General features: G+C 45.1%; 1 protein-coding gene and 1 long non-coding RNA gene across 2 annotated transcripts; one reads left to right on the top strand and one right to left on the bottom strand.

Annotated features, from left to right (window-relative positions):
- Positions 1-22,197: 22,197 nt before the first annotated feature.
- LOC140068666 (uncharacterized) lies at positions 22,198-24,362 on the top strand. The gene is made up of 4 exons (XR_011848516.1): positions 22,198-22,328; positions 22,784-22,855; positions 23,207-23,232; positions 23,932-24,362. It is a non-coding gene; the product is annotated as an uncharacterized lncRNA (long non-coding RNA).
- Positions 24,363-42,433: 18,071 nt separating this feature from the next.
- Positions 42,434-69,336, bottom strand: LOC140069326 (high affinity immunoglobulin gamma Fc receptor I-like). Its single transcript, XM_072114881.1, has 6 exons — positions 69,302-69,336; positions 65,990-66,010; positions 57,174-57,428; positions 56,831-57,091; positions 45,708-45,989; positions 42,434-42,652 (listed from the first exon to the last, which is right to left on the bottom strand). Exons 1-6 carry the CDS (start codon positions 69,330-69,332, stop codon positions 42,513-42,515), a joined length of 990 nt encoding a protein of 329 aa, XP_071970982.1. The 5' UTR covers positions 69,333-69,336; the 3' UTR covers positions 42,434-42,512.
- Between the last annotated feature and the right edge of the window lie 2,753 nt (positions 69,337-72,089).

The raw sequence follows: 72,089 nt of genomic DNA, 5'->3' as shown, positions 1-72,089 counted from the left end.
CACTAAAAAACTAGTTACTTAAAATGCACTGTATCATACTTATGCATATTAGACTGTGTATGTTAACCCCTTAGTGACCTGGCTCATCTGTGCCGTTATGACTAAGCCCTATTTTTCCAAACTGCCATTTATCACTTTATCCAGTAAAATCTTTGGAACACTTTAACTTACCCAATAGGTGATAAAACAGTATTTTCGTGACATGTTGTACTTCAAATTAATGGGAAATTTTGGTTGATATACTTTGAATTTACTATGAAAAAATAATGAATTTGCCAAAAATTTAGAATAAATAGCTATTTCCAAAATTCTAAATGTTCAGTTTTTCAAACGGAGAGTCTTACTTCCCAAATTAGTCACTAAATAACATTTTCCTTATCTCAGCTTTGTGTTGGCCTCATTTTACAAGTGTCCTTTTATTTTATCATAGCGCTACAAAGATCCCAATTTGAACAGCATTTTCTCACATTTTTAAGAAAATGTTAGAATTAATTATTTTATAGACCATTTTATTTCTATAGGAGTTTTTAAAGCTGTATTTATAGAATCCCATCACGTATCACCCCATTCTAATAATGTTACCCCTCAAACTGTTCAAAACAGCAGGGAGCAAACTTGTTAACTATTTAGGTATTTCACAAAAATTAAAACAAAATGAAGGTTTTATTACAAATTCTCTAATTATGTTATTAATACGTTCATTTAGCCCTAAAATTTGGCAACTTAAGCTGATTAGACTAGAAAATGCATCCACAAATATATTGTGCAGTTTCATACAAGTACGAGGACTCCCCATATATGGATGTAACCCCCTGTCTGGACACACAGCGGGTGCAGAAGGGAAGGAGCTATTGAGCTTTTGTAAGGCAAATTTCTATTTTAGTTTCAGGTACCAGGACATGTTTGCAGTCTCTGAGGTACCCGTAACCTATTCCCCCCCAGAGAACAACTCGATTTTGTAAACCTTTTATCAAGGTGTATAGGGGGCATTTTAACCCTTTCCTACCAATGGACTTTTTACATTTTACGTTTCTATTTTTTGGTCCCCACCTGCAAAAATACATAACTTTTTAATTTTTCCGTATACAGATCTGAAAAAGGGCTTATACTCTGCCTAACAAATTGTACTTTGTAGTAACAGTATTTTATATTCCATGCCGTGTACTGGTTAGTGCGAGAAAATTCCAAATGCTGTGAAATTGAGAAGAAAACGCATTAGTAACCAAATATATAAAAGTTTTATTATGTTTTAATAGATTTAAATAACTTTTTCATACTTTAGAGTATGAAGATGTGTAAGATGTCATTTTTTTGCGGAGCATGATGACGTTTTTAATGCTACCATTTTGGGGAAATTTTGGCACTGTTTTTTTGTAACAGTGTTAACCCCCGGGAATAAGCTTATTTATAATTTTATGGACTGGGTATTTTGGGAAGCAATGATATCTAATGTGTTGTGATTTTTTTTTTACACTTTTTTACCCTATTTCTATTGTATATTGTTTCATCTGTATTGGGGGCTTTTGGGGAATTGTAATTCATTTTATTATTTATTTTTAATTTTTTTTTGTGTGTTTTTTTCACTTTTTTTTTAATACTGTAATGTAACATGAACAAGTGATCATCTCATCACATGTTGATACTAATGCAGTGCAATAACCATGTATTTCAGTGCATTAGAAGTGTCAAACTAGGCAACCACTTGCATAGGCTGATAAGCAGACTCATTGGTCCAGCCAGGGGCTGGATCGAGCAGGGAATGGATAGTACAGATCCAGGGACCTTCATTAGGTCCCCGGCTGTCTGGAAAGACGATGGCATCCGCAATCTTATTGTGGAGTGCCGGTAGGACGAGGGAGATAGCCCCCTTACTCGGGATGTAGATCCATTGGGCAGTGCTGTGACATTGGGATATAATGCGTTAACAGTCGGATCAGTTGTCATTCTGATCCGGACTGTTAGAGCAGGGTCTCTGCTCTTCCCATGCAAAACTTAGGCTAGGCCGACCAAGAAACCCTTCCGCCTACCCTACAACCCCTTAGTGACCGATGTAAAAACCCATATGGGTGTTCACCAAGGGGTAAATACATGTGTCATAAAGTTTACAAAATATCTAGATTTCAATATATATGTTTCATTTTTATACAAACCAAATCATCAAAAATCTAATAATGAAATCAGTGAAATGTCAAACAAAGTTTCCCCAGGATACAAACCTGGACAATACAGTTGTTATTCTGCACTTACAGATACAGATATGTAAATTCTTACTTGTACCCAGTAAGATTAATACTTGCTGATTTTCCTATATTTTCTATGATATGTTTTGCATTTCAATTAATTTTTTTAAATTTTTTTTACATTGTTTATTGAGCTTCTTATTAAGCTTATATACGAAAATTATATACAAAAATGATTTATCTGGTACACACCAGACAGCTCAAGAGATGTGGTTATCGGACCACAATCTGTTATTTTGGTCTGGGTACCTGTGACAATATAGCACCAACTGTACATTTGGAGTTATGAGGCTCAATTTGCTAGAACCAATGCTAATTACGTATCCAACTGGAAGGAAGGCTAGTTGGAGCCAACACCCCAGGAGATTCCTTGATGACCAAAGATTAGGAGGAAGTTTCTCTACCCCGAGAAACACAAAGGAATAACATAGCTGTCCACAACTTAGGCATAATTCATAATTATGGGTCCACAGTTACAGGGGAGACTTAAAGGATCTAGATACCCTCATGGCACGTGTATCAAAAGCCTAGCTGCAGGGGAACCCAACAAATGACAGAACACCCCTAATGTTGGGACTAGACACCCCAAGTTTGGTATGGAGTGAAAGTGGAAGGTACCCTTGTGATTAGGAGCATTGCCACAATTGTGCCATCAATAAAAAGTTATGGGGTCTTAATAGAACCCCAGACTTAGCCAGTACCACTCTGAAGGGAGGAGAGATATGAGAAACTCCCACTCACAGTGACATCACAGCCAGGAGTGGGGGTCAAAAACCCACTGGATTTAAACTAATGAAACAGCCACATGGCCTTGTTCAGTTCTGAGGACTCTATACACTAGAAGACTAGATCTTTCCATGCCGTGTTCTCCTGATAGTAAGGGTCATATTGTTTCCTTTTTACTATAAACTGTTTATATGTATTGTATGTATATTGTTTTTAACTTCTTTTCTTTTATTGAAATATGACAAGTTTTTTTGAGTGTACTATATTTTTTATGTATATTAAAGTGTTAACTTTAATAAGCCTCTGCTTGTAGCCTTAAAGAATCTGAGTTTCCAAAGGGAATTACGCTACCAGGTCATTTTAACATATATGTATATGTAGCGATTGCATGTTCTTTGTGTATTATCAGTGTGCATTGTCTGTGTGGTTGAGGTGCCTACGGCCTTCTTTGCGTTAGTAACTCGTGGGTGGTGGCAGTGGATTGACTGGGTGCAGAATGTGTGGGGCAAATTTAGCGTTAAGACAATTTCGTGGAAGTGAGCGGAGCTTAAGGGCTAAATTCTGGGACCCCATAGTGTAGGTGCACCCTGCGTTTGGACTTCGATGTACAGGGTTCATGACAGATAATGTCTGTCTATCTAGTAGTAGTGTGGAAGCCAGTCACTGTATAGCAGCAGGAAATATTATTAATGTACATGTGGATTGTGGTATGTGCAAATCCACAGCTCTGCCCCAAGAGACTGTGGCGTGTCCATTTCCTCTGTAACCAGCAGCCAGAAAGTCCCAAAACCTCCCCAGTCTGTGAGGCTGGAGTCTTCTGCTGTTGTGGTTACCGATAAATGAGAGGGGACTGACAGACAGTCACCAGTGGCTGAGGTCATTCCTGATGTATAGTAATTAACCACTGTGGCGTCAGAACATCGCCTATCTCGGTCTGCCCTCCACTCTGGGGATAACTTGACAGTCGTGGTACTGGAGGACATGACAGATGCACCAGCAGACCTGCAAGGGTGGTCAGATCACATGGTCAGGGAAAGAGAAGGGGAGGCCCTGTCAAATGTAGTGATTTCAGCAAAGGAGGGAGGGGGCACACCGTATGCCATAGTTGGTACCCAGATTCCAGGATTTCAGAAATCTCAGTCGAGGGAGGTAGCCTATATGACAAGGAGAACAAGAGAGACCCCACTAGTTACACCACACTTAGATGCAGGGGATCACACAAACATTAAGCCAGTTACGTGTCAGGCCTTTGTAGATGTGAGGACTGACAAAGGGAAGGAAGATAAAGAGCTGTTGAGGCTGGGAGTGGTCCAAGAATCTGAAAATGTGTGGGCATAACCTGTAATGCTTGCTCCCAAAGGGGAAAAAGGCTGTGTGGACTACAGGGAGCAGAACAGCATCAAAGTTTCTGATTCCCCATGTACCACAAAGCTGAGATGTTTGATCACCTAGCCAGTGCCAACCCCCTCAGGATTAGGGATTTAAGTAAGGTGCATTGGCAAATCCACGATGGTGAATCACGTTAAAAAACAGGTATTCCCTGGCTGCAGAGAGCCTGTAGGGTGTTGTAGAACGTTGTGTCATGCTTAAATATGCACAGGGAGCGTGGTTTGGTCTTCAAACAATGCTCTTCAATTCCATGTGCACTTACAGAGGCCAAATTCACCAAATAAGTGAAGCGGGAATGCAGCCTGACAAGCTAATGTCTGTGCCAGCTCAAAAGGACCGAGCTAAGGGCCAAGATCCCACTATATCATCACAGAGTGCACTCTTTTTACACTGACATCAGATGATTCCATAGATTACAACAGAACCTGTTCTGTTAAACGCAGATACATGTATAAGAGTGCAGAGGGTGCCGGCAGTAATTTTGCATTGACGTCACTGATCATTTTGCCCTTCTTTTCATCCTTCAGTGTCTGCTTTCAATGGGTCAATAATCCATCAGTATTTCTGAAGCCAAAAACAAACAGGAGTTGATCCAAAACAGCGATGACCAGTAAATGGGATACTTGCATGTCCTCTGTGTTCTGTATCCAATCCTGCTTTTGGCTATCAATCCTGAGGCTTTTCATTCCTTCTGACAGATGAAATGAAGGGGAAAACCAAACATAGTGGCAACATCATAGAGTGATGGAGGGTGAAAACAGCATTATGGAAATCACAGGGTGTTCCAGGGAGACAGCGGTCAGTTGGCAGCAGCATGAGTAGGCCGCAGATTGGCACAGTGATAGAGTTTGAAGTTTGTAATGAATTAGACGTTTGAAATGAATTTGAAGTTTGGAATGAATTCAAAGTTTGAAATTTTTTATTTGAATTTGAAGATTAGAGATGCCACATGCATCATTCATTATAATTTCCCTTAAAATATTATGTCTTTGCCAAAAAAGACCAGCAATTTGGGGTATACAGATCCTCCAAAACAGACACCCTGAAATTGGAGTAGAAATCACTGCTGCAACTACGTGGATTTTATTCTGATTTCTTCCTATTAACTTCAGCAACAGAAAAGACCAGCAATTTGGGGTATACAGATCCCCCAAAACAGACACCCTGGAATTGGAGCAAAAATCACTACAGCACAGTACAGTAGAATCAGCTAGACACTGGAGACAGCACATGCAGTGTGAAGTGCCAAGATTGAAAATAGCTGCCTGTTTTTATAGGTCTGTGACATCACATAAGCCTGCTGGTCGCTAATTGGTTTACAGGTCTGCATATGTCATCGAGGGTGTTCCTTTCTCCTTCCCAGAGTTCTCTGCTTCATGTAGCACATTGTGCTCGCATCCATTTAGCTAATAAAGTGAAAAAAAATTTTGTTCGTACAAATCACCATAAACTTCGTATTCGTGATGAATCGACGTTTTCCTGAAATTCCAACCGAAATTCGATTTGTTAGAACCGATTCGCCTATCTCTATCTGTAACATATTGCTGTTATGTCTCTTGCAGTCAGAAGCTACAGGCTACAGGGATATTTGTATCACAACTTTAACATTTATTAATATTAACTATTTCACACTACTTCCTTCCTTCTTGTTATACAGAAGATCATCTGATAAAAATCCACTTCTCTTTTTCATCTCCTCCATCTCCAGCATCATGTCTGGAGAGACGTCCGTGTTATTACTCTGTAAGTACAATCATCTCCATGTCCTTCTGTCTCTATATACCAGGAGGGTTATATAGTAACATATAGAAGCAAGCTAATACTACTAGTTACACAGCTTCACACCGAGTCCCCATCATATAGAGTTACCACAGGGGAAGCTACATGTATCATATATCAGAATTACTAGGTACACATTGTGAGACACTGAAGAGGTTAACTGTGGATGGGCGATATTTTTCCCGTGGGTTTTCCAATTATGCAAGGTCTTAATGCAGAGATTGTTTTGTCCAGCTGCAAACACTGTAAATCCAGGAGGTAAGGCTCAAAGTTATTTGGTGGAGAGGTTGTTTATAACTGTCCTGGGCTGGATTTATATGGAAAGGATCCGCAGGCTGGTAGTGTGGTGGTCCATTCCACCTCCCTGTTAGGCTAGGACAAGTTTTGTGTTGTTCAGCACCTTGGACACTGGTCATGGAAGCAGCCTAATAAAGCTGCACAAAGCTGCTGAGCAGGGCTGAGAGAGTTGGCTGTCTGCTAGGTAGTCTGGCAGAGTGCACACAGCCCTGATCTCCATGCCCGGAACATCGCTTGTGACTTTGTATCTTGGTGTTGAGTTAGGGGAACTCTCTGTTTAACTAGCACACAGACGCATAGGATTTTGTTTATGTTTTGATGCCTTAACTCCTTTCTGCTCGCCCGCTGACTGTAGACGTCAGCGGGCGCAGGTCCAGAGTCTGCAACAACGTCTTTAGACGTTGCAGCAGTTTCTGCTGCTCCCGCCCTAGTCGTGGGAGCAGGAACCAGTCTCCGGGTGTCAAAGGCACCCGGAGACCCTAGGGAGAAGGGAGATGCGGTTCGTTACTGCTTCTCCCTTCTCTGATCCTCCTGCATCGTGCTGAATGAGCGCGAAGCATAGAGAAGCTGAGCGGCGTGGCCGCCGGCTCCATAGACTCAGCGGTCACGTGACCGCCGGGTCTAAAGCGGTTAATCAGAGCTGCTGGGTCTAACTAGACCCAGTACTGCTCTGATCACCTGTCCCAAGTGCCTTTATCCTATAACTGAGGCTCTTGTAGATGCTTCAGTTACAGGGTAAAACTTGTAATAGAAAAAAAAAAAAGTAAAATCTAAAAAAAAAAAAAAAGTGTCTTTTATGACCTCATGGGGGACATAAAGTAAAAACACACTCACACACAAAAAAAATTAACCTGTTCATGCTCTGCATCCGATATATCGGACGTTGAGCGCAATGTCATAACGCACAGCCTTCGGATGCAAGCGCTACTTGCAAGGCATGGCATGGCAGAAGTCTTAGCGGGGAGGAGCAGGGGTAGCGTGGAGGAGTAGGCGTTCAGTGGTGGATCAGGCATTCTGTGGTGGAGCAGGCGTAGCGTGGAGGAGTAGGCGTTCTGTGGAGGAGCAAGCGTTCTATGGAGGAGCAGGCGTTTTGTGGAGGAGTAGGCATTCTGTAGAGGAGAAGGCATAGCGTGGAGGATAATATATAATTGTGTAAGTTTATTATTAATAGCAGGTGAGACATATAAATGAGACTCCAGGATCTCCTGAACCAATTCGCCGTCGAGTTCCGGAATTCGACTCCTCCATTTGGAGATAACTGGGAGAGGTACCCTATTAGCCTTACTGTCTATGAGATAGGAGTATATAGTGGAGATGATGCCACCCGGACCCTGTGATCTGATGAAACCTATGAGAGGGTAGGAGGAGATAGCAAGACGGGGATTGGGGTACTGTGCTTGTATCGCATGTCTTAGTTGTAAGTATCTATAGAAATGTGATCTCTGAAGTTGAAATTGTACTTTCATTTGGTCAAAAGACAAGAAAACATCATCTTTATAAATCTCCCCTAGGGTGCAAATACCTTTAGAGCTTCACCAATCTCCCTCCTGTAGTTGTGAAAGCTGAGGTAAGCTATCGTTATGCCAAAGAGGAGTTTCAGAGGGAATATTATCATGGGGGCATATTAGGGAGGCTTCTTTCCAAACAAATTTAGCAACTTTATGTATGGGCAACAATTTCATCTCTGGGTTGCTTCCTGCTAAAAGGGACCAAAGACTCATCAACCCTAAATGGTCAGCAAGCCGCTTCTCAGGATATGAGAGAGGTATGTGTGTTAGCCATTGGCTTAGAAACTTCAGTTGGCCTGCCAGGTAATATAAGAAAAGATCAGGTAGAACCATACCGGCCTGATCTCTGGGTCTCTGCAGTTTTTCCAGTTGTAATTTTGACCTGGAGGAGCTCCAAATAAATGTAATTATCATAGAATCTAAGGATTTAAAGAAGTGTTTGGGAATTGGGTAAAAAAATTTGTTGGAGTACATATAAGCATTTAGGGAGTACTACCATTTTAACAAGATTTATCCTACCTGCCACTGACAAAGGAAGGGAAGACCAAGTTTTAAATTTGTCCCTAAAGTACCCCAATAGCGGAAAAACATTGACTTCTAGGGAATTCTTAGGGGATTTAGTCAATATCACCCCGAGATATTTGAATTTGTCCTTGACTAACAAATCTGTAGCCTCTGCTGGAGGAGTATTGGCCCTATCTGGAGATAGATACATTAAGCATGATTTGCTCCAATTAATTTGGAGACCGGAGTAAGACCCAAATTCGTTTATTAGGGATATAGCTCTAGGGAGTGAGCTGTCCGGGTGTGACATGAACAGGAGTAGACCGTCGGCATACAACGCCAGGGGATCCTGTCCTGCCCCATGTGGTACCTCCGAATAGATAAAGTCTGTTCGTATTTTAATGGCTAGTGGTTCTATCACTAAAGCAAAAAGGAGTGGGGAAAGTGGGCAGCCCTGTCTGGTTCCTCTCTCAAGGGTACATGGGGTGTAATTCCGTTCTACGGAATCGAAGGCCTTGGCCGCATCTAATGAGGCCAGGGCCCAGTCTTCTTTCACTTCTGACCCTACCTGTAGGATTATTTGTGATCTACGCAAGTTATCTGATGTGCACGGAATGAAGCCCGTTTGATCTGTATGTATCAGTGTGGTAATGACTTTATTTAATCGACAGGCTAGTATTTTAGTTAAAAGTTTATAGTCAATATTTAACAAAGAGATGGGCCTGTATGAACTCCTCAAGTGTGAGAGGGGCGTCAAGGAGGTCTCGTTGGTCCTGACTAAGTTTTGGGCATTCAATTGCTTCTAAGTAGGAGCCTATCTCATCTGAAGAGCAAGTGGTCTGCTTGGAATAAAGTGATCTATAAAACTCTGAAAAAGAAGTTAATATGTCATCATTGGAGGTAATAGCTATTCCGTTTGAGGAGGTCAGTTGTAATATTGTAGGGGAGGCTGTATTTTGGTGTATTAGGTGTGCCAGTAAGCTACTCGACTGGTTCCCAAGTTCAAAGTACTTCTGGTGCGCAAAAAAGGATCTTCTCTTGTCCTTCTCATATAACTTACGCAGATATTGTCTACCAGTAGATAACCAATTCTCCTTATTAATCTCAGTGGGATTTCCGGTGTATATCGTCTCCAAATGGGCGCAACGCGCCCCCAATTCTTCTTCCTCCCTACAGGCATTCCTTTTAGCATAGGTAATGGCAGATTGTAAACATCCTCTGATATAAATTTTCAGTGCATCCCAGTATATGGAGTGCGATTCTGACATATTATTACTCGCTAAGTATTCCTCAATTAGAGCAGGGGTTCGGTCAGTGGCAGGCAGGAGAGAGAACCAAAATGGATGTATTTTACGTGGGGTAGTATAAGTGTGAGTTACTGGAAACCTAAGCTCAACTAATATAGGGGTGTGATCTGAAACTTCTCTTGGCAGATGGTCAATACTATGTAGCAATGCAACGGAGCTACTATTTCCACATACATGGTCAATTCTTGAAAGAGTATCCCTCCCAGGGGTGTGGCATGTGAACTCTCTCAGCTGTGGGTGCAGTAACCTCCAAAAGTCAACCCACCCAAGTTCCATCATCAGGCGGGCGAGCGGGGTCTGGGTATCTATAGGGTCTGACCTGGAATCATTTCTGAACCTGTCTAGGGTGGAATCGCTGGTGGCATTAAAGTCACCCATACTGAGCAGGGCAGCTTGTGGAAATTGTGCAGTGAAACAGGCATCTTCATGCAATACAGTCAAGGGGGTAGTAGGTGGGTTATATATGCAGAGGATCACAAACTGGCAACAGTTTGCATGGACAAACAGGAATCTACTCTCCGGGTCCCGCTTTACCAGCCCTGGTTCCCAATTCAGAGACCGGTGAACCATTACTGAGACCCCTCTGGAGTGTGAGGTATGTGTTGAGTGTTGGGACCATTGTATCCAGGGTCAATGAAGTGACCTGACTGTTGCTTGAATTAAGTGAGTTTCCTCTAAGCATATAATGGACAGTGAATGTCCCTGTATGCATGATAGTACTATATTACGTTTTCTATCATCTCCCAATCCTCTCACATTCCAGGAGAGTAATTTAAATGACATAGTGCAGGGATACTATAAGTGTTGGTTAAGCTAGACACAGATAAAATACAAATCCTAAATGTTCACAAATAGAAAAAAAATACTGCTCAACAAGAGCACACTAACAAAAGCTCCTATGGAGCAACTAAAAGCGGCTGGGTTTATGTTCCAACTAACTGCTTCTAAACAGTACGGGGTAGCCTGTGTTACAGGTGGCCTCAGTAAACACAAGCTATCACTCCCAGGTAGAGCATCACCTCGTCTCAATGTAAGTATATAGACCATATGATAATAGAAAAATAAGCAGCATTCTCTCGCCAGCCGAAGGGGATTGAGCTGGTTATTATTGTATTCACATAATTAACCCTTATTGGGGCGACCACATATGTATAAGTAACATGAGTAACCTATAAGAAAAAACATTGGACAAATCTCATATCCTTGTGGTAACCATATTGAAAGATTAATATCTGGGTAAACAACTTAAACAGAGAGTCATTAAACCTTGCGAGTAGCATAGGGTATACTTAGCACATCAAGAGTCAAGCGTCCCTTGTAGAGCCACGCAGGTAGACTTATGTCGATGAGGATCAAAATGGCGATGTCAAGGCCTAGGCAGATGTCTTCTGGTATTCAGCCAGTCATCAGCTTCTGTGGGTGAGTTGAAGAACATCACTCGATCGTCATGGATGACTCTCAAGCGAGCTGGAAAGGCCATAGAGTAAGAAATCTGTAGCTCTCGGAGCCTTTTCTTCACTCCCAAAAATGTGGCGCGTGATTTTTGTAGAGCCGCAGAAAAGTCTGGGTACAGCGCAACATTGCTGCTATGGTAGGTGATAGTACCTGCGCATCTAGCCGCTCCCAAAATAGCATCTCGGTCCTTACTGCACAGTATGCGCACCAACATAGGTCGTGGAGGAGCCCCTGGCGGTGGGGGTTTTGCGGGGACCCGGTGTGCCCTCTCCACAGTGTATAAGGTTAAACAGCTAGATTCGGGACCATTTCTTTAAACCACGATTCCATAAATCCAATGGGGTCGGCACCCTCCGATTTTTCGGGAAGACCCAATATTCTGATATTATTCCGCCTTAGGCGGTTTTCCAAGTTTTGGGCCCACATTTCAGCTGCTTTTTCTAGCGTAGCCAGTTGCGCCGGTATCGGAGCGTTGTCGTATTCCATCTGGGATATACGCTCCTCCGCGTCTTTAACCCGGTCTCTCAGCTTTTGCATATCCTGTCGGATTAGACCAACATCCACTCGAATCTCCTCAATCTTCGTGGTTAAGGATACCATAGATTGCTGTATAGCTGTTAAAAGTTGGGCTGACACATGTTTGAGCAAGAGTTTTGATTCATCTTCCGTAGCTGAAGAGTCCTCAGGTTCAAGTTCTTGCTCCTCTCAGATGCGTCTGCTCATACCGGAAGTCAGGTGACGCCCCCCCCTACATGGGGGTTTCTAAAGTACTGGTACCTCAGGGGCACCCCAACACCAGTCTAGTGAAAAGGGTGCTCCAAAAGCTAGATTTTGCTTGTCCCTTCTCCGGCCTGCTGTGACCCCAGCCTGTAGACTATTGCTACACATGGGGCATTGCCATACCCGAAGTAACCCACTGAATGATTTTTGGGGTGTTTATCCACAGTGGGATGAGCTGGGCTGAATACATTTCTTCCTACTTTGGCACATTTGAGAAAACAATGCAATTTTTACACTGCCACCATCATTTTGTATTACATTTGACCCAGCATCTCAGGGGTTAAAATTCTCATGCAACCCTAGATAAATTCTTTGAAGGGTGCGCTTTGCTAAAATGGGGTCAATACTTTGGGGGTTTCTATTGTACTGGTACTGGCGCACCCCAACACCAGTCTAGTGACAAGGTTGCTCCAAAAGCAAAATTTCGCTCCTTCCCTTCTCAGCCCTGCCGTGTCCCCAGCCTGTCAATTTTTGGCACATGTGTGGTATTGCCGTACTTGGAACAACCCAAATAATTATTTTTGTGGTGTTTGTCTGAAGTGACATGAGTTGGACACAGTATATTAGGTGCTAAAATGACATTTTTAAAATAAAAACTAAATTTTTAATATGCACCATTTACTTTGCATTAAATTTTGACCATCATGTTGGGGGTTTCTATTGCACCGGAACCTCACGGGCCCTACGGACATGACATGGCACTCCAAATCCAGAATAGTGACATCTTTGGGAGTTTTCTATTATACTGTTACTTCAAGGGCTCTTCAAGTACACTGTGGCACCACAAAACATTTGCAGTCAAATTGGCCTTCAAAAAACCCCATGGTACAAACTCTGTTCTGGACATCGCTGTACGACTAAAGAGCTGTTGACATCCACATGTCTGGTATTACCGTACTCGGAAGAAGCAGGGCAAAAATTTTGGGATGTATATTTACCTCAAATTCCTTCTGAATGTATCCATTTTAGGGCTAAATTAAAATAATCTTATTCAAAAATTGAAATTTCAAAATTTTCAATCCATTTTTGTTTGCTTCCAGAGAAAGATTTAAGGTGTTAACAGACTTCTCAAATGCTGATTTGAATAGTTTGAGATGTTAGTTTCATAAAATGGTGTTACTTGTGGGGGTGTATAGTACATAAGCCTTTGTAGGGCACTTTCAAACTGGTCACTAAAAATTTAGCATTTTTCAAATCTCTTGAAAATCTGAGAATTTGCTTCTAAAACTTGAAACCTTCTCAGATCCGTAAAAAAAATGGAAATGTAAAACAAATTATGGAAATAATGATAAGACCAATGGCAAAAGGTTTCTACAAAACAAAAAAATTAGTGCTATGACTTTTTGACTAAAAAGTATAACATTTGATATTTGAAAATTGTCATTTTTTTCAAATTTTTCCTAAATTATTTAATTTTTACCCCCCCCAAAAAGGAATGGATTACCAAAATGATACTACTAACATAAACTAAAATATATTACGAGAAAACATTCTCAAAATCACAAGGATATCTTAAAGCGTTGAAAAGTTATTACCACAGGAAGTGACACTGGTCTTAAAAAAAAAGGACCGAGCCTTAACGTACAAACAGGCTGCGTCCTTAAGGGGTTATCTCACACTTCTACTTCCTTCCTGTGATACAGAAGATCATTCTGACAAAAATCCACTTCTCTTTATCAGCTCCGTGGCATCTCCTCCATCTCCAGCATCATGTCTGGAGAGACGTCCGTGTTATTACTCTGTAAGTACAATCATCTCCATGTCCTTCTGTCTCTATATACCAGGAGGGTTATATAGTAACATATAGAAGCAAGCTAATACTACTAGTTACAGAGCTTCACACCAAGTCCCCATCATACAGAGTCACCAAAGGGTCAGCTACATGTATCATATATCAGAATTACTATCTACACATTGTGAGACACTGAAGAGGTTAACTGTGGATGGGCGATATTTTTCCCATGGATTTTCCAATTATGCAAGGTCTTAATGCGGAGATTGTTTTGTCCAGCTGCAAACACTGTAAATCCAGGAAGTAAGGCTCAAACAAGTTATTTGGTGGAGCGGTCCTTTATAACTGTCCTGGGCCGGATTTATATGGAATGGATCCGCAGGCTGGTAGTGGGGTGGTCCATTCCACCTCCCTGTTAGGCTAGGACAAGTTTTGTGTTGTTCAGACCTTGGACACAGGTTGTGGGAGCAGCCTAATAAAGCTGCACAAAGCTGCTGAGCAGGGCTGAGAGAGTTGGCTGTCTGCTAGGAAGTCTGGCAGAGCGCACACAGCTCCGACCTCCATGCCCGGAACATCGCTTGTGACTTTGTATCTTGGTGTTGAGTTAGAAGAACTCTCGGTTTAACTAGCACCCAGACGGGTAGGATTTTGTTTATGTTTTGATGCCTTAAGGAAAAGGCTGTTTATTTTGTACCTGCTACTTGAGACCTGTTTTAGACTGTACTATGCTGTCACTGTCTTGAACTGTATCCCAAATCTCCGCTACCACAGTCTCTACTGGGCCAAATCTCCCACAACATCACTAACTATTATTTGCTTTCAATTGAATAATGTGTTGAGAAAATCCTCTGGGGGATTTATTATGACTTGTACTCCTGAAAACAAGACGTGATTTAGTTGCAGTTCCTGGTGCAAATAATTGGGGAAGCGGCAGCTGCTGCCCGGTAGAGTGAGCCGGTGCAGGGCTTGAATGCCCCACCCCTGTGCACTAAAGACTGCACCTGGCGTAGAACAAAACGGACACATGATTCACCTGTACCACGGGATATCTTTCAGGAGGCCGGAGCAGAATATGATACACCCCCCGAATGTCTAAGAATTGTGACCGTATTCTGCTTATGTATCATTATTATAGACTATAAAGACACATAGAAGCCGCACTCCCGAGTCATTGCGTCTGTGCGCAGAATGCAAAGTGCAACATTTCAGCTCCTCCTGCTGTTACATAGCAGATATATACAGCATATATACAAGTCCATGATATCATAATGGCAGAATCATAGTATTGTGCAAAATTACAAGACAACAGTGCGTCATCACCCTATGTATAAAGTGCACAGTACAAAGCAAATATAATGGCCCAGATATATTATATTGGCTGCGCCAGTTTTCTGTCCCATTTTGCACTGAATAGAACGTCTTTGGATCCTGCACAAGAATTTTTAAAGTCTCTGCACCAGTTTTGTGTCGCGGCTGCTCTATGTCCCACAAGACAGAAAAATGTGCTCCTAATGGGGCAAGTTAGTGCTTAGTCGGAGTTTGCGACACATTTAATACAACAACAGAATTGTGCTGATAGTTACATGTATTAGAAGCTTCTATCGGAGGACTGAGACATATCAGCTTCATGTGATTCTCTCCGGGTCAGAATCTGCAGAAATATGTAGTTACACTTCTTACTATACAATAAAAATATTAATAATTATAAATAGAAAATGAGCTTTTAGGTGTAAATGAAAGTGAAATTGTAATAATTGTTCATCAGAAAAGTTGCGGTTTGTAGATAGTAATAGTAATTATTGATGGGGGAAGGGGGGAACCCAAACCCAGATCATTACTTATGAAGAAATTCGGGGTTGGGCCCAGGTGACCCCAACTAGTAAAGTGCGACACAAAGCCAAACTTTGCTCAACACCAACCAGGACTATATTACATCTAGTGACGCATCTTCTATTCTGTATTGCAGGGCTGGTTCTCATACAAGAAGGTAAGTAACCGCTTTGTTCTATTATCCTTTATGCTGTATAATAGAACATTATATATGGAGAATAGTGATGTAATGTTTGTTTATGTGGATAAAGAACTTGCTATTAATTAATTATTAGCATCATTTAAGTTTAATACTAAGAAATGCACTAAACTGATCTAAGTTCATGTTCAAGTTCAAGTTTTTTTTTCTATGTTCTTTTTTTACCTGCTTTATTTAGATTAAACAAATATAACATAAAACGACAATAGAAAATTCACTACAAATAGATTCTATTTTATGAATATAAAAGGGAATATGTTACAAAATAATACAAATATTTATCACAATATCCAAATGAGGCCACATCCCTACACTTGTACAAAGCCGTAATCTCTTTCTTAACTAAAGTCCTTTCTCATATCTTTCCTTCCTTCTTCCCTACTTCCACCTGTTCTTCTATATATCTCTCCCTTTAATCTCATTTTAAGACCAATTATCTTTCTCTGATCCTACCGTACCAAAAGCCATTTTCCTAATATTACCCTCCAAAAAGTAACACAAAAAAACCCACAAACCTTTCCCGTCCAACCCCCCCCCCCCCATTCCTCACCCCTCACTCCTCTCCGCTCACCCTCCATCTCCCTACTCACATATTCCCGACAAAGAGACTCAAATCTTCTCTTGGCCTCACCTCCCCCAGTCTTTGTCTCGTCCTCCGTAAAAATATTATTTCTCCAGCTCATCCAGACGGCCTTAGATCTACACATTTTTCTTCTACTTCTTCCCAGCACTAAACTATTCATTCTGCAATGTTATATTCATTATTCTAATTCACATTTCCACTGTAGGTGGTTCCTTCAATACCGTATCCAATTTTTAACTATGAAGTATCTACCTAGGAAAAGTAGTTTCTTAACTGCGAAATTAATATTATTCAAAACATGACTTCCCTCCAGTAGTCCAAGCATACTGTACATGTCTGAAGGTTGTATGGCCCCTGTTTTATAATTTGTAAATATCAACTCCCAGAATTCCTTAATATAACACACGACCAAAATATGTGCAGGTCATCAGTGCCTCAGCCTGGCATCTACTACATTGAGAGCTTCTTAGGCCGTAACATTTTTCTAGTCTTTTAGGAGAATAATATGTTCTATATACAAGGAATAACTGAATCTTTTTGTGAATTGGGATAATTCTTGGCTTTTTTCTGCGCCAAACCAAATTGCGAAACAGACTTTCCATTATTTTGAAGATTTTTTTTGGCATATAAACCGGTGATACTTATAATACATAGAGAGTCACTGGAAGGATTGCCATTTTCAATGATGCTATCCTACCCATCATGTTCAATGAGATCCCCTTCCAGACTTTTACTTTACCCTTAATTTTTTCTGTCATAGGAATGACATTAAGTTTAATATAGTCCGAAAGCCATATCGCGGGTCACTCACCTGTCCCCTCTCCTGATTTCTGGCCTTGCTCCGTGCATTTCCCCATCTCCTAGGGCCTGCACCCGCCGGCTTCAGTGAATTTAAAGGGCCAGCGCACCATTTATAGGCACTGGCCATTTTCCCTGAAGGCTATATAAACCTGCCCCTCCCATCATACCCTGCAGGTTCTTTGTGCCTACGCCTTAGAAAAACAACCTGCAAATTCATATACAGACTCCTAATTTCATCCTTTTTTGATGTACGTGGCATAAACCCATTTTGATCTGGGTCGACTAAGGTTCGTATGCAACATTTTAGCTTCTCGGACAGAAATTTGGATAAGATTTCATTGTCTGTATTTATTAAAGATATAGGACAGTAAGAGTCTACTCTCTTTATATCCTTATCAGACATTAGGAATTAAAACAATGACCTTAAAAAACAGATCCTTTCTCCATCAATGCGAGAGGCTCTTCTCGCATTGATGGAGAAAGGATCTGTTTTTTAAGGTCATTGTTCCATACATTAATCCATTGATCCACCATTACATTCTTAAATTTACCATAGAATTCAGCTGGAAAACCGTCCAATCTGGGGGATTTTTCTCAGGGGCATCTGTTTACTATAGTTTGTCGGGTAATAGATGCTTCTAACATTTCTCTATCCGTATCAGATAATCTAGGCAGTTTGATATCCTGGTCTATTAGCCTCAACTACATATCTACGAGCTCGGGAAGATATTTTCCTGTTAACCTGAAATTTGAAGTAGTTCCCTGTGCAAATTCTGCATTTGTATCCAGTCTTTTCTATTCTCTTCATTTGGATTTTTTTTAAAGATCTTTTCCTTCTGTTGAACTTTTATCTCTAGGTCTTTTGATTTATTATTTAAGTTGTGCTTATATTTGATCATTTCTACTTTATAAATACCCCTGAAGTGTGATTTATCCGTATCCCACACAAGGGCCAAATCTGCAGAACCTATATCTATAGTTAAAAACTCCTTGAATTGTAGAGACCGGTCCTGGTGTCCAATTATCTCCAACCCAGAGGGGCCTATTCTACAATTACCTCTAGTTGTGTTTTCCATCATAGTTTTATCTGTGCAAACAGTTGAATCATCTGAAATCCCTTTAATGCCAAACTCTAGAGACTATATGTAGTCTTGAAAAAACTTTATGTGCCTTTAAATAGGAAGAAAACTCTTTTATGTCTGGATGGACTGTTCTCCATACTTCCTACCATCCCAATTCTTCACTTATCAGAACCTTCCTATTATATTTGTGCTTTCCGATACTCATAGATGCTTAGTTCATTTTTTTTTACACTCGTGTTAGTGTTTTTCAGAAAAACTTATACTGTACACAAGTAGACATAACTGCTGTTGAAAACATGTAAACTGAGCTGTGATTGGTTGCCATGAGTGACTAGAACAGTTCCACTTTCAAATGATTTTGATAAATCTCCCCCATTGTGTCTACAATTCCACTGTATATTACATGACATCTTCTAGGAGCCGCCATCAGACCTGTGGTGACCTTCACTCCCAACTACAAGAAGATATTTACATCAGAGAACATGACAATGACCTGTGATGTGGGATCTACTATAGGAGAGGGGATGGATTATATATGGTACAAGGACAATTCTCCTGTACACAATGGGAAATCCTATACAATACAAGATGCTGGAACATCACACAGTGGAAGTTACCGATGTCAGACCAGACCCGGAGAGATAAGTGACCCTGTTACACTGGGTGTAAGTGATGGTGAGTAACTCTACCAGATCATAGATCTACAGACAAGGTAACAAGTTGTTTCACACACAGACGGATAAGAGGTCATATATGTCTCCTCATCCTATATCATTGTGTATTACAGGTTGGGTCATCCTGCAGACCCCTCTATATGTCTATGAAGGAGATGACATAAATATAAGATGTCACCACTATCCCGGATACCCCGGAGGACGGACAATAATCTATAAAGATAACAAAGTCATTAGATACTGGGGAGATGATGCAGAATATAATATCGGAAATGTAACCTGGACGACTGCCGGGACATATGGATGTTGGAAATATGTCTATTATTATGACCGGTATAGAGATGAAGCTTCTGTATCTGTAGAAGGTAAATCATCATTTATTTATAGGCACAGACCGTCCTAAAGGTGACCCCAGAGTGTAACACAACAGTTTGACCCATGAAACGTCTCAGACCACTGTGCAGTAATAATATGTAATAGTGATTTCTCTTGTTCACTGTTTCATGTCTTCTCCATTCTACCCAGACAATAGTATTTATACCATAAGGAATTATAACCACCCCTGGTAATACGACTTCCTCTGGGTTATAGTTCTATCCATGGTCCCTTTAATTAGCAACTAGTGGTCTGTTAAATTTTTTTCAATTATTTTTAATTAGTAGCTCCCTTATGCTTTAAGTTAGTTTTTGTGCAGTTCCAGGTGATTGTGAGAGTACTTCCAGCGTCGCTCGGCTCAGATCCTGGGTGGGAGCAACTCTACATCTAGCATCAAGCAAATCCTGAAAGTTATTCTCAATTTGGGAGCAAATCTGGTCTAGGTTTTTGGCGAATTTTAGCCATAAACAAATTTACCAAGATTTTTAAACCATTTTTTGGCACTTTTTCTGACTTTCCAGGGTGGGGGTGGGGACTTTTCCGACAAAAGGGGTGGGGTCTCGAGAAAATGTGCATGGCCTCAGAAAAAGGGATGTGGGTTGGGAAGTCACTGCACCAAAAAATTAATAGGGCTAAAAGAAGGTCTTAAAGCAGAACTCAACAGTCTTACTCGAGCCCCTGGATCAATTTTACCAGTGTCGCTATAAGACACTGGTATAAATGATCACCATCCGGATCAACTACTTTTCTGCTTCTATGCTGCGTTGGTCGGGAGCGCAGCATAGAGGCAGAATCTAAAACTCACCTGTCCTGGTTCCCACGAAGCGGCACTCTCACTGAAGCTCTGAAGCCGGCGCAGATTATGACGTCATCGGATCACGTGTGCCGGCTTCAGGGCCGGCGCATACGGGAGGCTCAGGCCAAAGACAGAAGGCAGCTGCAGGCGCTGCTCCGGGGGAACCAGCAAAGGTGAGTTCTTTTTTCTTTCCCAGAAGGGGAGGGAGTCAGTGTGTCCACAGTGGCCAACTAAAGGGGCGGGCCACAGGGGCCAACTAAAACCAGGAGCCGGGCCTGTGTCAGTGTGTATACAGGGGGAGGGAGTCAGTGTATTCCGCAGGGGGAGAGAGGGGGTCAGTGTATTCCGGAGGGGAAGGGAGGGGTCATTGTGTCTGCAGGGGGAGGGTGGGGGTCAATGTATTCTGCAGGGGAAGGTGGGGGGGTCAGTGTGTCTGCAGTGGGGGTCAGTGTGTCCGCAGGGGGAGGGGAGCAGTGTGGCCACTGGAGGGTAGCCCACGAAGGGGCCCACTAAGGCTCTGTCGTCTAGGGGCCCACTAAAACCTCGATTTGTTCTTGAGCTGTGGGACCCCACAACACATTAATAAATTGCCCCTAATATGTTACTAGTGACTATGTTATCACAATGTTGTTGCTAGAATCTACCTAGCTACATATTGTCAATTTTATTCTTTTCCAGAGCTTTTCACAGCTCCCAAAATATCAGTGACCCCACATCCAGTGTTTAGGAACGATAACATGACCCTGAGATGTGAGACGCGTCTCCCTCCTCCCAGACAGAAGAACGCTGCACTTTACTTTCTACAGAGAAGGACGGATGGTTCAGGGATTTGGGGTCAGTGATATCTATGAAGTCTACAATGTTCAGCTGGAGGATTCTGGGAATTATTCATGTGAGGTGGAAACTACAGATCAAAGAGTAAGGAAGAAAAGTGCTGAGCGACTCATCCAGATAGAAGGTGAGGAGGGGCAATAGTTATATCCAATAAAAGTAAGATCTTCTTTCACCTATAAAAATATATTATTTTAGTTTTGGGTAAACCCCTTCTACAGTCACACGTCTTTAATTTTTCTGTTTACAGAGCTGTATTGATTTCTGAAGGACAAAATCAACTTTTTAGTGTCACCCTTTACTATTCAGCGCAATGCACTGGGATGTAGGGAGGAGCGGACCTATATAGGTTTTGGTCTGGCTGAGTTTGGATCCGACTTGGAGTTTAAATTTGGGGTAACAGACAAGACAATTCTCAGAATTTTTGTTGACGGAATTCTCCATCAGTTCTTCCAAACCAATTGGTAGAACTGATAGATGGATTCCCACCCAGTCTACTCTATGTTCTCACACTCTGAAAGGAGGGAATTTATTGATGAACTTATGACACATATCAAGGCTTTTAGACCATTTATTTTGGCACTTTTCAAACTTCTCTGAAAAAGGGGCCGGGTCTTGGGAATAGGTCCTTACCCTCTGGAAAGTTACCTGGCATCGGGAAAGGGGGTGTGGCCGAGATGAATAGAAACTTTATAGTATCTAGGACCCGCATGTATCTTGTTACATAACTTAGGCTACATTTAAAACATCTACAGACATAAATGGAGAGCAAGGACATTCACATCTTCCTTTACAGCTGCCTCCCATGTGTGTTTATTGGATTGGTTAAGGTTCTTATCTTATTTCTTCAAACTCCGATGCAACTGCTTATTTTTCTGTTGTTATCACATTATAGCCCTGGAATATTTTCTAGATTTTTAAAATATTATTCTTTACTTTTCTAGAGTTGTTCACTACTCCAGTGTTAAAAATATCTTCAGAGTTGATCCGCGATGGGGATATAATGACCCTAACGTGTGACACCAATCTCACCAAACATAGAGAAAATATGACATCACTGCAGTACGCCTTCTACAGAGATGGGGGCAATGTTCAGGGATTCAGCTCTTCTAATAAATATGAAGTTCAGTTTATTCAGGACGTAAATTCTGGGAATTATACATGTGAGATACAGACATCAGACACCAGAATGAGGAAGAAGAGTCAGGATCTTCATATACAAGGTGACAAGTGTCTATTATTGTGTCCTAGTTGGTTTAATAATTCTAATAAAATGTAATGATGAAATGTTTTTTTTTCCTAAAGGGACAAGTGACTCTTCTCTAATGGTCATTTTATCTGTAAGTTTGGGTCTCATATTACTCCTCATCATCATCTGTATTTTCTTGTACTTTCACTTTCAACGACGACCATCCAACAATATCTCTAAACCAATGACAGGTAATAGTTCCACAAGTTTCGTAATTAAAAAAAAAATCTGTGTTGGTCATTACACCAAGTTTAGGTCCGCAGACTTTGATTTTTAGACTACTTTTTAGGTAGTGTATTTGTGGTTTGTGTAAATGTCCTTCTGGAGGGTGCAACAGCCGAGACAACAGCAATCGGCCGAACAAGAGACCAACGGAGAGCAGAACGCTTTGGAGAAATTACAGTGCATTTAAAAATTGATGACAGCACCAAGTGCTATTCGTGGGGGGCAGCATTTGGGTTCGGTATCCGACCAGAACCTTCATGTTTTGTAAGACCAAATTGAGCCTAACCCAAACCTTAACTGGTGTGTTCTTCCCTAATGTTAAAAACTTTTATGTAAAAAATGCAAAATTAACTTTTTTATTTCTGGTTGGAGATTTTTTTACTACACAAAGAAGTAAGGTTATAATGTGTTCCTTTCCCAGCTGCTGACAATGATTACTGTCCTGAAGATCAGGTGACATATACCGTCCTCAACATGGCTAATAGACGACAAAGTAAGATTTTTGTAACATTTTTACAAGATCCCTTGAGGCTCCCTATAGGATTGTCTTGTCCTGTACATTGCCCCAGAAGGTCCATATAAAAAGACATCCTGGGATGAGACTGTTCTGTGGTTATGGGAAGATTATTTTGTAGATACTGTACAATAATACATTATCACCGAAATCTTGGGGACCCAGTTTACTCACGGGAACAGGTGATGGTCATTAAGTTGTTCCACATCTTCTCGTTGTACAGTGGATACTTATATAGGAACATAGAGTTTTATGTTCCAGCTGACTCCATGATGTATATTTATACCGGTAAATGTTTTCATGATTGTTTTTTTTTTCTTATTCTTCTAGATCAGCTGCCAGAAGACGATGCGTCTGTAAGTATTAGAGTGGTTGTTTCATCACCAGAGATTCTTTTAATCATGTAAAATTGACTAAAGGGTAAGGAATTAACCATAAAACGTGGAGGACAATTGTCAAATTGTAGGATAGTGTTTTTATCCGTTGGTTTGTTATAAACCTATATATACCTTACATACACGGTCGTTGGGTATCCCAAGTAATCAAGGAGGATTGACTATGTCGACTCTACCCCCAGACTACCAGGGAGCCTTATGCATTGTGGGAACAGTATTCACTTGAGTACGGGTTAATTTATAAGCCTAGGGGCTATTCTAATATGGGTTTGGATAACTCAAAATACCTAGTACGCATACACTCAGTCAGTATGTCAACCTATGGGGTATATGCCCTATTCCAATATGGCGTTCGATAATGTTAAAGACCTAGTTCGCATGCGCTCAGTCTCCTAATCAGCTGAACGTTACCTAACGTTAATCGGTTATATGTAAGGTTCCCCTTCTGTTTTTACTGTAAAAGCAAATTCCATAAGAAAATAGTGTCATTAGATCAAAAAATCAGGCCCACAGCAGAAAAATTATGGCTTTTGGAAGGTCGGAAGAGAAAATGGCAGCAGAAAAGCTACAAAATGTTGTCCTTAGGAAATAATTACATTAGAAGGTCATTTTTTTTACCCGACTCCCTTGTCTTATCATTTTTTGTAATGTTTGTATTAGACACTTGTCTACGCTGAAGTAAAACCCAAGAGTAAGCGACCGATCAAGACTCCACAAGGAGCGTCCGTCCCTCCAACCGACATCTATCAGAACATCAGCTCCGACAGATGAAGTCTTCTCCAAAGTGACCGTCACAATGAATTTCTTTTAATTTACATTTTTAATACCGATTCACATGTTAGAAATGTATTTTTATGCTGATGACAACATGATGTAACAATCACCTAGGACATAGATCTGAGGCAGAATGATGGGCAAGTGAGAAACATATAGAACACTTTTTTTCTAATCCAACCCCCTCCACAGCCTGACATATCCTTCTAAGGTAGAGGAGGAAAAACTAACAACAAAAAATCCATGAAGTTAAAATTTACCACAAGGTTAGAAAAACATGAAATAAATAAACCGAAAAGTTAATCATTTAGCACATAGATAAGTGTAATAATTTACCAGTCTAAGAGTCTCTAACATAGTTTATGAGCATTCGGGCCCCCTGGGCCTCTTGGGCCCGGTTGTGACCGCACCCTCTGCATCTCCACAAGTTACACCATTGAGCCAGTGTGTCTAATTACCCTGAGCCTTAACCACTAAAAAACTAGTTACTTAAAATGCACTGTATCATACTTATCCATATTAGACTGTGTATGTTAACCCCTTAGTGACCAGGCTCATTTGTGCCGTTATGACTAAGCCCTATTTTTCAAAACTGCCACTTTAACTTACCCAATAGGTGATAAAACAGTTTTTTCGTGACATGTTGTACTTCAAGTTAGTGGGAAATTTTGGTTGATATACTTTGAATTTACTATGAAAAAACCATGAATTTGCCAAAAATTTAGAATAAATAGCTATTTCCTAAATTCTAAATGTTCAGTTTTTCCAACGGAGAGTCTTACTACCCAAATTAGTCACTAAATAACATTTTCCATATCTCAGCTTTGTGTTGGCCTCATTTTACAAGTGTCCTTTTATTTTATTATAGTGCTACAAAATTCCCAATTTGAACAGCATTTTCTCACATTTTTAAGAAAATGTTAGAATTAATTATTTTAGGGAACATTTTATTTTTATAGGAGTTTTTGAAGTTTATATTTATAGAAACCCTCAACCTATCACCCCATTCTAATAATGTTACCCCTCAAACTGTTCAAAACAGAAGGTAGCAAACGTGTTAACCATTTAGGTATTTCACAGAAATTAAAACAAAACAAAGGTTTTATTTGGAATTTTCTAATTGTGTTATGAATACGTTCATTTAACCCTAAAATTTGGCAACTTAAGCTGATTAAAAGTAGAAAATACATCCACAAATATATTGTGTAGTTTCATACGAGTACCAGGACCCCCCATATATGGATGTAACCCTCTGTCTGGACACACAGCGGGTGCAGTAGGGAAGGAGCTATTGAGCTTTTGTAAGGCAGATTTTTATTTTAGTTTCAGGTACCAGGACATAATAACTGAGCCTCTAAGGTACCCGAAACCTATCCCCCCCCCCCCCCCCCGGAGAACAACTCAATTTTGTAGACTTTTTGTAACAGTGTTAACAGCTGGGAATAACCATATTTATAATTGTATGGCCTGGGTATTTTGGGAAGCAGTGATATCTAATGTGTTGTGATTAGAGATAAGCGAGCACTAAAATGCTCGAGTGCTCATTACTCGAGTCAAACTTTTTCCAATGCTCGAGTGCTTGTTTCGAATAATGAACCCCATTGAAGTCAATGGGAGACTCAAGCATTTTTCAAGGGGGCAAAGGCTCTGCACAGGGAAGCTTGGCCAAACATCTGGAAACCTCAGAAAATGATGGAAAAACCATGGAAATGGACAGGAAAATGCAGGGGCAGCATGCACGGATGCCTCTGCGGCTGCCTAATCGCACCATTATGCCAAAATTATGGGCAAAAGCATGGCGATGACAGAGTGACCGAGTGAGGCGAGATAGCATCTAAAACACCCAATAATTGACCCTGACACCATAGGGGATGGCATGCGGAGGCAGAGGCAGCAGACTAGAGAATGGCATGGCGACATATCCCAAATGGACTCAGGCTTCAAACCAATTAAAAAAATTCCCTTTGGCGAGGATAACGTGTAGCACTGTATGTATCAGTATTTGTCCTGGTTATGGCGGCAGAGAGGAATCAGAGGAGGTGAGCAAGAAGTGCTGAAATGATTTCCTATGTGAACAAAAGGTTGACGGTATATTTAGTTGATAACACAGCATGGTGGCGACATAGTGACCAAGTTCCATAATGTATCTGGTGAAACACCCGAAAAATGAGCCTGACACAGCTCATTTGCTAAGGTGGAGACAATTTTTTGAGGCAGCTATGGAGACGACATGTGGAGGCTGCTATGGAGACAACATGTGGAGGCAGCTATGGAGACGACTTGTGGAGGCTGCTATGGAGACAACGTGTGGAGGAAGCTATGGAGAAGGCGTCTGGAGGCTGCTATGGAGACGACGTGTGGAGGCAATGGGGACGGGTATGGCACCGAGGTGAATGTAAGGAGGTGAGAAAACAGGAGTGAAAAGATAGATTTGAGAGGTAAAAGGTTATAGGTAGAGATGAGCGAGCACTAAAATGCTCGGGTACTCGTTATTCGAGACAAACTTTTCCCGATGCTCGACTGCTCGTCTCGAATAACGAACCCCATTGAAGTCAATGGGAGACTCGAGCATTTTTCAAGGGGACCAAGGGTCTGCACAGGGAAGCTTGGCCAAACACCTGGGAACCTCAGAAAAGGATGGAAACATAACGGAAATGGACAGGAAACAGCAGGGGCAGCATGCATGGATGCCTCTGACGCTGCTTAATCGCACCATTATGCCAAAATAATGGGCAACAGCATGGCCATTGAAGGAGACTCAAGCATTTTTCAAGGGGACCAAGGGTCTGCACAGGGAAGCTTGGCCAAACACCTGGGAACCTCAGAAAAGGATGGAAACACAACGGAAATGGACAGGAAACAGCAGGGGCAGCATGCATGGATGCCTCTGAGGCTGCTTAATCGCACCATTATGCCAAAATAATGGGCAACAGCATGGCCATGACAGAGTGACCGAATGAGGCTAGATAGCATCTAAAACATCCAATAATTGACCCTGACACTATAGGGGACGGCATGCAGAGGCAGCGGCAGCAGGCTAGAGAGTGTCATGGCGACATACCCTAAATGGACTCAGGTTTCACCAAAGGAGGTGAAATGATTTCCTATGTGAACAAAAGGTTGACGGTATATTTAGTCGATAACGCAGCATGGTGGCGACATAGTGACCAAGTTCCATAACGTATCTGGTGAAACACCCGAAAAATTAGCCTGACACAGCTCTTTTGATAAGGGGACGACATGTGGAGGCAGCCATGGAGACGACTTCCATGATTAAGAGCGACAGTATGGGGCATTCATATTGCGCTGCTATGATTGCAACTTCAGGTCTCCAGCATGGCGGCGACAGATGGGCCGAGTTCCACTATGTATCTGGTGAAACACCTGAAAATTCTGCCTGACACAGCTCGTTTGATAAGGGGACCATGTATGGAGGCAGTGAACTAGTAGTAGATTAAAGGTGCTGCAGTTAAAACTATGTTAGTTGGATCTTGGGATGGAGCTGGCGCTCCTCTGCCAGACGAGCTTTCGCCAATCCAAGCCCCTGTCTCTAGGCTACTCCCCAAACAGCACTTCTAAGAACCTTTTGTATAAGATCAAGTGTAGTAGCGTTCTTATAAGTTTGGGATATGGCGGGTGAGGGGAATGTAAACAGATGCGCAAGAAGCGCTGAAATAATATCGGTAAATGATAAAAGTTTGCCAGTATATTTTGTGGATTACACAGCAGGGTTGCGACAAAGTTAACAAGTTTGATGTGGAATCCATGAAAACAACCCAAAATTCTGCCTGACACAGCTCGTTTGATAAGGGGATCATGTATGGAGGCAGCTATATGGACGACTTTTGGAGGCAGCTATGGCGATGACGTGTGGAGGTAGCAATGGAGACAACGTGTGGAGCCAGCTAAAAAGACGACATGTGGAGGCTGCTATGGAGACAATTTAATTTGGATAGTGCCTGTATGTGGCAGTCCAAAAAAGTTTTCAAACCAGAGGAGCAGGTAGGTGGTCCTCCAAAAAAATTAAATAGATTGAGTGCCTGTATGTGGCACTCCCAAAAATTTCTTAAAACAGAGGACCGGGTAGGTGGCTCTCCAGAAAAATTAAATACATAGAGTACTATAGCTAGAGCCAGATGGCCCTGGCAAAAAATAGCCAGTTTCCTATGCTTTAGTGTACAAAGAGGAGGAGAAGGAGGACAATGAGGAGGAGGAGTGCATACATTATTCAGGTTGAGCTTCTTTCACCTGGTGGAGAATGAAAATGCGGAGAAATCCAGGCTTTATTCATCTTGATAAGCGTCAGCCTGTCAGCGCTGTCAGTCGACAGGCATGTACGCTTATCGGTGATGATGCCACCAGCTGCACTGAAAACCCGCTCGAATAACACGCTAGCGGCAGGGCAGGCAAGAACCTCCAAGGCGTACAGCACAAGTTCAGGCCACATGTCCAGCTTTTAAACCCAGTAGTTGTAGGGAGCTGTGTGATCATTTAGGACGATGGTATGGTCAGCTACGTACTCCCTCACCATCTTTCTGTAAAGATCAGCCCTACTCTGCCGAGACTGGGGACAGGTGACAGTGTCTTGCTGGGGTGACATAAAACTGGCAAAGGCCTTGTAAAGCGTACCCCTGCCAGTGCTGGACAAGCTGCCTGCTCGCCTACTCTCCCTCGCTACTTGTCCCGCAGAAGTACGCCCTCTGCCGCTAGCGCTGTCAGAAGGGAAATACTGTTTCAGCTTGTGCACCAGGGCCTGCTGGTATTCATGCATTCTCACACTCCTTTCCTCTCCAGGGATGAGAGTGGAAAGATTTTGCTTGTACCGTGGGTCCAGGAGAGTGAATACCCAGTAATCGGTGCTGGAATAAATTCTTTGAACGCGAGGGTCACGGGATAGGCAGCTTAGCATGAAATCTGCCATATGCGCCAGAGTCCCAACGTGCAAGAATTCACTCCCCTCACTGGCCTGACTGTCCATTTCCTCCTCCTCCAACTCCTCTTCTTCTGCCCATACACGCTGAACAGTGAAGGACTGAACAATGGTCCCCTCTTCTGTCTCGCCAACATTCTCCTCCTCTTCCTCCTCATCCTCCTCCACCTCCTCCGATATGCGCTGAGAAACATAGCTTTGGCTATCAACAAGGGAATCTTCTTCCCCCGTCTCTTGTGACGAGCGCAAAGCTTCCGACTTCATGCTGACCAGAGAGTTTTTCAACAGGCCAAGCAGCGGGATGGTGAGGCTGATGATGGCGGCATCACCACTGACCATCTGTGTTGACTCCTCAAAGTTACTCAGCACCTGACAGATATCAGACATCCACGTCCACTCCTCATTGTAGACTTGAGGAAGCTGACTGACCTGACTACCAGTTCTGGTGGAAGTTGACATCTGGCAGTCTACAATCGCTCTGCGCTGCTGGTAAACTCTGGATAACATGGTTAGTGTTGAATTCCACCTCGTGGGCACGTCGCACAACAGTCGGTGAGCGGGCAGTTGGAGGCGGCACTGCGCTGCCCTGAGAGTGGCAGCATCTGTGCTGGACTTCCTGAAATGCGCACAGATGCGGCGCACCTTCATGAGCAAATCAGACAGATTGGGGTATGTCTTGAGGAAACGCTGAACTATGAGATTTAACACATGGGCATGGCACATGTGTCAGTCTGCCGAGTTGCAGAGCTGCCACCAGGTTACGGCCGTTGTCACACACAACCATGCCTGGCTTCAGGTTCAGCGGTGCCAGCCACAGATCAGTCTGCGCCGTGATGCCCTGTAATAACTCTTGTGCGGTGTGCCTTTTATCGCCTAGGCTCAGCAGTTTGAGCACCGCCTGCTGTCGCTTAGCGATGGCACTGCTGCTGTGCCTAGAGCTACCGACTGATGGCGCCATGCCCACGGATGGTAATTCAGAGGAGGAGGTGGAGGAGGGGTGGGAGGAGGAGGAGGCATAGTAGGCCTGAAAGACCTGGACCGAGGTAGGCCCCGCAATCCTCGGCGTCGGCAGTATATGACCAGCCCCAGTGTCAGTCTCGGTCCCAGCCTCCACCAAGTTAACCCAATGTGCCGTCAGCGATATATAGTGGCCCTGCCCGGCAGCACTCGTCCACGTGTCCGTGGTCAGGTGGACCTTGTCAGAAACGCCGTTGGTCAGGGCACGGAGGATGTTCTCTGACACGTGCTTGTGCAGGGCTGGGACGGCACATCGGGAAAAGTAGTGGCGGCTGAGGACCGAATACCGAGGGGCGGCCACCGCCATGAGGTTGCGAAAGGCCTCGGTCTCTACCAGCCTATAGGGCAGCATCTCCAGGCTAAGCAACTTGGAGATGTGGACGTTGAGGGCTTGGGCGTGTGGGTGGGTTGCGCTATACCTCCTTTTGCGCTCCAGCATCTGGGGTATGGAGAGCTGAACGCTGGTGGATGCTGTGGAGGATCGTGGAGGCGAAGATGGGGTTTTCGCACGGGAGGTGTTTGGGCCGGGGTCCTAGGCAGGGGGCTGACTAGCAGATGACACAGGGGGAAGGAGCAATGGTGTGCCCGGCCGGAGGTGAACGGGCTTGGTGCCATTGAGTGGCGTGTTTAGCATTCAGAAGCCTGCGCATACTGGTGGTAGTTAAGCTAGTAGTGGTGGAACCCCTGCTGATCCTGGTTTGGCAAAGGTTGCACACCACAGTCCGTCGGTCATCCGGTGTTTCTTTAAAGAACCTCCAGACTTCTGAAAATCTAGCCCTCGCCACGGGAGCTTGACTACGGGCAACATTTGGCGCTGATGCACCAGCTCTGGCCCTGCCTCTCCGTCTGGCCCCACCACTGCCTCTTCCAACCTGTTCTGCTATAGGACTCGCCTCCATCTCAGGAGCACTGTGTTCACCCGGCCTATCAACCCAGCTTGGGTCTGTCACCTCATCCTCCGATCCCTCAGTCTGCTCCCCCCTCGGACTTCCTGCCCTGACAACAACTTCACCACTGTCTGACAACCGTGTCTCCTCATAGTCCGACACCTCTTTACACACTTCTTCCACTACTTGAATAATGTCATCATCACCCACAGACTGCGACTGATGGAAAACCTGGGCATCGGAAAATAGCTCAGCAGCAGCAGGACAAGTGGTTTGTGACTGTGGGAAGGGTCCAGAAAACAGTTCCTCAGAGTATGCCGGTTCAAATGCCAAATTTTGGTGGGAGGGGGCAGACTGGGGGGAAGGAGGCTGAGGTGGAGGAGCTGGAGGAGTGCTGATTTCGGTGACATGGGTGGACTGCGTGGAAGACTGACTGGTGGACAAATGGCTAGAAGCATTGTCCGCAATCCACGACATCACCTCTTCGCACTGTTCTGGCCTCAACAGTGCTCTACCACGAGTCCCAGTAACTTGAGACATGATGAACCTAGGGAGTGTACCTCTGCGGCGTTCCCCTGCTCCCTCATCAGCAGGTGGTGTCTCACCCCGCCCAGGACCACGGCCTCTGACCCCTGCAGTAGTTGGACGCCCCTCGTCCACGCCCTCGTCCTCTACCCCTAGCCCTCGGGTTAAACATTTTCCAAATTAAAGTGTGAACTTGGCTAGTTTCTAACCTACACTGACAGCACACAACTGGATTTTGTGCTTTGCAAGATGAGTTTGAGCTATAAAATGAAATACAGCTAAAAAAAAAAAAAAATCAGCAGACTCTGCCTAAATCTACTCAAACCCCTAATAAATTGTCCCACTTCGGTGTTTGAGGTGGATATGCGTGTCACTAAGAGCTAAACACAACGGTCGCAGGTCTCCCAGCAAATTCCTCACAGTATGGTACTAGCTGCACTACTAGTGCCAGCAAGCCCAGCCACAAGCAAACAAAAAAAAGGAAAATATAACGCTATTGTAGGCCTAAGTAAGCCGTTGGGGTTCTCCTATGGCTATTTTGTAGCCTACAATGAAAGCACACTGCTTTGCCAGATGAGTTTGAGCTATAAAATGAAATACAGCTAAAAAAAAAAAAAAATCAGCAGACTCTGCCTAATTCTACTCAAACCCCTAATAAATTGTCCCACTTTGGTGTTTGAGGTGGATATGTGTGTCACTAAGAGCTAAATACAACGGTAGCAAGTCCCCCTGCAAATTCCTCACAATATGGTACTAGCTGCACTACTAGTGCCAGCAAGCCCAGCCACAAGCAAATAATAAAAAAAAAAGTATAACGTTATTGTAGCCCTAAGAAGGGCTGTTGGGTTCTTGTAGAATCACTCCTGCCTAACACTATTCTAATAGAACACCCTAACGCTTTCCCTGACCAGCAGCAGCTCTCTCCCTAGCGGCATCCAGACACAGAATGATCCGAGCAGCGCAGGCAGGGGCTAGTCTATTCCAGGGTCACCTGATCTGGTCAGCCAACCACTGCTATCGACGTGTAAGGGTACCATGTCATGCTGGGTGGAGTGCAGAGTCTCCTGGCTTGTGATTGGCTCTGTTTCTGGCCGCCAAAGAGCAAAACGGCGGGAGCTGCCATTTTCTCGAGCGGGCGAAGTATTCGTCCGAGCAACGAGCAGTTTCGAGTACGCTAATGCTCGAACGAGCATCAAGCTCGGACGAGTATGTTCGCTCATCTCTAGTTATAGGTTATAGGTTGAAGGTTGCTACAGTTCAAATGATGTTAGTTGGACGCGGGTCGTTTGAATATTTCATCTAGGAATAATGGAATAGCATAGCGGTTCTATTTTTTATTTTTTTTAGTAAATGGTTCCATGATTAAGAGTGACAGTATGGGGCATCCATATTGCGCCGCTATGATTGAAACTTCAGGTCTCCAGCATGACGGCGACAGATGGGCCGAGTTCCACTATGTATCTGGTGAAACACCCGAACATTCTGCCTGACACAGCTCGTTTGCTAAGGGGACGATGTATGGAGGCAGTGAAGTAGTAGTAGATTAAAGGTGCTGCAGTTAAAACAATGTTAGTTGGATCTTGTGATGGAGCTGGCGGTCCGCTGCAAGGCGTATTTTCGCCTGTCCAAGCCCCTGCCTCTCGGCTCCTCCCCACCCAAAATGGGCCTGGGGACCAGAAGCGTTTACTTAAAAAAAAAAAATGTCAAAAAAGGCGGGGCTACAAACATTACTTCTAAGAACCTTTTGTATAAGATCAAGTGTAGAACTGTTCTTACAAGTATTTGGCCTGGTTATGGCGGGGATGGGGAACGTAAAGAGATGCGCAAGTAGCGCTGAAATAATATCGGTCAGTGATAAAAGTTTGGCGGCATATTTTGTGGAAAAGACAGCAGGGTGGCGACTAAGTTAACACGTTTGATGTGGAATCCGTTAAAACAACCCAAAATTTTGACGGACACAGCTCGTTTGCTAAGGGGACGATGTATGGAGGCAGCTATGTGGATGACTTTTGGAGGCAGCTATGGAGACGACGTGTGGAGGTAGCAATAGAGACAAACTGTGGAGGCACCTATAAAGACGACGCGTGGAGGCTGCTATAAAGACGACATGTGGAGGCTGCTATGGAGACAATTAATTTTGGATAGTGCCTGTATGTGGCAGTCCAAAAAAGTTTTCAAAACAGAGGAACGGGTAGATGGCCCTCCAGAAAAATTAAATAGATAGAGTACCTGTATGTGGCACTCCCAAAAATTGTTTACAACAGAGGACCAGGTTGGTGGCCCTCCAGAAAAATTTACTACATAGAGTACTATAGCTAGAGCCAGTTGGCCCAGGCTTGACTCATCTTGATAAGCGTCAGCCTGTCAGCGCTGTCAGTTGGCAGGCGTCTACGCTTATCGGTGATGATGCTACCAGCTGCACTGAAAACCCGCTCAGACAACATGCTAGCGGCAGGGCAGGCAAGAACCTCCAAGGCGTACAGCACAAGTTCAGGCCACATGTCCAGCTTTGAAACCCAGTAGTTGTAGGGAGCTGTGTGATCATTTAGGACAATGGTATGGTCAGCTACGTACTCCCTCACCATCTTTCTGTAAAGATCAGCCCTACTCTGCCGAGACTGGGACACGTGACAGTGTCTTGCTGGGTGACATAAAACTGGCAAAGGCCTTGTAAAGCGTACCCCTGCCAGTGCTAGAAAAGCTGCCTGCTCGCCTACTCTCCCTCGCTACTTTTGCCGCAGAAGTACGCCCGCAGAAGTAAGATGGGAAAGACCGTTTCAGCTTGTGCACCAAGGCCTGCTGGTATTCATGCATTCTCACACTCCTTTCCTCTCCAGGGATGAGAGTGGAAAGATTTTGCTTGCACCGTGGGTCCATGAGAGTGAATACCCAGTAATTGGTGCTGGAATAATTTCTTTGAACGCGAGGGTCACGGGATAGGCAGCCTAGCAAGAAATCTGCCATATGTGCCAGAGTACCAACGCGCAAGAATTCACGCCCCTCACTGGCTTGACTATCCATTTCCTCCTCCTCCAACTCCTCTTCTTCTGCCCATACACGCTGAACAGTTAAGGACTGAGCAATGCTCCCCACTTCTGTCTCGCCAACATTCTCCTCCTCTTCCTCCTTATCCTCCTCCACCTCCTCCGATATGCGCTGAGAAACATACCGGAGGGTGCTTTGGCTATCAACAAGGGAATGTTCTTCCCCCGTCTCTTGTGACGAGTGCAAAGCTTCCGACTTCATGCTGACCAGAGAGTTTTTCAACAGGCCAAGCAGCGGGATGGTGAGGCTGATGATGGCGGCATTGCCACTGACCATCTGTGTTGACTGCTCAAACTTACTCAGCACCTGACAGATATCAGACATCCACGTCCACTCCTCATTGTAGACTTGAGGAAGCTGACTGACCTGACTACCAGTTCTGGTGGAAGTTGACATCTGGCAGTCTACAATCGCTCTGCGCTGCTGGTAAACTCTGGATAACATGGTTAATGTTGAATTCCACCTCGTTGGCACGTCGCACAACAGTCGGTGAGCGGGCAGTTGGAGGTGGCGCTGCGCTGCCCTGAGAGTGGCAGCATCTGTGCTGGACTTTCTGAAATGCGCACAGATGCGGCGCACCTTCGTGAGCAAATCAGACAGATTGAGGTATGTCTTGAGGAACCGCTGAACTATGAGATTTAACACATGGGCCAGGCATGGCACGTGTCAGTCTGCCGAGTTGCAGAGCCGCCACCAGGTTACGGCCGTTGTCACACACAACCATGCCTGGCTTCAGGTTCAGCGGTGCCAGCCACAGATCAGTCTGCGCCGTGATGCCCTGTAATAACTCTTGTGCGGTGTGCCTTTTATCGCCTAGGCTCAGCAGTTTGAGCACCGCCTGCTGTCGCTTAGCGATGGCACTGCTGCTGTGCCTAGAGCTACCGACTGATGGCGCCATGCCCACGGATGGTAATTCAGAGGAGGAGGTGGAGGAGGGGTGGGAGGAGGAGGAGGCATAGTAGGCCTGAAAGACCTGGACCGAGGTAGGCCCCGCAATCCTCGGCGTCGGCAGTATATGACCAGCCCCAGTGTCAGTCTCGGTCCCAGCCTCCACCAAGTTAACCCAATGTGCCGTCAGCGATATATAGTGGCCCTGCCCGGCAGCACTCGTCCACGTGTCCGTGGTCAGGTGGACCTTGTCAGAAACGCCGTTGGTCAGGGCACGGAGGATGTTCTCTGACACGTGCTTGTGCAGGGCTGGGACGGCACATCGGGAAAAGTAGTGGCGGCTGAGGACCGAATACCGAGGGGCGGCCACCGCCATGAGGTTGCGAAAGGCCTCGGTCTCTACCAGCCTATAGGGCAGCATCTCCAGGCTAAGCAACTTGGAGATGTGGACGTTGAGGGCTTGGGCGTGTGGGTGGGTTGCGCTATACCTCCTTTTGCGCTCCAGCATCTGGGGTATGGAGAGCTGAACGCTGGTGGATGCTGTGGAGGATCGTGGAGGCGAAGATGGGGTTTTCGCACGGGAGGTGTTTGGGCCGGGGTCCTAGGCAGGGGGCTGACTAGCAGATGACACAGGGGGAAGGAGCAGTGGTGTGCCCGGCCGGAGGTGAACGGGCTTGGTGCCATTGAGTGGCGTGTTTAGCATTCAGAAGCCTGCGCATACTGGTGGTAGTTAAGCTAGTAGTGGTGGAACCCCTGCTGATCCTGGTTTGGCAAAGGTTGCACACCACAGTCCGTCGGTCATCCGGTGTTTCTTTAAAGAACCTCCAGACTTCTGAAAATCTAGCCCTCGCCACGGGAGCTTGACTACGGGCAACATTTGGCGCTGATGCACCAGCTCTGGCCCTGCCTCTCCGTCTGGCCCCACCACTGCCTCTTCCAACCTGTTCTGCTATAGGACTCGCCTCCATCTCAGGAGCACTGTGTTCACCCGGCCTATCAACCCAGCTTGGGTCTGTCACCTCATCCTCCGATCCCTCAGTCTGCTCCCCCCTCGGACTTCCTGCCCTGACAACAACTTCACCACTGTCTGACAACCGTGTCTCCTCATAGTCCGACACCTCTTTACACACTTCTTCCACTACTTGAATAATGTCATCATCACCCACAGACTGCGACTGATGGAAAACCTGGGCATCGGAAAATAGCTCAGCAGCAGCAGGACAAGTGGTTTGTGACTGTGGGAAGGGTCCAGAAAACAGTTCCTCAGAGTATGCCGGTTCAAATGCCAAATTTTGGTGGGAGGGGGCAGACTGGGGGGAAGGAGGCTGAGGTGGAGGAGCTGGAGGAGTGCTGATTTCGGTGACATGGGTGGACTGCGTGGAAGACTGACTGGTGGACAAATGGCTAGAAGCATTGTCCGCAATCCACGACATCACCTCTTCGCACTGTTCTGGCCTCAACAGTGCTCTACCACGAGTCCCAGTAACTTGAGACATGATGAACCTAGGGAGTGTACCTCTGCGGCGTTCCCCTGCTCCCTCATCAGCAGGTGGTGTCTCACCCCGCCCAGGACCACGGCCTCTGACCCCTGCAGTAGTTGGACGCCCCTCGTCCACGCCCTCGTCCTCTACCCCTAGCCCTCGGGTTAAACATTTTCCAAATTAAAGTGTGAACTTGGCTAGTTTCTAACCTACACTGACAGCACACAACTGGATTTTGTGCTTTGCAAGATGAGTTTGAGCTATAAAATGAAATACAGCTAAAAAAAAAAAAAAATCAGCAGACTCTGCCTAAATCTACTCAAACCCCTAATAAATTGTCCCACTTCGGTGTTTGAGGTGGATATGCGTGTCACTAAGAGCTAAACACAACGGTCGCAGGTCTCCCAGCAAATTCCTCACAGTATGGTACTAGCTGCACTACTAGTGCCAGCAAGCCCAGCCACAAGCAAACAAAAAAAAGGAAAATATAACGCTATTGTAGGCCTAAGTAAGCCGTTGGGGTTCTCCTATGGCTATTTTGTAGCCTACAATGAAAGCACACTGCTTTGCCAGATGAGTTTGAGCTATAAAATGAAATACAGCTAAAAAAAAAAAAAAATCAGCAGACTCTGCCTAATTCTACTCAAACCCCTAATAAATTGTCCCACTTTGGTGTTTGAGGTGGATATGTGTGTCACTAAGAGCTAAATACAACGGTAGCAAGTCCCCCTGCAAATTCCTCACAATATGGTACTAGCTGCACTACTAGTGCCAGCAAGCCCAGCCACAAGCAAATAATAAAAAAAAAAGTATAACGTTATTGTAGCCCTAAGAAGGGCTGTTGGGTTCTTGTAGAATCACTCCTGCCTAACACTATTCTAATAGAACACCCTAACGCTTTCCCTGACCAGCAGCAGCTCTCTCCCTAGCGGCATCCAGACACAGAATGATCCGAGCAGCGCAGGCAGGGGCTAGTCTATTCCAGGGTCACCTGATCTGGTCAGCCAACCACTGCTATCGACGTGTAAGGGTACCATGTCATGCTGGGTGGAGTGCAGAGTCTCCTGGCTTGTGATTGGCTCTGTTTCTGGCCGCCAAAGAGCAAAACGGCGGGAGCTGCCATTTTCTCGAGCGGGCGAAGTATTCGTCCGAGCAACGAGCAGTTTCGAGTACGCTAATGCTCGAACGAGCATCAAGCTCGGACGAGTATGTTCGCTCATCTCTAGTTATAGGTTATAGGTTGAAGGTTGCTACAGTTCAAATGATGTTAGTTGGACGCGGGTCGTTTGAATATTTCATCTAGGAATAATGGAATAGCATAGCGGTTCTATTTTTTATTTTTTTTAGTAAATGGTTCCATGATTAAGAGTGACAGTATGGGGCATCCATATTGCGCCGCTATGATTGAAACTTCAGGTCTCCAGCATGACGGCGACAGATGGGCCGAGTTCCACTATGTATCTGGTGAAACACCCGAACATTCTGCCTGACACAGCTCGTTTGCTAAGGGGACGATGTATGGAGGCAGTGAAGTAGTAGTAGATTAAAGGTGCTGCAGTTAAAACAATGTTAGTTGGATCTTGTGATGGAGCTGGCGGTCCGCTGCAAGGCGTATTTTCGCCTGTCCAAGCCCCTGCCTCTCGGCTCCTCCCCACCCAAAATGGGCCTGGGGACCAGAAGCGTTTACTTAAAAAAAAAAAAATGTCAAAAAAGGCGGGGCTACAAACATTACTTCTAAGAACCTTTTGTATAAGATCAAGTGTAGAACTGTTCTTACAAGTATTTGGCCTGGTTATGGCGGGGATGGGGAACGTAAAGAGATGCGCAAGTAGCGCTGAAATAATATCGGTCAGTGATAAAAGTTTGGCGGCATATTTTGTGGAAAAGACAGCAGGGTGGCGACTAAGTTAACACGTTTGATGTGGAATCCGTTAAAACAACCCAAAATTTTGACGGACACAGCTCGTTTGCTAAGGGGACGATGTATGGAGGCAGCTATGTGGATGACTTTTGGAGGCAGCTATGGAGACGACGTGTGGAGGTAGCAATAGAGACAAACTGTGGAGGCACCTATAAAGACGACGCGTGGAGGCTGCTATAAAGACGACATGTGGAGGCTGCTATGGAGACAATTAATTTTGGATAGTGCCTGTATGTGGCAGTCCAAAAAAGTTTTCAAAACAGAGGAACGGGTAGATGGCCCTCCAGAAAAATTAAATAGATAGAGTACCTGTATGTGGCACTCCCAAAAATTGTTTACAACAGAGGACCAGGTTGGTGGCCCTCCAGAAAAATTTACTACATAGAGTACTATAGCTAGAGCCAGTTGGCCCAGGCTTGATTCATCTTGATAAGCGTCAGCCTGTCAGCGCTGTCAGTTGGCAGGCGTCTACGCTTATCGGTGATGATGCTACCAGCTGCACTGAAAACCCGCTCAGACAACATGCTAGCGGCAGGGCAGGCAAGAACCTCCAAGGCGTACAGCACAAGTTCAGGCCACATGTCCAGCTTTGAAACCCAGTAGTTGTAGGGAGCTGTGTGATCATTTAGGACAATGGTATGGTCAGCTACGTACTCCCTCACCATCTTTCTGTAAAGATCAGCCCTACTCTGCCGAGACTGGGACACGTGACAGTGTCTTGCTGGGTGACATAAAACTGGCAAAGGCCTTGTAAAGCGTACCCCTGCCAGTGCTAGAAAAGCTGCCTGCTCGCCTACTCTCCCTCGCTACTTTTGCCGCAGAAGTACGCCCGCAGAAGTAAGATGGGAAAGACCGTTTCAGCTTGTGCACCAAGGCCTGCTGGTATTCATGCATTCTCACACTCCTTTCCTCTCCAGGGATGAGAGTGGAAAGATTTTGCTTGCACCGTGGGTCCATGAGAGTGAATACCCAGTAATTGGTGCTGGAATAATTTCTTTGAACGCGAGGGTCACGGGATAGGCAGCCTAGCAAGAAATCTGCCATATGTGCCAGAGTACCAACGCGCAAGAATTCACGCCCCTCACTGGCTTGACTATCCATTTCCTCCTCCTCCAACTCCTCTTCTTCTGCCCATACACGCTGAACAGTTAAGGACTGAGCAATGCTCCCCACTTCTGTCTCGCCAACATTCTCCTCCTCTTCCTCCTTATCCTCCTCCACCTCCTCCGATATGCGCTGAGAAACATACCGGAGGGTGCTTTGGCTATCAACAAGGGAATGTTCTTCCCCCGTCTCTTGTGACGAGTGCAAAGCTTCCGACTTCATGCTGACCAGAGAGTTTTTCAACAGGCCAAGCAGCGGGATGGTGAGGCTGATGATGGCGGCATTGCCACTGACCATCTGTGTTGACTGCTCAAACTTACTCAGCACCTGACAGATATCAGACATCCACGTCCACTCCTCATTGTAGACTTGAGGAAGCTGACTGACCTGACTACCAGTTCTGGTGGAAGTTGACATCTGGCAGTCTACAATCGCTCTGCACTGCTGGTAAACTCTGGATAACATGGTTATTGTTGAATTCCATCTCGTTGGCACGTCGCACAACAGTCGGTGAGCGGGCAGTTGGAGGTGGCGCTGCGCTGCCCTGAGAGTGGCAGCATCTGTGCTGGACTTTCTGAAATGCGCACAGATGCGGCGCACCTTCGTGAGCAAATCAGACAGATTGAGGTATGTCTTGAGGAACCGCTGAACTATGAGATTTAACACATGGGCCAGGCATGGCACGTGTCAGTCTGCCGAGTTGCAGAGCCGCCACCAGGTTACGGCCGTTGTCACACACAACCATGCCTGGCTTCAGGTTCAGCGGTGCCAGCCACAGATCAGTCTGCGCTGTGATGCCCTGTAATAGCTCTTGGGTGGTGTGCCTTTTATCGCCTAGGCTTAGCAGTTTGAGCAACGCCTGTTGCGCGGAGAGCTACCGACTGATGGCGTCATGCCCACGGATGGTAATTTGGAGGAGACATAGTAGACCTGAGAGACCATGACCGAGGAAGGCCCCGCAATCCTCGGCGTCGACAGTATATGATTGGCCCCAGGGTCAGACTTGGTCCCAGCCTCCACCAAGTTAACCCAAAGTGCCGTCAGCGATATATAGTGGCCCTGCCCGGCAGCACTTGTCCATGTGTCCGTGGTCAGGTGGACCTTCTCAGAAATGGCATTGGTCAGGGCACAGATGATGTTGTCTGGCACGTGCTGGTGCAGGGCTGGGAAGGCACATCGGGAAAAGTAGTGGTAGCTGGGGACCGAATACCGAGGGGCGGCCACCGCCATGAGGTTGCGAAAGGCCTTGGTCTCTACCAGCCTATAGGGCAGCCTCTCCAGGCTGAGTAATTCGGAGATGTGGACGTTGAGGGCTTTGGCGTGTGGGTGGGTTGCACTGTATTTCCTCTTGCGCTCCAGCGTTTTTGGTATAGACAGCTGAACATTGCGCATGGAGCCATTGGTGGATGCTGTGGAGGATCTTGGAGGCGAAAGTGTGGTTTTCGCCCGGGAGATGTTTTTACCTGGGTCCTGGGCAGGGGGCTGACTAGCAGTGGCAGCAAATGACACAGGGGAAGGAGCAGTGGTGGACCCGGTCGGAGGTGAACGGTCTTGGTTTCATTAAGTGGAGTGTTTAGCATTCATATGCCTGCGCATGCTGGTGGTGGTTAAGCTAATAGTGGTGGAACCCCTGCTGATCCTGGTGTGGCACAGGTTGCACACCACAGTCCGTCAGTCATACGGTGTTTCCAGACTTCAGAAAATCTAGCCCTTGCTATGGAAGCTTCACTACGTGAAACATTTAGCTCTGATGCACCACCTCTGGCCCTGCCTCTCCGTCTGGCCCCACCACTGTCTCTTCCAACCTGTTCTCGTATAGGACTGTGTTCACCTGGCCTGTCAACCCATCTTGGGTCTGTCACCTTATCGTCCTCCGATCCCTAAGTCTGCTCCCCCCTTGGCCTTCCTGCCCTGACAACAACTTCACCACTGTCTGACAACCGTGTCTCCTCATCGTCCGACGCCTCTTTACACACTTCATCCACTACGTCAAGAAAGTCATTATGACCCACAGACTGCGACCGGTGGAAAACCTGGGCATCGGGAAAGAGCTCAGCAGCAACCGGACAAGTGGTTTGTGACTCTGGGAAGGGCCCAGAAAACAGCTCCTCAGAGTATGCCGGCTCAAATGCCAAATTTTCCTGGGAGGGGGCAGACTGGGGGGAAGGAATCTGCCATTTTCTTACACTGGAAACCTCTAAAATGCTAATAGTTGCTGTGATTTACTCTCGTCTAGACTACTGTAATTCCCAAATAATTAATCTTCCACTCATTAAACTCTTTCCTCCACAATCTATTCCTAAAGCAGCAGCCAGGCTCGTCTTTCAGACCAAACGCTACATGGATGCCTCCAGTTTGTGCCAATCACTGCACTTGGTGGTCACTATATATAGGATGGAAATATATAGGATATAAATTTGTTATACAACATTAAAAATACCAAAAATTCTATTAAAGAAATATTCTCTAACAATCTCACAATGGAAGACAATAAGGCACAAGGAGTGCAGACGGTGGGATATTTTCTTTTAATATTTTGTTAGTTAAACTGTATTTTGTTTGATTCTATGTAATAGATGTTCTCAGTTATTATTTGGTTATAAGATAAGAATAAACAGCACAGCAGTAACATATGATAAAATAATCATTTCTTGTAGCTTATTTGTCCATTATGTTGTAGATGGAGCAGCTGCTTCTTCCCTGGACTTGATACATTTTTTATGATAGAAGACAAATAGCGCAGCAGTTATTATTACACACCCGGATAGTATCAGAAGGATAATATTCAGCCCGGTGTATCCAACACTGTCTGTAAGAACAGAAAATTATGGTTACTGAGTTTATTTTTGTAGCAAGGATCTTAGAAAATATAATATAATATAAATTCTCTATTCTAGGGAAACGGAACAGAGGACACAGAGGACACTCTAATAGATCATACAAATAAACTACACATTTTTCTGGTCACTTTGAGATTTTGTAATGAAATTATTAAAGAGCAGTTTTCTATATTTTTAAGGTTTTTCAGGGATCATAGCTTCTCCTTCCACTACATTGTTGGTTGCTGGAAAATTTGGAGGTGACAATAGCTCAATTATTTAAAACTCTAACAGTATGTGTTGCTGTTGGATCGGGTGTATGGATCGACGTCACACGTCGGCTACCGGTGTTTGAAAAAAGCTCACAAGCTGAGCCCTCTCCATACAGGGTGAGCGTTTGCTGCATATTGCAGCAAATACCCACCTATAACTCCTGCCAAAGCTGCCGGTGGCATTAAAAAGCTGGCAGCACGTGAGCGCTACCATTTTGGATTAGATCGTTTATTCCCATGACGTTATCTGGGAGTGGTGATCTACACTGTGGTTGAATTCAACCTGACATAATTGACCAGTGAGGATCATTTCCATAAATGCTGAAGCCTAAATAAAAAAATTTAAAAAATTCAATTCATCCCACAAACGATAGATATATATTATGTATGTGGGCAAGGCTACAGGTCCAGATGGTATCAGTGCAAGACTACTCAAGGCCTGTGGAGATCAGCTTTGTGGTATCATTGCACATATGTTCAACATGAGCCTGAAGTTGGGAAGGGTACCACAACTGTGGAAAACATCTTGTGTGGTACCAGTTCTAAAAACACTTCACCCATCGGACGTCAACAGCTACAGACCGGTGGCATTAACATCCTATTTGACGAAGGTCTTCGAGAGGTTGGTTCTTGCACATCTCCACCCTCTAGTGGCCTCACCTATGCTTATCGGTCAGGCATTGGTGTAGATGATGCCACCATCCACCTTCTACATCAAACTCTTTCTCACATGGAGAAACCAGGGAACACTGTGAGAATAATGTTCTTTCATTTCTCCAGTGCTTTCAACACTATACAGCCAGGGCTACTGAGGGACAGACTGTATCTGGCTGGAGTGGACCACCACCTCTCTAGTTGGATCCTAGACTACCTCACAAACCGACCTCCGGATGTGAGAGCACGGGACTGTGTGTGTCGGACACTGTGATTAGTAGTACCGGTGCACCTCAAGGCACAGTTCTGGCTCCCTTCCTCTTCACATTGTACACAGCAGACTTCAGGAACAATTCAATTCAACAGAAGTTCTCTGATGACTCTGCTATAGTAGACCTTATTACAGGTGAGAACCACCGGGAATACAAAGAATTGATCCGGGAATTTGTGGACTGGTTCCAGCAAAACCACCTTAGGATTTATGCTGCGAAGACAAGGAAATGGTGGTGGACTTCCATAAGCACAGTCCTCCTTCTCAAACAGTGGTTATCCAGGGGATGGACATTGAGACCGTGAAGTCCTATAAGTACTTGAGTGTCCTCCTTAAAAATAAACTGGAGTGGGCACAGAACATATAAGCACTTCACAGGATGGGTCAGAGCGGGCTATACCTGCTTAGGAGGATGAGGGCATTTGGAGTGTGGGGGCTCTTCTTAAGACCTTCTTCAACTCTGTAGTGGCATCAGCCATCTTCTTTGGTGTAGTCTATTGGGGAAGCGCATCTCAGTTAAGGAGAGGAGCAGACTGGACAACCTGATTAGGAAAGCGAGCTCTGTCCTGGGGGGTCCTCCCGACGCAATGCAGATGATAGCTGAGAGGCGGACACTGTGTAAGTTGAAATCTATTCTGGAGAATAGCTCATGCATGAGACTGTGGAGGCATTGGGGAGCACCTTCAATGACCGACTGCTTCCCCCCAAGTGGGTGAGGGTTATCAGAGGTCATTCCTCCCCCCTGCGATCAGGCTGTTCAACAAACAAGAACAGAAGTAACCTTTGTCCCCACCTAACCAGACCCTGCAGGTCCCATCCACAGACTGGATACCAAATTGACGATCATTGCTTGTCTTCTTTTTTGTCTGTTATCCCTATTTTTTCTTTTTGTTCATTTATCCCTAATATTATTGTTCTGTCATTGTTTGTCCTGTCCTCTCTATTCTCTCTCTGCTTCTGTAACACTGTGAGACTAATAAATGATTATCTTATCTTATGTATCTCCACATTCATATATGTCCAATCTATAAAAATATTGTTTAATATATTTCATTTGGTCCCCTAATTAAATGACCCAGGTCTATGCACTAAATTAAAAAAGTTTTGGTTGTAAAAATATGGCATAGAAATCATATTTCTTTCTGAAAGTTTGCATTATTTGAAAGGTATAAATACAGAAGTTGCATATACAGGCAGTCCCCGGGTTAAGTACAAGGTAGGGTCCATAGGTTTGGTCTTAAGTTGAATTTGTATGTAAGTTGAAACTGTATATTTTATAATTCTAGATCTGGACAAAATATTTTATTTGCCCCAGTGACAATTGGAGTTCCAAATTTTTTTGCTGTAATTGGACCAAGGGTCATCAATAAAGCTTCATTACAGACACCTTACAGCTGATCATTGCAGTCTGGGACTAGAGAGCAACCAGAGAGCTTTACCATAGGCCACAGTGGGCAGAGGGGTCTGTCTTTTACTAGGGGTCGTCTGCATGTCAGGTGTCCTTATGTAGGAAAGTAAAAGACACTGGGGCACATTCACTAAGGTTCCGTCGGACGCATTTCCGTGGGGTTTCACAATTTTTTCTGATTTGCCCCAGGTTTTTGGAGCACTCGAGTGGATTGTGGCGCATCGGCGCCGACTTGCATGTGACACAAATCGGGGGTGTATACGTTGGACAACCTGACTAATTCGGACAAACAGCGGAATTTAAAAACCAAATTGTGTCGCAAGATCAGCACTCACATATACCGTGAAAAAGATGGTTAACTCTGGTGGACCTCACTTTCTTGTTGTTGGATGAAGCTCTTACACTTATTATATACTATATTACCCATCATCCATCCTCACCTTGTATCTGGATGAGTCTCTCTGCACTTTTCTTCCTTACTCTCTTATCTGTAGTTTCCACCTCACATGAATATTTCCCAGAATCCTCCAGCTGAACATTGTAGACTTCATAGATATCACTGACCCCAAATCCCTGAACCATCCGTCCTTCTCTGTAGAAAGTAAAGTGCAGTCGTGTCTTCTGTCTGGGAGGAGGGAGAAGCGTCTCACATGTCAGGGTCACGTTTTCTCCAATAAGAACTGGATTTGGGGTCACTGATATTGTTGGAGTAGGAAAAAGATCTAGAAAAAGGGACAAAGTTCTATATTAATATTACTGGGAAGTTTTATTAGAAGGAAGAAACATTGTGACAACATGTGATGAGTAACAACAATAGTATATAGGACAAAAAAGGTATAACACATGTATCAATCAAAATAATGCAAATCTTTATTTGTACGCACCAAGGGAATCAAAAAAACATTAAAACACATGTTAAAATCCACAGAAACAAACAAAGATGGTGGTCAAACCATAATATACATGTGCAATGACTGTAGACGTACAGGTCAAATACAACATAAGGCTACGCAATAGGTACAAGTAGTATTTTTACCCAACCGGGCGTTCCATGATACCAAGTACTTGACCACCACCACAGCACCACGATGTACGTTTCGCCGTCCCTTCCTCAAGGGGGTGTGCTGTGGTGTGGTAAGTGGATAGTATATATGCCCAGACAGGTATAATCAGATGACTAAAAATAGCCAATAAAAGCTGAACTTACCCAAGGATAAATCTAGATACAGGTATGTCTGAGCACATTACCGCGGTCTCTGCGCCTGCCTCCGGGGGCGAGACCGGAGTTCCAGAAGACGCTTGGCACGCATGACCTGCACGTCACCATGAACCGGAAGTCCGGGCCCGCCACCAGAGCGTGCGTACGCACCGAAGGAATGCACATCACCCGCATCATTTTAGGTGCTGGCAAAAGTGTGGGCAAAGGAATGCATGGAAAAAGTGTATAGACATTGACTTCCTCATAATATATGTATATAAAGTGAAAATTTACAATGGTCCTAAAGTGCACCTAGGTATAACAATATACATTAAAAAAAATATAGAGGCATTTATCTACATTAGCACAAAATAGTTATTACGCATCACATGTTTAAAAAATTATACATCCTTAATAATATTAAATTGTCCATAATAGGTAAGTGAATAAATTTTATCACACTCCCACCATACATGAAGCATGGATCCACCAGCAGCCCCGCAGAGCCAACAGACATCTGGAACACTAGGATAGTACCTATGCAGCATCTCAAGCACCCAATACCATCGGGTGAGTATTTTGTATTTTTTTCTTGTGCGGCGCAAGCAGTAGAGAGTTTATGTGTGAAGGTGTACATCTTTTCCATATCTTGGGGAGTAAGCTCTGCATCCAGCTCCCGTTCCCACCTGCTGACATATCCCGGGCTGTCTGTGAATCTCTCCGACTGTAATAAGGAATAGATTTGTGAGATAGCGTGGGGCTGGGGGGACTGCGAGCTGAGAAGGTCCTCAAAAGGTGTCTTACTCGAGTCAAATGCAGCCTGTTTGCTGTCGACATCCTGATGAAGTATCAGTGAAACGCGCGTCAGGGTGTAGTTTATTGGCCTTCTAGGATTCCCCACTGAACCTACCACCATGCTTTCGGGTAAGCACTAATTGCTTATGTGTACAGTGGGAGCCGGAAGGTACCTCCGGTCCCCACTCCACATAGGACTGAATTGAGGATATACTCTTTTGTTCAAATTCTCGTTTGTATTACCTATTGTTTATCAGACTTTTTAGTCTGCATTATTACTCACTTATTTTTAGGTTCTGGGGTTTCTTGAGGGCGCTTGTGTTTTCCATGGTTGCCCCAATTTCCATCAGGGGCCACTTGTTTCCCCTTATCTCTTTCCCTATAACGTGGTATTTTGTATTGTGTGCATTATTACTTTAATAAAAATGTTATGAATTTTATCTATCCCTTGATGCCTTTTTTCGGCTCTCTTTGTTTGAGTTGCTGTAGGGTCTGTGCCTCCAACGACTGAAATATCGCTAGGGGCCTCCCGCATTTGTCTGCATATTCGTACAGGTAGCGGGAAAATTTAGTTCTATAGTGGAGATGGGCCTGGTCAAGGAGGCCCCTCAATTTCTCCCTCTTCCCTGTAAGTTGCGCCAGGAGGTCAGGAGCCAATTTATGGCTGGACTCCAAGTCACTAATCTCCTGTGAAAGGGATGTAATTTTCAAGTTAACAAGTTTGAGGTGGAAGCCGTTAAAACAACCCAAAATTTTGGCGGACACAGCTTGTTTGCTAAGGGGACAATGTATGGAGGCAGCTATATGGACGACTTTTGGAGGCAGCTATGGAGACGACATGTGGAGGTAGCAATGGGGAAAATGTGTGGAGGCAGCAATGGAGACAACGTGTGGAGGCAGCAATGGAGACAACGTGTGGAGGCTGCTATGGAGACAATTAAATTTGGATAGTGCCTGTATGTGGCAGTCCAAAAAAGTTTTCTAAACAGAGGACCGGGTAGGTGGCCCTCCAGAAAAGTTAAATACATAGAGTACTATAGCTAGAGCCAGTTGGCCCTGGCAAAAAATAGCCAGTTGCCTCTGCTTTAGTGTACAAAGAGGAGGAGAAGGAGGAAAATGAGGAGGAGGAGTGCATACATTATTCAGGTTGAGCTGCTTTCACCTGGTGGAGAATGGAAATCATGAGAAATCCAGGTTTGATTCATCTTGATAAGCGTCAGCCTTTCAGCGCTGTCAGTCGACTGGCGTGTACGCTTATCGGTGATGATGCCACCAGCTGCACTGAAAACCCGCTGAGACAACACGCTAGCGGCAGGGCAGGCAAGAACCTCCAAGGCGTACAGTGCCAGTTCGGGCCAGATGTCCAGCTTTGAAACCCAGTAGTTCTAGGGAGCTGTGTGATCATTTAGGACGATGGTATGGTTATCTACGAACTCCCTCACCATCTTTCTGTAAAGATCAGCCCTACTCTGCCGAGACTGGGACAGGTGACAGTGTCTTGCTGTGGTGACATAAAACTGTCAAAGGCCTTGTAAAGCGTAGCCCTGCCAGTGCTGGACAAGCTGCCTGCTCGCCTACTCTCCCTCGCTACTTGTCCCGCAGAAGCGCTGTCAGAAGGGAAATACTGTTTCAGCTTGTGCACCAGGGCTTGCTGGTATTCATGCATTCTCACGCTCCTTTCCTTTACAGGGATGAGAGTGGAAAGATTTTGCTTGTACCGTGGGTCCAGGAGAGTGAATACCCAGTAATCGGTGCAGGAATAAATCATTTGAATGCGAGGGTCACGGGACAGGCAGCCTAGCATGAAATCTGCCATATGCGCCAGAGTCCCAAAGCGCAAGAAGTCACTCCGCTCACTGGCCTGACTATCCAATTCCCCCTGCTCCTCCAACTCCTCTTCTTCTGCCCATACACGCTGAACAGTTAAGGACTGAGCAATGCTCCCCTCTTCTGTCTCGCCAACATTCTCCTCCTCTTCCTCCTCCACCTCCTCCGATACGCGCTGAGAAACAGACCAGAGGGTGCTCTGGCTATCAACAAGGGAATGTTCTTCCCCCGTCACTTGTGATGAGCACAAAGCTTCCGACTTCATGCTGACCAGAGAGTTTTTCAACAGGCCAAGCAGTGGGATGGTGAGGCTGATGAGGGCGGCATCGCCACTGACCATCTGTGTTGACTCCTCAAAGTTACTCAGAACCTGACAGATATCAGACATCCACGTCCACTCCTCATTGTAGACTTGAGGAAGCTGACTGACCTGACTAGCAGTTCTGGTGGAAGTTGACATCTATCGCTGTGCGCTGCTGGTAAACCCTGGATAACATGGTTAATGTTGAATTCCACCTCGTGGGCATGTTGCACAACAGTTGGTGAGCGGGCGGTTGGAGGCGGCGCTGCGCTGCCCTGTGAGTGGCAGCATCTGTGCTGGACTTTCTGAAATGCGCACAGATGCGGCGCACCTTCATGAGCAAATCAGACAGGTTGGTGTATGTCTTGAGGAACCGCTGAACTGTGAGATATAACACATGGGCCAGGCATGCCAAGTTGCAGAGCTGCCACCAGGTTACAGCCATTGTCACACACAACCGTGCCTGGCTTCAGGTTCAGCTGTGCCAGCCACAGATCGGTCTGCGCCATGATGCCCTGTAATAGCTCTTGGGCGGTGTGCCTTTTATCGCCTAGGCTCAGCAGTTTGAGCACCGCCTGCTGTCGCTTAGCGACGGCATTGCTGCTGCTCCTTGAGTTACCGACTGATGACACCATGCCCATGGATGGTAATTCAGAGGGGAAGGTGGAGGAGGGGTGCAAGGAGGAGGAGGAGGAATAGTAGGCCTGAGAGACCATGAATGAGTTGGCCCCGCAATCCTCGGCGTCGGCAGTATATGAGCGCCGCCAGGGTCAGACTCGGTCCAAGCCTCCACCCTTAACCCAATGTGCCATCAGTGATATGTAGTGACCCTGCCCGGCAGCACTTGTCCATGTGCCTGCGGTTAGGTGGACTTTGTCAGAAACGGCGTTGGTCAGGGCACGGATGATGCTGTCTGACATGTGCTGGTGCAGGGCTGGGACGGCACATCCGGAAAAGTAGTGGCGGCTGGGGACCGAATACCGAGGGGCAGCCGCCGCTATGAGGTTGCGAAAGGCCTCGGTCTACCAGCCTATAGGGCAGCATCTCCAGGCTGAGTAATTTGGAGATGTGGACGTTGAGGGCTTGGGCGTATGGGTGGGTTGCACTGTATTTCCTCTAGCGCTCCAGCGTCTGGGGTATAGACAGCTGAACGCTGCGCATGGAGACATTGGTGGACGCTGTGGAGGATCGTGGAGGCGAAGGTGTGGTTTTCGCCCGGGCGGTATTTGTGCTGGGGTACTGGGCAGGGGCCTGACTAGCAGAGGCAGCAAATGACACAGGGGAAGGAGCAGTGGTGGACCCGGCCGGAGGTGAACGCCCTTGGTTCCATTGAGTGGGGTGTTTATCATTCATATTCCTGCACATACTGGTGGTGGTTAAGCTAGTAGTGGTGTAACCCCTGCTGATTCTGGTGTGGCACAGGTTGCACACCACAGTCCGTTGGTCATCCAGACTTCAGAAAATCTAGCCTTTGCCACGGAAGCTTCACTACATGAAACATTTGGCGCTGATGTACCAGCTCTGGCCCTGCCTCCCCTTCTGGCCCCACCACTGCCTCTTCCAACCTGTTCTCGTATAGGACTCGCCTCCGTCTCACAAGCACTGTGTTCACCCGGCCTATCAACCCAGCTTGGGTCTGTCACCTCATCATCCTCCGAACCCTGAGTCTGCTCCCCCCTCGGACTTCCTACCCTTACAACAACTTCACCACTGTCTGACAACCGTATCGTCTCATCGTCCGACACCTCTTTACACACTTCTTCTACTACGTCAACAATGTCATCATGACCCACAGACTGCAACCAATGTCATCATGACCTACAGACTGCGACCGGTGGAAAACCTGGGCATCGGGAAAGAGCTCAGCACCAACCTGACAAGTGGTTTGTGACTCAGGGAAGGGTCCAGAAAACAGTTCCTCAGAGTATGCTCAAATGCCAAATTTTCATGGGAGGGGGCAGACTGGGGGGAAGGAGGTTGAGGTGGAGGAGTGCTAACTTGGGTAACATGGGTGGACTGCGCGGAAGACTGACTGGTGGACAAATGGCTAGAAGCATTGTCTGCTATCTACGACATCACCTGTTCGCACTGTTCTGGCCTCAACAGTGCTCTGCCATGAGTACCAGTAAGTTGAGACATGAAGCTAGCGAGCGTAGCTCTGCGGCGTTCCCCTGCTCCCTTATCAGCAGGTGGTGTCTCACCCCGCCCAGGACCACGGCCTCTGACCCCTGCAGTAATTGGATGCCCACGCCCATTCCCTCGTCCTCTACCCCTAGTCCTCTACCCCTAGCCCTTGGGTTCAACATTTTCAAAATTAAAGTCTATTATATAGACAAAACAGAAATCTAAACAGAAATCTTTTTTTGTGTTTTTTTAATTTTTTTTTTTTTTTAATTTTTTTATACAACAAAACGTGCAGAAGAAATCACACAGCAACCAGAGAAGATGATTGCTATGGCTAGTTTCTAAGCTAAACTAACATCACACAAAAGGATTTTGTGCTGTGCCTGTGACTTTCACTTTTGAAAAGAAAAATAAAAAATCAACAGACTGTGCCTATTTCAATCAAACCCTCGAACGAGCATCAAGCTCGGACGAGTATGTTCGCTCACCTCTAAGATGCTTTTGTTCCCGGTGAAGTGTACATGGCTTCCACCTCATTGCTTCTCAGTAGTTATGGCACCAGGTTGTATCTTATATACATGTATATAGGTTGCCTTGAGTTGTGTCTTATATTTTATGGACTGTCCATGTATATACAACACCCCTGCCAATGCAGAGGCAAGGTGGTTGTTGCAAATAGCACACTCTCCTTATCAGGGTCTATCTGGTGATCTATCTGCATTCTATTTGCGTGGCCTCTGTAAACCTGCAGGTCTTTAGGGAACCGGGGGTGTCTAAGCAGTAACACCTAGACGTCATACACTAGGGTGAGACCGTCAGATGGCAGGTATACCATATGTACTGTATGCACTAAATATGTCTATGATTATGCCACCTAGGTGATGTGTCTTCGGACAAATTTCAGGCCTTGGTGTAAAAAGTGGGATTAAAGGATGTGACACCACACCTTTCCTAAGAAAACAGTTGGTTTAAGGGTGATAGCTACCAACTGTATTCAGGCATTTAGTCCGACACCAACCCCAGTTCCTACAGCCAGGACCGTGGGTGGTTCGTCTCCTTTACACTGCACATAGCCAACCACTTCACCTGAAGTGCACTTTATTTTTGCACCCCTACAGGTTGTAGAGTGTGTGGACCATCTGAAAGCTATATGCTGTTGGACAGCTTTAGCCTACATTCCCACCTGGTCCATAGCCGAGCCATTCAATTATCAAGGGGGTATACAACACCCCTGCCAATGCAGGGGCAAGGTGGTTGTTGCGAATAGCAGGCCCTCCTTGTCAGGATCTATCTGGTGAGCCTGCGCAACTCATTCATCAGTGAGACTGCTAGAACAACTTAGTGCTTACAGCTGTATCCACTGCCTGGTAAGGCAAGAGTTAACACTGTGAGCTGTTACTGTCCAATGATGTTCTTGTAAAGCAAGCTGGAAGGTGATTTGATAAAGAACTGTAATGGATTCCCCATCCATCAACCAGGGATTCATCCTACAGACACCTCAGGGGTTGCCCCAGGGAGAAACCATTGCATCAGCCTCTCCCTCCATATTTCTTGCACACACCACCAGCTGGAGACCTGCCAGGCTGTAGGTCATCCCTCTAGTCACAATACCAAGCACCGTGACCATAGCGTGCCCAAGTCTGCACTAGCCAACCCCTCCGGTATTGTGGGCCCCAACTGTCTCCGGGCCCCAGGAAAAGGCTAGGCCCTGGTGGGGGATGTTGCAAGTGGTGTCATGAACAGGATATTTACTTCTGTGCCTTAACTGACACTTTGAACGGTAGTTTTATAAAGACTGTGCTGCCTAACCCTGCTGCCATACGGGTTAAGGCCCAGGCGTGATTGTAGTTTACAAGATAGGCTGTGTTTTATTACTGCCACATGCCATAGAGCGCTGCTCCAGCACCCATGAGTTAAATTCCTGCAAAGAACTGTGTCAGCTCAGCTACATTTTCTGCTGCAGCGCTAGGGGATTAACCGCTGCAAACGCTGCGCAACACAGCAAGCAAAATCCAGCAAGCAAAATCTGCACGTATCAAGCTCTGCCCATGTGCAAATGGCGCAAATTCAGCCTCAGAGCTCTGTGGAGTAGGAGTAAATAGAGCCCCCCAAAGCTCCAGGTGGGAAGGACTTAAGCCCCGTCCTCTGGCGTGGAAGTTTCCTGCTTCACCTCCGTGCAAGAAGTGACCCGCTGAGTGCCTAGTGGAGTGAAGATGCAACCGCCATCATGGCGAGACCAAGGCCTTTACCTCTTAATGAGAAACCGAAGTTCCTCCAGGCCTTTAAGACTCTGATCGTTGTGACAGCACACCCTATCTGTAGGCCATGCAGTGCTCCATCGCAGACACTTACCTCCGGCTTTTGACTGAACGTTACACTCCACCTGCGTGGAATTCCTCAGCTGCTGAGGCCCTCTGCGCTAAGCCCAAAATGGCGGACCATCCTCCACAGTCATCTTCTCCAGCTGGGAGTCAGGTTCCACCCCTACAGAGGGCCCCCTCTTCACTATCGGTGCTCCAATTCTTTACCCTCAGAGGACCACCTTGGATGAGAGAACCATGACCCTCAGGGCCCTTGTCACAGGGACTGTTACCATATCTCCCTTAGCCCCAGCTGGGGTACAGTGCGTCCTCCCTGCAGAGGACTGTCATTTTCCCTTAGGAGGCCTGACTATAAGGGACTGGCATGACCCCTTATCTAAAGATGCTTACCAGCCTGCTGAGTACCCAGGACCACCTGCCAAGAGGCCCATGCTGTCCGGTGAGAGCACCCAGCCAGCTACAGAGGTTTCCACCGCCAGCTCAACGGCTCCCCCAGCAGCTGCAAGTCAGTCTGGGAATAACACTCCTCCAACTGTCACCAATGGAGAAGAAGTTAAAGCTTCTGCGGAAACCATTGTTTGCTCTACAATGCCCACAGCTACTGAAGGTCGGTCAGAGAAGTGCCTGTGTCCTTCCTTTGCTGAGATGCAAACTGCTGCAGATGACCTTCCTGCTGTTCCAACTCCAGCTCCAACTTCTGGGTGTTCCGTGTCAGCAGTTCCAGAGCCTACCAGTGTTCTTGATGTTCCTGCTGAGTCGATCCTGCTAGCGCACAATCTCCAGGTGGTGAGAGTTTCTATTTCGCAGGTTGATACTCCAGCTACATTGGAACGTGTTCCAGCATCATCCGTTCCTGCTACAGCCACAGCTGTGCCAGATGACATCCCTGCTGTTTCTGCACCTACCCCTGCAGTTCCAGTTTCCATCGCCAGATGTCTCCAGGTGACAGATCTCAACACTGCTGTCTTCACCCAGGCTGATGATGTCCATGCTGCAGTACCTGCCCTTATGCCTGCAGCTTTCGATTCAACGATTGTTCCAGAATAACAAGAGTAATCCCCTGATGGGCTGAAGCCCATTATTAGGTACTGTTGATCTTTGTAAATATGACTTTTGATTTCGATTTTTCTCCCAATTGGGCTGCACCCACATATCTCTAAGAGCCAGAGACTTGCCTGGACTCATCTTTATTTATTAAAAAGTCAAGAGACTTTCCTTGAACTTTCACCAGTTGTGCTTGAAAACACTCCTCTCTGCTGAACATGGAGCTATCTCCATCTACAAAGGACTGTGTCCCTCATACTATGAGAAGATCCTTGTCTTTTTCTCTTTTTCAAGGACTGTGCCCAAAGAATGGACTCTAATAGTCAAAGATCATCCGAGAAAAAGTACAGCCATATTACTGCTGCTTTCAATATTATGCCTTCTTTTGCAGGAAATGGGCATTTATAATTGATTGCAATGCACTTCATGCCTTTACTTTTAGGTTAAGAGGACTTCCATTTAATGTCATGAGGTCTATCATACATATTATGGACATTTATAATTGCTACTAAAAGTAGCCATCAGATTAACGTTATATAACGTTTGCCAACGTAATGTACCCATTGGGCTGATTAAGCCAATGTGATGTTTTGCACTAATATAGTAATTAACACTATATATAAGTTTGCATTAACCCTTTAAAAGGCTTTGCAGCTATGTCGATAAGACTGTGTCAGAGCGTTTATCAGTATTTGTCAAATACTGACTGCAGGCTTACAACTCAAACCAAAGCTTTTTATTTGCATAGCCTCTGTAAACCGAGGGTCTTTAGGGAACCCGCTACTAACTACTAACAGGCTGCATGCAACCTTCCTGTGTACCAGCTCTCCATGACTCTTCCAGCTTGCCAAATTTGCTGTTGAAATCTGCTGTTAATCATTTGGCAGTTGCTGTTGAATAAAGAGCTGTAAGTTAATTTGCACAATGTTGCCTCTGTCTGATCCCTGGATACAGCTGCTTACCACCACAGGCTTCCCCATCCATCACCCAGGGATTTATCCAACAGACAGCCCAGGGGTGATCTTCACTAGGGTCATTGCTGCCCTTAAAGTGCCCTGGCTCTGCTAGAATGGCATACAGAGCGTGCCGACCACTTTATTGCTGTCTGGCCGGGTGCTGTATGTCAGGCAGCTGTGGATTGGGGGATTGGTGAATCCCACTCTTGGCATATCACCTGACTCCTCCTCTGATTGTTTTATTCCAGTAATTTAAATAAAGCTGTGGTCATTTTGACCCATTGAGTTATGTGGTTATGTATTTTTTCCAGACTAAGTTGTATTTGAAATAAAGTGGGGGGGTCCGTCCCATATCCACACGTAATGCATGATCGTGGGGGTTCCAGCAGTCAGACCCCCTATGAATTAGATTATTATTCCCCATCCACGGGATATGGGATAATAATCACATTTGTTCCATAAATGAGGCAACAATTCTGTCCCAGAGGGGGAAAGAAAAGTAAGCTCCATGAGGTTGTCCGGATGTTCTCCCATTGTCGTGCACCAATGCAGTTGGTGCTGTGCCCAGGCACAATCTGGTCAGACTACTTCTGCTCGTCTGGCCCACCCATTTGACCCCTGCCACCCCACCTGATAAACATTGAAACTAATTCTGTTCAGGAGTGGGAGCAGTGGACTGGTGGGCAGAAGTAGTCTGACGACACAGATGGGCAGCGCCGCAAGACAATGAAAGTGCAGTAAAATGTAAGAATAAGGGTTTTTTTGAAAAAAATTTTATGTTAAAGACTAAATATAAAAATTGAAGATTCATTTTTGGTAGGATTTGGAAACCCTTCAGATTCATCTCAGAAACATTGCACATGTTACACGTGAGCACAGACTAAATGTACACGGGTAGACAATACTGACATTGTCTAAAATCACTTTATGCTTCAAATCCAAATATATGTTACAGGTGCTTCATGAATAATTCCTATATAAATGATCCTGGACTTACCTTCTACAGACACAGAAGCTTCATCTTCATGATTGTGATATGCTCCATAATAATAGACGTCTCTCCTACATCTGTATGTCCCGGCAGTCGTCCTGGTTACATTACTGATATTATATTCTGCATCATCTCCCGAGTCTCTAATGACTTTATTATCTTTATAGAATATTGTCCGTCCTCCGGGGAATCCAGGATAGTGGTGACATCTTATATTTATGTCATCTCCTTCATAGACATATAGAGGGGTCTGCAGGATGAGCCAATCTGAGGAGACATATATGACCTCTTAACAGTCTCTGTGTGATACAACTTGTCTGTATATCTATGATCTGGTAGAGTTACTCACCATCACTTACACCCAGTGTAACAGGGTCACTTATCTCTCCAGGTCTGGTCTGACATCGGTAACTTCCACTTGATGTTCTAACATCTTGTATTGTATAGGATTTCCCATTATATACAGGAGAATTGTCCTTGTACCATATATAATCCATCCCCTCTCCTATAGTAGATCCCGCATCACAGGCCATTGTCATCTTCTCTGATGTAAATATCTTCTTGTAGTTGGGAGTGAAGGTCACCGCAGGTCTAATGGCGGCTCCTAGAAGACATTATTCTTAATATACAGGGGTTGTAGACACAATGACCCAAAAGAGAATTCTATCTCAAAGTTTTAAAATACATTTTGTTTGAGGTTTATTTTTAACTATGGATAATTAAGCTTAAAGGGGTTGTCAAACTGTATAGTGCAATGAGATATGGGGACGGTGGGCATGGCGGGCAGGAAGCTGAACTCAGCAGAGGACCAGCAATATGGCGGCATGGGACCCCAGTTGCGACAGAGGAGGTGAGTAAGGCTTTCTTTTTTAAAACTTACCTCCCCAGCCTGCCTGCTGGAGTTGGACAACCCCTACTGTTGGGATCAGTGATATATTGAACCTGGATAACTCAAGGTCTAAGGTTTTAAGGCAATCTCTACTTAAAGTTCTAAAGTACTGCAGAACAGTTTTTTCATAGATAAGTAAAGAAAAAGGAACAATATACAAAAGGTACATAAAATTTACAGTAGAAACTCTATGAACAAGCCCTAATATGTTACCTAACAAGAAGGAGACAACTAGTTTTAAGGAGGTTCTGCTTCAGGCAAAGTGTGTAACCCACATTTAGGACCCACTTTTATGGGGCGTGGAGTAGCCACAGCTCAGCTAGAGTTCTACACATCCGCAGTAGCCCGGGCTTTGGAGATGAGGGTGCACTGATGGACATGCACAGAACACCAGCTTCACAGCTACATCGAGCTATGAATGACTTCCTGTGGGAGGTATTGAAAGATGCTACTGGGGCATGCAGTACAATCAGCTCCCGCTCAATGGCGTGTCTACTCCCCTAATTTTACAACAAATAATTCGGAAAGCGTATTGACTTGAGTGTAAGCTTAGGGTGGGAAATTTATTGGTCACAGCCCCCCCAAGTAATATAATGCCCAGCAGCCTCCCCAGTAATGAAATGCCCTGCATCCCCCAAAAGATGAAATTTCCTCTATACCCCCAAATAATGGGCTCTGGTGAATTCCGGGTGCTACTTAGACCCCACTCCCAGGTGTCAGCTTACGTCTTTGCTCGCGGGGGCTCCATGGGTCCACAACCCCAGACCCTGACAGAAGGATGGATCCCGCCAAGTTACCTCTGCCTGTAGAAGCTGACTTTGCTAGGATTGTGGCTCAGCAGTCTCAACAGATTTCCATGTAGGCCTAGCAACTTAACCAGCTCACCACCATGATGCAGCAGCTATCAGCCGCCCAGCATCAGCGACCAGTCCCTGCAGCGCCTCCCGCTACAGCAACTTCTGCAGAACCCAAACTGCATTTGTCTATGCCATCCAAATATGATGGAGACGCCAAGTCGTGAAGGGGCTTCAATACCCAGTGCGCACTGCACATGGAGTTGATGTCCACGCAGTTCACTACAGAGAGGTGTAAGGTGGCATTCGTGGTTGGCCTACTGTCCGGGAAAGCCCTGGCATGGGACACACCCGTCTGGGACAGGGAAAACCTGGTCACTGCCAACATCACTGCCTTCCTCACAGAATTCCCATCAGTCTTGGAGCAACCAGCACAGCATTTTCAGCAAAGACTGCCCTGTTGAATTTGCGCCAAGGGGACTTGTCAGTTGGCAACTATGTGGTTCAATTCCGCACTATGGCCTCCAAGCTTTATTGGAATGAAGTGGCCTTGACTGCCACCTTTAAGAAAGGTCTGTCTAGTCATATCAAAGAGTGCTGTCTGCACGGGATCTGCCATCTTCTGAGTTATCTAATCTCTCCTGCCCACTAGATAGACTTCTGGTTACCAGAGCACATGGAGGAGCAGCACCTAGAAAACACACAGACCAGGACCCGTTGTCTGCCATGCTTTGCTCCTGTTTTCCAAAGACCACCTTGCCACCCTCATTGCCTGCTGCTGAGGAGGCCATGCAAGTGGATAAAACTCCATCCACAGCATCCAGGAAACTCTTGCACGTAGGGTTTCTGGGAGAAGTGTCCCTAGGTGAGAGCAAAGCTTCTCCACGCCTGAACATACCTGTCCTACTCAGCTCTGTGACTAGTAGCCAGTTTAGTACTTCTGCCTTTCTGGTTCTGAAGGAAACTTTGTGGATGCTGCCCTGTTCTTACAGGGTCATCTTCTTGTGGTCGTCTTAAGAAACAGCTGGTCATCTCATCCATCACTTTTTAGATCTTCTGTGATTTGGTCCGGTTTGGCTCCTCGGTAGGAGCTGGAGCCGTTCTCACCCAGAAAGGGCCCAAAGGCTGAACTCTCACTTGCGGCTTCTTCTCAAAAACCTTCTCAGCTGCAGAGAAAAACGACTCCATTGGTGATCGGGAGCTTCTGGCCATAAAGCTTGACTTGAAGGAGTGGCGTTAGCTACTGGGAGGAGCACTTCATCCGATTTGTATCTATACTGACCACAAGAATCTCCTTTTTCTCCAGACGGCATAACGCCTCAATCGACGACAGGCTCGTTAGTCTGTCTTCTTTTCTCACTTTGACATTCTTCTCTGCTGGATGAATATAGATCAGGAAGTCAAAGCCAATGTCCTCTCCGATGTAATTGGGGATGAACCAGGTTGTAAACATATTGTTCCCCCAGAACGTCTTTTTGTTGCCGCTACTGTGGATCTACAGCAAATTCCTCCTGGCAAGACCTATGTCTGACCTGCTCTTCAGAAGACTATATATTTCGGGGACATTGCTCTCGTGTGAATGGGCACCCTGGGACTCAGAGATCTGCCACTCCCATCTCTTGTTTATAATGGTGGCCTGGTCTGGTCAAGGATGTACAAGACTTTGTGAGTTCCTGTGCTTCCTGTTCCTGAAATAAGTTGTCATGTCTCAAGCCAGCGGGTCTGATCATGCCACTGCCTATACCCAGCTGCCCTTGGACTCAGGTGGCCATGAACTTTTTTACGGATTTTCCGCCATCTTCTGATGTGGTCACAGACCATTTCTCCAAAATGTCTCATTTCATTCCTCTGCCTAGTCTGCCGTCAGCTCCTCCTCATGCCAGCTTGTTCTTTCTCCACATATTCCGACTTCATGGGCTTCCTTAGCACATTGTTTTGAAACGAGGGTCCATTTTGTTTCTCAATTGTGGCATTCTTTATTAAACCAACTGCAAGTAAAGTTGGACTTCTCTTCGACCTAACATACGCAGTCTAACGGGTAAGGGGAGAGAGTCAATCAGGCTCTGGGCTGCTAACTGTCAGAACTCGCAAATTGTTCTGATGGGATCAGGTTTCAGGCTTCTGTGCCGGTAAACTACACGCAGAGCTTTCTGTGATTGACAGCTCCATTTCTGATCTTTGAGAAAGCTGGGTATGTCCTTGAACTCGTTTTGTCTGCAGCTGCGGTTTGAGTGATGGACGGTTGAGCCAGTCAGTGCTGGAGGCAGTGTCCATTGCTCCCATATATTCTGCCCAGCTTCTTAATTGGGTGCTGGTTATTTCAGTCTCCTTTGATCTCTAGTGCTCTTGCTTTTGCGGTTCTCGCTATTCTGTGTATTGACTTCTGCTTTGCCTACTGACCATTCTATTTGATATCCGATTCTGTACCTTTGGCGCCATCTTGGTTTTGACCAAGTTTGTTTGACTCGGCTTGCCTGTCTGTATCTGTTGTTTGTCTCTCAATATCATTTATCTCCTAGTTTGACCCCACTTTCCTGTCTCAGTCTTGTGTCTTGTGATAGCAGGTTCGCCCTTGTCAGGGCAGTTTATCTGCTGCAGGCAGGGCCTTAGCCCGCAGGGACATCTCAGCATGAGTTGGCCACCACTTACCTAGTCTGACAGCTAGCGCCAAGCCAAGTTGTGGTTGCACATTCGCTGGACAGGTACTGATACTATCTATGGCACTTTGTTTCCGCTCGCTCGACAGGACAACTGGTCCACCTTGATAACTTGAGCGGAATTGTTCAATAAGGAATTGTTCAATAATGGACGGGTCTAGGAATAAATAGAGGGGAGCAAGCAACAGCACCTTAGCTCACTCCGCATCCTCCAACTCTTCTGGGGCTGGGTCATCACCCCACTGATAGGAAGATGTCGGACGAGGATTTCTCGCTTGGGAACCCGGAAGGGGCTCATCTGCCAGACCATCTCCCATCACGGAGGACCCCTGGGATCCAGTAGCGCTGGTGGCTGATAAGATGGCCAGGGTGATCCCCTGGACCATGCCTGGTCCATGGATAGATATTTGACCCACGCTCACAATCACGGTGGACAGGGCACTTACGTGGGTCGCCATCTGGGGAGTTGCAGCCCAGCAAGAGATGGGAGGCTCTGGCCAAAGGATTCTCTGGAGAGTGAATATAGTAATGTTGTTCTTTGGGGTCCGGAATCCGGAAGCCCAGGGACCCTGTGGCCCCTCTTGGAGGCTGAACTCAATCCACTCCAACGGCTTGAGGTTGTGGAGTCGCGATGGGAGGTCAGGTCACTTAATGGAGAGGCAGGGGATGAACACCTCCCACCCAGTAAAGTCCTCAGTGGCAAACTCATACCCTTTCTTGAAGTTGAAGGCCCATACTTGGCCCATTGTATGGTCCAGGCACCTTTGGTGGATCGACTAGCCACCACGAAGCTTTGGACCTCCCGCTCTAGCCAACGCTGGTCTAAGATGGATATCTTGTAGGTTCCGGCAGAGGGTCTCACTATGGACACTAGGCTGCTGAGCCACTGAGCGTGTCTCCTGGGCCACAGGCTTGAGCCTTGCAGGTGCGGGGAAAGGAGCCACCACCGGTGGGATAACACCCGAGACTTGCTGCCAGCTTGCTGGAGGCTCCGGTACCTCAGGTGGTGTCTTCCGGCTTTGGATCACCTCCATGATTGCTTCTTGTGGGAGAACACCAGCCTTGACTCTCGGCACCAACGTGGTTATTGGAAGAGGCAGCAGGAACCGCCCAAGCAGGGAGCCCCGTTCCTTCACTGAACCCAGATACATGTTCAGGACAGAGACCCAAGTTAATCCTTGCTGAAACCGTTGAGAGAAGGACAGCCACTGGATGGGATGTGCTGCCACCATGATGACAGTTTTAAATGCCTGGAGGAATTTGGGTGTATCCTCCAGGGGGAGCAGTCATGGTCTCGCCATGATTAACGCTTCCTGATAAATGCACGTGGCATGTTGGAGCTCCTCTCCTATATTGAGGTACAGCAGGAAGTCCTCCCACCAGGGGGTGGGGCTTGGGTAATTCCCATCAGGAGCTGTGGCGGACTCAATTTTCTCCTGCGCCACAGAGTCCTCATGCAGGATTCGCGCCATTCGTGCATGGGTGGAGCTCAGCAAGCAGCCTGGGTTTCCAGCCCTATCAATTCAGAGTTCATAGTCGGTCAGTTCTGGAGGAGGGAAGCATGTTACCTTGAACCGATTCAGAAGTGCCCCTTAGCATGAAATTATTTCTTCTGTCTCTGTCCTCAGAGTTGACTAATTTTGCTTAGATGGCACATATCTTTTCTTAAGAGGTGTTATGTGAGTCCACCAGACTATTATGACTCAATTTTTGCTTCAGCGTGTGACACTCTGTCCCCAATATTGTTAACCTCTGCTTGAATTAGAACATTCAGGCAGGATAAGTATTTGTGGAGACCGGGCCTGTTTTAGACAAAGTGGGGCCCTGGGCAAAACTAAAAGTGGGGCCCCAAAATAAAACTATTTTATGACCAGTCAGAGGACCCTTTAGTAAGGTAAAATACTGTAGTATGGGAGAATTCTATAGGAGATAGATGAATGGGCAGCACGGTGGCTTAGTGGTTAGCACTACAGCCTTGCAGCGCTGGTCAACATCTGCAAAGAGTTTGTATGTTCTCTAGGTGTTTGTGTGGGTTTTCTCCAAGTCCTCCGGTTTCCTCCAACACTCCAAAAACTTACTGGTAGGCTGATTAGATTGTGAGCCCCCTGGGGACAGAGACTGATCTGGCAACTCTGTGCAGCGCTGTGTAATCTGTGTGCGTTATATAAATAAAGAATTATTAATTATAATTATTATGATAGAAGATAAATATGAAAGATGATAGAGATTTCTAGATGCAGAATATAAAGTAGGTGATATACACTCACCGGCCACTTTATTAGGTACACCATGCTAGTAACGGGTTGGACCCCCTTTTGCCTTCAGAACTGCCTCAATTCTTCGTGGCATAGATTCAACAAGGTGCTGGAAGCTCCTCAGAGATTTTGGTCCATATTGACATGATGGCATCACACAGTTGCCGCAGATTTGTCGGCTGCACATCCATGATGCGAATCTCCCGTTCCACCACATCCCAAAGATGCTCTATTGGATTGAGATCTGGTGACTGTGGAGGCCATTTGAGTACAGTGACCTCATTGTCATGTTCAAGAAACCAGTCTGAGATGATTCCAGCTTTATGACATGGCGCATTATCCTGCTGAAAGTAGCCATCAGATGTTACAGGGTACATTGTGCTCATAAAGGGATGGACATGGTCAGCAACAATACTCAGGTAGGCTGTGGCGTTGCAACGATGCTCAATTAGTACCAAGGGGCCCAAAGAGTGCCAAGAAAATATTCCCCGCACCATGACACCACCACCACCAGCCTGAACCGTTGATACAAAGCAGGATGGATCCATGCTTTCATGTTGTTGACGCTAAATTCTGACCCTACCATCCGAATGTCGCAGCAGAAATCGAGACTCATCAGACCAGGCAACGTTTTTCCAATCTTCAATGAGCTTGTGCAAATTGTAGCCTCAGTTTCCTGTTCTTAGCTGAAAGGAGTGGCACCCGGTGTGGTCTTCTGCTGCTGTAGCCCATCTGCCTCAAAGTTGGACGTACTGTGCATTCAGAGATGCTCTTCTGCCTACCTTGGTTGTAACGGGTGGCGATTTGAGTCACTGTTGCCTTTCTATCAGCTCGAACCAATCTGCCCATTCTCCTCTGACCTCTGGCATCAACAAGGCATTTCCGCCCACAGAACTGCCGCTCACTGGATGTTTTTTCTTTTTCGGACCATTCTCTGTAAACCCTAGAGATGGTTGTGCGTGAAAATCCCAGTAGATCAGCAGTTTCTGAAATACTCAGACCAGCCCTTCTGGCACCAACAACCATGCCACGTTCAAAGGCCTCAAATCACCTTTCTTCCCCATACTGATGCTCGGTTTGAACTGCAGGAGATTGTCTTGACCATGTCTACATGCCTAAATGCACCAAGTTGCCGCCATGTGATTGGCTGATTAGAAATTAAGTGTTAACGAGCAGTTGGACAGGTGTGCCTAATAAAGTGGCCGGTGAGTGTATACAGGAGATGGATACAAGAGATAAATACAGGAGGAGAGAAATAGAAGATTGATTGAAAAATTGAGAAAAAGCAAGATATATAAATGGTCAGATTATAGGAGATAGATAACTAGACAAATAGATATATAGACATATTTTGTTGCGTTATTGTCCTGACCAATTTTGAGAATTTTGATTTTTACAAATAAAATTGAAATTACAGCAAAAAGAATTAAAGTAAACAGCAAGAAACCAAATATTTTCTGACAGCAGACACTTGCCCCATTTTCAAAATTGCATTAAAGAGTTTATAAACATTTTATTAAAAATACTTATAATTTGACTTTGATGGCAAAAAAATTTGCTCCAAACAAAAATATTTACCTTCACATCTCCTAAATGTAATAGATGGACAAGTGTAGAGTTAACAAATGTCCCATATTGATATGTTCACATGAATGAATCATCATAATATCACTAAAACTGAAATAACTAAATATCTGCTTTTCAGCTACAACCTACCTGCTAAATATATCAATAAAACAGATTAAAAAGTAAAGGCACCCGTAAAACCTTTGTAATTTTGAAAGCAAACAATCAGGCGATGCATTTGGCAATTAACATTTGACCACCCTCATGTAACTTTGCGACAAACACAAAAAGTGCATGGAAAATACCTTGATGCATTGTGTGCCCCCTAAGGCTATATTCACACTGCCGTTGCCCGCCCGTACCGTACCGTAGCGGGCAACGGCAGTGTACGGGGAGAGGAGGAGGAAGTGAGCGCAGCTCACCCCCGCCCCTCTCCATAGCAACCTATGGCGCACGGCCCCGTATTACGGGAAAAGATAGGACAGGTCCTATCTTTTTCCCGGGTACGGAACGGTACGGTGCCGCACGTGTGCTGCACCGTACCGCTCCCGTAGGGTGCCGTGCGCCCATAGGAGTGTATGGGGGACGTATATCGGCCGTATATACGTCGGCCGTATATACGTCCCCCATACGTTCGTGTGAATGTAGCCTTACACAATGGTAACCCAAATAAATAACTATATATCCATAACCCAAGCTAATGAGATAACAAAAGTCACTGTTAGATGTCGCCAACACACTCTTTGGGAGAGGGTGAAAAAGTCTAACAACCCGTGAAGTTGCAGCACAGAGTGGCTCTGGTAAGCTCTTCAGGCTTATAAGTATCATTTTAAAAAGTTGATTTTCGTAGGAAGGAGGCCATGGATAACACAAATAAGAAGATTACCACAGTCACTGTTTATCATGATGGTAGAGGGTTGTGTGACTTTGGTATTGTCAGTGTTCTCCATTTATATTGTTCTTTCGTTGAAATAATATATAATTTAACAAAGCTGTTAACTTACCTTCTGTAATAAGAACCAACCCTAAAAAACAGAATATAAGAAGAGTCATCAGATATAATATAATTCTAGTACATTTCTCATAGGAAATTACTACAGGTTTGGACCACCATTAATTTTTATTTATTGTAAAATAGTAAGATTATTACTATAACCCAAAAGACTTATTTCTTCTACCTGGGCTACCAAGGGCTGGAGTTAGGGGAAGTAGGGGTGGACTGGGCAATTTCCCATGGCCACTATCATCCAAGGGGCCCCCTGCTGGAATACTTCTTATTGTGGAGGAGAAAAGGTGTCAGGCGATTGCTGAATTGAGAAGAAGAGGGGCATGAGGACTAGTTGTATACTCGAGTGAAAGCTGTAATTTACACCACGTGCTTCTGGGTCACCATCACTGCCACTGGTGCCTATAGCATGGACTTATATTCAAGGTACATACAGCCATACACTTAGACTTGGCAGCTCCCCCCTCCCCCACATTTCTCAACTAAGTTACAGCGCTACGTGCAGTAATAATATGTCATGGAACTGATGCCGATTCAGCTCGGGTTTTCCCACAAAGGCAAGTTAAGTTGCTGATCAGTGGGGGGGGGGGGGGGCTCAGTGCTGAGACCGCCACGCTCACCGATCTCCAAAATTGTTTTTTAACCCACATGATGAATGGCATAAAAAAAAAAATTAAATAACCCACCATAAAATGCAATAGAAAGTGATAAAAAAATATCTGTACAGGCGGTCCCCACGTAAGGACACCCGACTTACAGACGACCCATACTTAAAGACAGACCCCTCTTCCCCCTGTGACCTCTCTAGATGTTACTATAGTCCCAGACTGCAATAATCAGCTGTAAGGTGTCTGTAATGAAGTTTTATTGATAATCCTTGGTCCAATTACAGCAAAAAAATTTGAAATTCCAATTGTTACTGGGGCCAAATTTTTTTTTTGTCTGGGTCTACAATGATAAAATATACAGTTTCGACTTACATATAAATTCAACTTAAGAACAAACCTACGTACCCTATTTTGTACGTAACCTGGGGACTGCCTGTATTAACCCCTTAACAACAAGGCCCTTTTTTGATTTGCATTTCCATTTTTCACTCCCCACATTTAAAAATCTATTTTCCGTTACAGGGTTAAACGCCAGTAAAAAAAAAATGTATTCTATTTTGAAAGATTGGACATTTTGGGATGCGGTGATTTCTAACATGTTTCTGATTTTACATGATTTTACTACTTACTGACAAAGTTGGACCATTCTAAATTTTACGTTCTTGTTGTTTTCATTGCTATGAAGATCTCAAAGGGTTAACAATCCTTAAAAACTGTTTTTGATAATTTGAGGGGTGCAGATTTGAAAATGTTAAAAAGATTTCAAATGTCATTACAAACAATAATGATCCCCAAGAAAGGAAATTTTGAAAACTCCTTGAAAAATACAAATCGAACAATGGTTTTCTGGGACATCTAAATAAATTATCCAGACATTTCAAACATTTGGAAAACATAAAGCAGACATATGGGAAATGTTATTTAGAACTCATTTTGGTTGTAAAACTATCTGTTTCAAAACGAGATCATTTTGAAAAAAATTTGTACCTTTTTTAAATAAATAAATAAACAAATCTTAACAGAAAAATTATTTTTTTTTAAAAAAAGGCCGGTAATTGACATTTTGAGCAATTCCTTCAGTTTTTTTTAGGAGATGGAGGGAGATTAAAGACACAAACAGGGCCACCATCATGGGGGTTTGGTGTGACTGTGTTCAGGGGGCCCCAAGGAGGACAAAGGGCCCCAAGTCACAGAAAAAAAACCCTACTTCCCAGGTGCAGGGAGCTTACTGTGCGCTTAGGGCATTCTGTGAATGGGCCCAAAACTTGGAGATAGATAACTAATAACTAAGATAATGGCATTATCTTATAAGACGATTCCGTCTAAAGTTCATTTATCACATGTTTTTTGTTATAAGCCAGGCCTGCAGGAGGCGCTCCAACACATCTGCGTTATTCAGCTTTCTCTCTCAGTATTAGTATCTGACCTAATCAGACTCCTGTTTCTTGCTACCAAATATTCTGTATAATATAGACAAAGCAGCCGTGCTTGGACCTATCCACCTATCAAAGACATTGGTACCAATTCTATGCGTACTGAAAATGCTGTCACCATCGGAGACCGAACGTCTGCTTCAATCCAGAGAGGGACGATGTTTTTTTAACAACAGGGCAAACTGACTTCAAGAAATTCAAAAACAGTAGGATCAGGTCCTACCTCCATATTGGGGCACATTTACTTACGCGGCCACTGGAGTTCACCGGAAGTGCCGTGTTTGATGATTAAGCACCACTAAGTCGTGCGCCCGATATCCGTCATGTGTCGCTTCCCCGCTCAGGTCTGCCCTTTTCTACCCTTTTCTTCCCGGTGTAAGTGCTTGATCTTGCGACCCAATTTGAAAGACAAATCCCATGCTCAGTCCAAATCAGTTGGATCATCCGATGGCCCGCCCCCCCCGATTTCTGTTGCATAAAAGACAGCACCAACATCCGATCGCGTGCGACACAATCCCAGCGCAAACCCCTGTTACATACCCGTCCAAGCTGCGCAAATCTCAGAAAACAGCGAACAGTCTGACGAAAGTGAGATCTGCGACCCTTAGTAAATAAGCTCCATTGTCTGCTCCAACACATTGGGACACATATACTAAGGGTCCGTCGGGCGCATTTCCGTTGGGTTTCCCGAATATTTCCGATTTACCCTGAATTGCACAGTGGTTTTTGGCGTACGCAACGGCGACGACTTTTATGCATATTGGGGGGCAAGGCCGTCGGACAACCCATCTGATTGGGACAAACCGCGGAAATTTTAATTCAAATTGTGTCACAAGATCAGCACTCACATACACCGGGAAGAAGAAGGTGAACTCCGGCGGACCTCAGCGGGGGAAACGACACATGGAGGATAACGGGGCGCACGATCTTAGTGAATTGCGGCAGCTCCGAATCCTCGTTGGACAACGCACCTCGGGGTTCCTGTTGGGAGGGGTAAGTAAATGTGCCCCATTCCCTCTCCCCCGGTGATAACTATGTTAGAAAGTAGATGTAAAGGGCTGGTTTGTGCCGTGGATCTAGTGAGTGCCGCATATTTCTGCTCTCTGTGTCAGTTGTTCAAATCAGACATTAGACCCCGTGCACAATCATATTGAAGGATGTATGATGGGAGATCCGATGAGTAGCCGGGAACTTGTAGTATTATCCAGTTTTTATAGAACCCTCTCCTTTGATTCAGCAATGGAAGAACATGGAGATGATTGTACTTACAGAGTAATAACACGGACGTCTCTCCAGACATGATGCTGTAGATGGAAGTGAAGCTGCGGAGGAGTAGAAAAAGAAAGCAGAATTTTGTCCGAATGATCTTATATTTCACAAGAAGGAAAGAAGGAAGTAGAGTTGTGCAGGAATTTCACTTCATACCTTATGAGATTGTTACATCAATAGGCTTGTGGTCAAAATCAAAGGTATATAAGACTCACATCGACCCCTGCCCTGAACTGATGAGTCATTTTTGGAATAAATGCTACAGTGAGAGCAATAGTGTCAATGTGAAAATCGAGTCGTGTACCACGGATATCTGGGGTAGTCCAAAAAATCCATCAATATAAAACATTTTAAGGAAAATTATGCAGACTACCGTATATAATGGTTTATAAGCCCCCCAAAAAAGAGCTGAAAAAGCCCAACTCGCTTTATACTGGAGTGTATAAAAAAACTTACGTACTCACTTTCCGGTGCTCCACACAGCTCCTCTTCCTTGTTGACTTCACGTGTAGTCGTGCATGAGCTCAGGTCGCTGGCGCACACCATGACATCACAACCACGTCATAGTGTGTGCCGATGGGCAGAGCACAAGGACGCGTCTATGCACGCACTGCTGTACATGAAGAAGATACTGAAGCAGAGCCGCACGGAGCATTGGAAGGTGAGTATGTACGTTTATTTTTTTTATACACCAGGGAGCTGCATCGGGCATTTCATTACTAGGGCGTCTTCTGTCTCGGCTAATACGAGAGTATATACTGTCATCCCAGAAATGAGAATTCAGGAGAAAATGTATTTCCAAGAAAAAAAAATTCACAATCTTGAATTCTGATAAACTCTAATTTTAAGGGGAGGTTAATTTCAACATTAACATTTTGAGAGAATCAAAAATAAAATCCAGAAAATCACATTGTATAAATGATATAAATGTATTTGCATTTTGCAGTGAGACATAAGGATTTGATCCCTCTTTCCAATAAGTACTTAGTACTTGGTGGCAAAATTGTTGGCAGCGCAGCCGTCAGACATGTTTTGTAGTTGATGATGAGGTCTGTGCACATGTCAGGAAGAATTTTTTTCCTTTCCTCTTTGCAGATCATCTCTAAATCTTTAAAGAGGAATTCCAGGAAGAAGCAGAATTCATATATAGAAGGGTTTTTTAAAATCTAAGGTAATATGTAATTAGTTGTTGATCAACACCTTAGGACGTGTGTGCATGGAGAGTGTTCCCGGGCTGAGCCCTCTCCATAGCCAATAAGTCTGTGCTGCATATTGCAGCAAACACTTACCAGTAACACCTGAGATCAATGCTAGCACCGATTGAGGGTGTTATCCTGTCCATCACCGCCGGCAAAGCTGCCGGCATCTTCAAAAAGATGGCCATCTTGGTGAAGATGGTCCCTCCCTGTGACGTCAGTGGGGAGCGTGATTAGTTGCCATGATAGCCTAAGGTCTTCTGAAGACCGGAGACTCTCGTTTAACCCTTTAACCCAGCGATTTGCACAATGTAATGAATGAGGAGGAAAATCCCCATATACTGCCACACTGTAGTGCACAATCAGACAACCTAGGGTTAAAGTACCCTGGGGGTCTGAAAAATAGTAAAAATGAAAATAAAATAAAGTTAAAAATACATGTATATTAAAAAAACCCTAAAAATTTAAATCACACCCCTTTCCCTAGAAGTCATATAAATATAAATAAACAGTTAAAATCATAAACACATTAGGTATCGCCACGTCCGAAAATGCCCGATCTATCAAAATATAAAAACGGTTTTCACTGTGTTTAACCCTGTGACAGAAAATGGCGCCAAAGTCGAAAATGGCACTTTTTTTGCCATATAAAAAATTCTATAAAAAGTGATCAAAATGTCGTAGTCTTAAAAATGGTCGCATTGAGTACATCATCAAAAGTGGCAAAATATTACACCACCCACAGCTCCGTACACCAAAGTATGAAAAGGTTATTAGTGCCAGAAGACGGCAAAATCAGAAAAGAAATTTTGTCCGGGAAGGTTTTCATTTATGTAAAAATTTTTGTAATGTATGAAAACATTATAAAACCCATATAAATTTGTTATCCCCGTGATTGCACCGACCCAAAGAATAAATTAAACATGTAATTTGGGGCGTACAGTGAGAGCAGTAAAATCCAAGTTCACACGAAAACAGCGTAAATGGGAGTCCTATATGGACCGCTATTTAGGGCAAATGCAGATAATGCAATAAAACAGTTTCATGGAATGTAAAGGGCTTTGATTTTTTAATTCAAATTAATTCCTTTATATAGCGCACACAGATTATGCAGCGCTACACAGCGTTTGCCAAATCAGCCTTCATTATTCCCAGAAATGCTCTATGGTCACCAATTACAATATGCTCCCACTCAGTTTCTGCTAATGGCCATGTTCTCCATGTACTGTTAGACACACCAATGGGAGTTCTAAGCTTGTATAATGTATATGCACTAACATGCATTTTATTCCTCCCTGATAGCACTCACAGATAGTAGTCACAGACAACTGCAACACCCCTGCCAATGCATAGGCAGGCTGGTAGTTGTGAATAGCGCCCTCTCCAGGTCTAAAGCTGTTAGGGGGAGTCATGAACCCTCTAGGACAGTGGTGGAGAACCTATGGCACGGGTGCCAAAGGTGGCACTCAGAGCCCTTTCTATGGGCACCCGCACCTTCACCCCCAACGCAGCATTCACCAAACAGGACTCAAAGCCTCTTGCACTCCTGGGCAGCCCAGGACCCTGGTAGGAAGCTACAATGATAATCCGAA

This window comes from Engystomops pustulosus, chromosome 7 (genome assembly GCF_040894005.1).
Source record: "Engystomops pustulosus chromosome 7, aEngPut4.maternal, whole genome shotgun sequence".
Taxonomy (NCBI): Eukaryota; Metazoa; Chordata; class Amphibia; order Anura; family Leptodactylidae; genus Engystomops; species Engystomops pustulosus.
The sequence above is the reverse complement of the archived record's forward strand: the minus strand, read 5'-3'. Positions and strand labels throughout refer to the sequence as shown.

Bases quoted from the DNA above. Each gene is read 5' to 3' on its own strand.
- LOC140069326 (XM_072114881.1), bottom strand. From the start codon at position 69,332: ATGTCTGGAGAGACGTCCGTGTTATTACTCT. The intron at 57,429-65,989 runs GTAAGTTAACAG...AATGTCTTCTAG, and splicing joins GTTGGTTCTTATTACAGAAG to GAGCCGCCATTAGACCTGCG. The intron at 45,990-56,830 runs GTAAGTCCAGGA...CCCTTTTTCTAG, and splicing joins AGCTTCTGTGTCTGTAGAAG to ATCTTTTTCCTACTCCAACA.